Source organism: Melanerpes formicivorus, unplaced genomic scaffold (assembly GCF_026170545.1).
Source record: "Melanerpes formicivorus ecotype bairdi unplaced genomic scaffold, bMelFor1.0.p_v2 SCAF_2, whole genome shotgun sequence".
Lineage (NCBI taxonomy): Eukaryota > Metazoa > Chordata > Aves > Piciformes > Picidae > Melanerpes > Melanerpes formicivorus.
This window is the reverse complement of record NW_027142354.1, coordinates 1,272,128-1,333,075: the sequence shown is the minus strand read 5'-3', so window position 1 is coordinate 1,333,075 and position 60,948 is coordinate 1,272,128. Positions and strand designations below refer to the sequence as shown.

The following is a 60,948-nucleotide window of genomic DNA, read 5'->3' as shown; positions in this document are numbered from 1 at the left end:
CTCCCTGAGATCCTGAGAAGTCCCTCCCCAGCCTTCCTGTAGGCCCCCTTCAGATACTGGAAGGCCACAATTAGGTCACCTGGGAGCCTTCTCTTCTGCAGACTGAACAGCCCCAACTCCTTCAGTCTGTCCTCATAGGAGAGGTGCTCCAGCCCTCTGATCATCCTCGTGGCCCTTCTCTGGACACCTTCCAGCACCTCCAGATCCCTCTTGTAATAGGGATTCTGTGATTTAATGCTACTGCAACTTGTCAAATATTTTTAGGCACTTCTATGGTCCTCACCCTGCTATCTGCAGGCCATCAGCTGATGTGTTTTTACCCTCAGAACATCTCATGAGAAGGGATAGCTGGTATCAGGTGAGGTCTCACTGTTAAGTTTTGTGGCGAGTTCTCAGCTGGTTCTCTAAGCTTGCACAAACCTTCCTGCAGGCCATCAGAAAACTGAAACCAAACCAAACCATTAGCAAAAAATGCAGGAAGGAATGTAAAACCATTGCTTCATTTTATTAGTTGGTGTAAATTTTCTATTTTACCAAAAGGTTGTCTCTGTTTACAAAGCCAAAAACGTTTCTGGGTGACTTGCCAGTCAAACACAGGACTCAGAGGAGAGAGAACGTTTTTCAGGGGACTGATCACCTGAGTTACAGTGCAGTATTTCATTTCACACAGTATTGCTCTTCAGACTTTTTACAGTAAGAAACAATAAGCTTTGCCAAGGTGTAAATCAGTGCCTGCCACAAACTTCAAGGATTCTCATGAACCCAACAACATGAAATATTTTACACCATGTATCCAACACATTTTTGCTTGCCTTTACAATAAATTAATACCTGGCTGACTTAAGTCTTACCAAAAGTATTTACAAAACCAAGATAAAACACTGTATAAAAATTCTGGTGGGTTTTTTTCTTCCCCCACCCCCCACCCCAAAGATAGATTTCTTCTGAGAAACAGTTTTGGTACCAAGAGTGAAATTTCAAGCCTTACAAAATTGCTCCTCACTTATTTAAATCCATGGATGTAAATAAATAAAGATTAAATTATACAAACAAGGAGATTCTGCTTGGGGTTTATGCAGTGAAAGCATGGATCTCTTCTTGGCAGTACCCCAGATCCTTCAGGCATCTGAAAGGCAGAAATGAAGGTCACCATATTAGTATTTGTAACCCAAAAGCCATCACAGAGAGAGATGAAGCACTTCAGCACAGCTACTTTGGCTTTTCATTCCAGAAGTGTACAATGAAGTTCACAGTATCATAGTATCATAGTATCAGTCAGGGTTGGAAGGGACAAAAAGGATCATCTAGTTCCAACCCCCTGCCATGGGCAGGGACACCCCACACTACATCAGCCTGGCCAGAGCCTCATCCAGCCTGGGCTTAAACACCTCCAGGGATGGGGCCTCAACCACCTCCCTGGACAACCCATTCCAGGGCTTCACCACTCTCATGGCGAAGAACTTCCTCCTCACCTCCAGCCTGCACCTCCCCACCTCCAGCTTCATTCCATTCCCCCTAGTCCTATCCCTACCTGAGATCCTGAGAAGTGCCTCCCCAGCCTTCCTGTAGGCCCCCTTCAGATACTGGAAGGCCACAGTTAGGTCATCTCGAAGCCTTCACCTTTGCAAGTACATTAATAAAGCAATTTGTGCCCAAGAGCTCCTAGGTGCTGCAGGATCTTTTAAGACCCTTCAAAGATTTCTAAAAATAAATGGAGATATCATTTGAATCATCTCAAAAGTCTCAAGAGGCAGCTCAATTATTAGCCAATTCCACCCTCAATTAAATCCTTGCACTTGACTCTGCTTTGGTTAGGCCACACATTGAGCACTGTGTCCAGTTCTGGGCCCCTCAGTTTAAGAAGGACATCGAGACACTTGAACGTGTCCAGAGAAGGGCAACAAGGCTGGGGAGAGGCCTTGAGCACAGCCCTGTGAGGAGAGGCTGAGGGAGCTGGGATTGTTTAGCCTGGAGAGGAGGAGGCTCAGGGGTGACCTCATTGCTCTCTACAACTACCTGGTTATAGCCAGGAGGGGGTTGGTCTCTTCTCCCAGGCAACCAGCACCAGAACAAGGGGACACAGTCTCAAGCTGCGCCAGGGGAGGTTTAGACTCGAGGTGAGGAGGAAGTTCTTCACCAAGAGAGTCATTATCATTGGAATGTGCTGCCCAGGGAGGTGGTGGAGTCACCGTCCCTGGAGGTGTTCAAGAGGGGATTGGATGTGGCACTTGGTGCCATGGTCTAGTCATGAGGTCTGTGGTGACAGGTTGGACTTGATGATCCTTGAGGTCTCTTCCAACTTTAGTGATACTGTGACTTCAGTAGGCCTGCAGAAGAGCAAGTCATGGCCATAATGCTTCAGGATACAGAAGCTGGGCAAAAGAAAGTTAGAGAACCTCTTACCTTTTAATATATGGCACAAAAACCAAGGAAAGTATTAGGTACAGACATAAATTAATTAAAAAAAAAAATCAGGTAAGTGATGGAAAACTGCTCTGAATTTTACTTTTTGTAACTTAATTTGTCACAGAAAATTTATTTCCTGTTATAGCAATTTTTCTATGAACATCTATGAAACATCTATTGATTTCTACGAAATTAAAAGCAGCATTGCAAACTCTGGGGGGAAAACATCACTGTTAGAGGTGGTCACAGTATTACAGTACATTAGAGGTTGGAAGGGACCTCCAGAGATCAAATCCAACCCTCCTGCCAAAGCAGGATCACCTGGGGTAGTCCAGACTGGAATGCATCCAGGCTGGTTTGGAAAGTCTCCAGAGAAGGAGACTTCACAATCTCTCAGGACAGCCTGTTCCAGTGCTCTGTCACCCTCACTGGAAAGAAGTTTCTCCTCATGTTGAGGTGAAACCTTCTATGTTCAGGCTTGTACCTGCTGTTCCTTGTCTTAGCATCCTTGTGATGCCCTTAGAAAGTCTTGAACAACTCAGTAGAGCTCATGAAATTTACATACTGCTGGTTATTTACTTGACTATACATTAAATACAGCTCTCAGGTCTGATGCCATGATGCCAGGTGGGGAATTTTGTTTTGCTAGTGGTTTGTTTTGATTCTTTTTTGTGTGTTATTATTTTTCTAGTTTTTGGTGGATTTTTTTGTTGTTGTTTTGTTTCTGGGTTTTTTTTTTCTGGTGGTGTTTTCTTTTGGTTGGTTGGTTTGAGAGTTGGTGGAGGTTTTTTGTTGTTAGTGTTGCAGGGGTCTTTTTTTGGCTTCTTGGTGTTTTCTTGTGTGTGTGTGTATTAATTTCTCCCCCCCCCCCCCCCTTTTTAGTTGTTTTTTGTTGTTTTGTTTGTGGCTTTTTTTGGGGTGGAATTGTGTTTGGGGTTTTTTTTTGTTAGGTTGGTTGCTTTGTTTTTGGGTTTTGGTTTTATTGTGTTGGTTTTTGGAGGGGATTTTTTTGTTTGTTTGGGGCTTTTGTTTTGTTTATGGCTTTGGGGTGTTGTGTTTGTGTTTTTCTTTGGTTGGCTGGCTTTGGGGGTTATGGGTTGGTCACTTTGGTTTTGGTTTTATTGTGTTGGGTTTTGGGGAGGAGGTTTTTTGTTTGTTTGGGGTTTTTGTTTTGTTTATGGCTTTGGGGTGTTGTGTTTGTGTTTTTCTTTGGTTGGCTGGCTTTGGGAGTTGTGTCTCCGGGGTTTGTTTAGGGGTTTCTTTTGGTTGTCATTGGGAGTTGTTTGTTTTGGTTGGCTGGCTTTTGATTTAATTTGTTTTTCCTTGCAAAGCAGAAAACCTAAGGCCATTTTGGAAAGACTACCAAGCCACATCCACTGGAGCTGCTTAGGTGATGACTTCTTGTTCGCTATTTCACCATTTGAAATACTCACTGTACTCCTTGCTCTGTAAAAGGTGTTGGACCACAGATGCAGATAAGCACTTTGGAGTCTTTTCTGCTTCTCTTCACGAACTCAGAGAGAAGAGATGATGAAATCTTCCCCTGTTTACCCACCCAGTCCTTTCTTGGTTGTGAAAGAATGAATTGTACCTCAAACCTGGTAAGGAGAAGAGTATTCCATAAAATATTGTTTCTGCCTAGAAATCTGCTACACAAAATGCTAGTGACTGATGTTTCCTGCTTTGCTCAGCTCCCCTTACACAGTATCAGATCTCACAGGCATTAAGGTGCTCCTACCAGCCAGGTCACAGTATCACAGCTAAGGTTGGAAGAGACCTTGAGGATCATCAAGTCCAACCTGTCACCAAGGTCAAATCACCTCCAGTATTTCATCATTTAACCCAACCTTGCAATCTTCAAAATTTAGTTCTATGTTTCACCTTATAATGAAAACCAGCTGGCGCCACTGAAGATACTAAAGCAGAGGTTTTCCTGTTCCCTTATTCACTCACACAAATCTTCTTGATGCAGCTCAGTGCACAAGCAGTGAGGTAAGAGCGCTTCAGCCAGCTTGGAGAAAATGTCAGCACAATTTTGTTAATGAGAAAATGAGGTTAATGAGGCTTCAAAAACCTCACCAACAGATTGGTTGTTGGGTGAAAATACCACCAAGCCCTGGCTTATCAGGCTTTTATTGAAAGGTGGAAAGGGTTTTGGTTTTTACAGTAAATTTGCACACAGTCTAGACTCTGAAGCTGTGAATGTGCCAGACATCACCAGGCTATGCAGTAATATTGATTTTTCACTTCAGTGTGCTGGAGGAACAAGTGAAATTAATTTCTTCATGCAATTCCAGCTAAGAATGAGGTAACCACAAACAAAATGCACTCCTATCATATAAAAACTAGGCAGTGACAATTCATCTAGTGGTAAAAGCCAGAGTACCCTGAGATTCCCATGACTCCTAACAGAACTATACTCACTACTGCATTTTAATCCACAATTACATGGTGTTGAGGGGGAAAAAAGTCAACAAATAGCAAGTAAAATTAGAATTAACAGGCTTAAACTTTGAGTTTCTAGATAAACACTTTCTCAACTAAGGGGCAGCAAAGAGATTGTTTAAGAGTTCTCATCATTTCAGGATGTTGCCCCCAGGGTACATCCTTCCCTGTGGCTTTCGTGCTGCCGTTTGCATCTCTCTATCTTCTACTGCTAAGGCTGATTTTCTTCACCTTCAAAAAGCTTTTCACAACAACCATCTAATATAACATCCCCAATAAACATCTCCTGAACACTGTCCAATCAAATCCCTGGCTTCCTATGGGACCCACAGAATGTAATGGCATAGCCTGCTGCTATGCATCTGTGACCATTCTAAGCTCACCTCCCTCCACTCCCCAGGACTCATGAAATTCTTAGCTAAGAGTTTCCAGCCCTGGAATCTGTCCTTGTGCCCAAGCTGTACAGTCAGTCCAAGCCCCAGGACTTAGAATCATAGAAGGGGTTGGAAGGGACCCCAAGGATCATCTAGTTCTGTGATTTCAGTACACTGCTGGAAATTCTCTTCTAAGCACAAAGGGTATGGTGCACTCTATCCCAAAGGCATGCCCCCAAAAGAGCTCCTAAAAGAGCTCCTAAAACTTGTTTCTCCTGTAAAAATGTAAAGGTTAAACCCTCAAAGTGGCTGAAATCTTGTGAACAACAGCAGGTAATTTGTGCATTGTGATTCAAATGAGATCAGTAGACTCAAAGACAATCCAATACCTGAGACAGAATTTGTACAGTTAAACAATCTCATGTATAGAGTATGGTGGTCTCAGTATTATTATTTCCCCATTTCTTCCTTTGTTAATCTACTAAACCTGTTTCTCCATAGAAACATAGAATTGTTAGGGTTGGAAGGGACCTCAAGGATTATCTAGTTCCAACCCCCCTACCATGAGCAGGGACACCTCACACTAGATCACCTTGCTCAGAGCCACATCCAGCCTGGCTTTCAAAACCTCCAGTGATGAGGTTTCTACCACCTCCCTGGGCAACCTGTTCCAGTCTCACACCACCCTCATGGGGAAGAGCTTCTTAACATCCAATCTGAAGCTCCCCACTTCTACTTTTGCTCCATTCCCCCTAGTCCCTGTGACTACCAGATTTGTTCTCCTATACACCGGCATGGTGTCAGCTGCTCTCCACAAGACTTGTAAATACCTTTCATCCTTCAGAGCTAATTGTTCTAGTTGGTTCCTCCAAAGTATGTCATCTTCTGTTTTGTTGAAGAAGATCAGCTTCACTTTCCTTAAAACAATAACAATAAAACAATTACTGCAGATTGTGTCTGTATTAAAACCATGTTCAAGAATCAGACTGTACTGCATCAGAGAGAAGCCTTTTGCACCCATTTTTGGTTTGGCTGGTGTCTTGCAACTCTGCAGCCCTCAAATCGATTTTGCCACTAACTCAGTATACTTCCTTACTGTCCCTGAATGTCTGCTGGACTTGTGACCTCTCTTCTCGATCTCACAACCCTGTCTGCAGTTGCAACCTCAAGTTCAGGAACCGCTGAACTGGAAGTCTTTTGAAGTTACTCAGATGTGGCTGAAATGACAAACACAGCTTGTGAAGCTTTAGCTAGTGCTTCCTCATTGGTGCTTGAGCACTACAGTTTCATAGTTTCATAGTTTCATTCAGGGTTGGAAGGGACCACAAGGATCATCTAGTTCCAACCCCCCTGCCATGGGCAGGGACACCCCACACTAGATCAGCCTGGCCAGAGCCTCATCCAGCCTGCTCTTAAACACCCCCAGGGACAGGGCCTCAACTACCTCCCTGGACAACACATTCCAGGGTCTCACCACTCTCATGGGGAAGAACCTCCTCCTCACATCTAGCCTGAATCTCCCCACCTCCAGCTTCATTCCATTCCCCCTAGTCCTAGCACTACCTGAGATCCTGAGAAGTCCCTCCCCAGCCTTCCTGTAGGCCCCCTTCAGATACTGGAAGGCCACAATGAGGTCACCTCGAAGCCTTCTCTTCTGCAGACTGAACAGCCCCAACTCCTTCAGTCTGCCCTCATAGGAGAGGTGCTCCAGCCCTCTGATCATCCTTGTGGCCCTTCTCTGGACACCTTCCAGCACCTCCACATCCCTCTTGTAATAGGGGCTCCAGAACTGGACACAGTACTCCAGGTGGAGTCTCACCAGGGCTGAGTAGAGGGGGAGGATCACCTCCCTCGACCTGCTGGCCACACTTCTCCTGATGCAGCCCAGGATCTGATTGGCTTTGCGGGCTGCAGGTGCACATTGAGAGCTCATGTTGAGCTTTTTGTCCACCAGCACCCCCAAGTCTCTCTCCTCAGGGCTGCTTTCCAGCCAGTCCCTGCCCAGCCTGTATTTGTGCCTGGGATTGCCTCGACCCAGATGCAGGACCCTGCACTTGCTCTTATTGAACTTCATGAGGTTGGCTTGTGCCCACCTCTCCAGCCTAACACTCAGTACACAAACTCTGCACACATTTTTAGTATCACATCCCCCAGCTTGCATCACATCCACCTTGGAACTTCCAGGGGGTTATATCAGCATTAATTTCATAAAGATGGAACCTAGACACACAGAGGTGCAAGAAAATCAGCTCATAACTTGAGAAGTGACCTACACCTTTGTACCAGGTTATCTTACTCTTACTTTATTTGCTGGTTTGTAAGATCTATCCCCCTGGAAAGCTACTGCTTGCAAACATTTTATTTGCCAGATAGTTCACATTAAATATATATATATAAATGAATGCTCTGTAATTAAGGTCAATGCTATCTGCAATTAAGGTCAATGCTATCTGCAATTAAGGTCAATGCTATCAACTCCTCAGATTTCCATGCTGCAGTGGAGGTAAAAGGCAGAAAGAATGATGTTTTACAAAAGAGAATTTACCATTTGATGAAGCCACACACACCCCCCTAACTTCTTTATGGCTAACAACAGACTAATACCCTGGGGACAACTGCCAGAAGACAGAGGATGGTGCTGCTAAATGCAAGCAGCTCCAGAACTGCACCTCACAGGGCTTTAAGCAACTGGGTATTTTTTTCTACTTAGGCACAAGGTCTGTGAGGACAGAGCACATTGCTGTGGTGCCAGAAGCAGCAAGGTCAGTTTGCAGGACACTGGGATACCTGGCACAGAAATGTGGGCACCTGTCAGCTAAGCCTGCTGGTGCTGCACATCACACAGCTGGGCAATACCAGTTCCATAACCTGGCATTCCACTAGCCAGCAGCACTTTCACATGCAGCAGACCTTGCTTCTGAGAGGCTAGGACTAGACACAGGGCATTTCATAGAGTGGTTTGGGTTAGAAGGAACCTCCAAAGGTCATCTAGTCCAACCTGCTCTACAATAAGCAGGGGCATCCTCAACTAGATCAAGTTGTTCAGAGCCTTGTCAAGCCTCACCTTGGACATCTCCAGGGATCAGGCCTCAACTACCTCCCTGGGGGCAACCTGTTCCAGTGTTCCACCACCCTCATGGTAAAGAACCTGTTCCTCAAACAAATATGTGATGCTGCACTAAAAATACTAATTCCCATTACCTCCTCCTCTCTGCCTTGCAGAGCCAACTTTCACACCTGTGCATCAAATGCTAAGGGCCTCAGCAGTTCTTCACCTGCAATCTGCAAGCTTATATATTTCCAGCCTGAAGATATCACATTTTTAGACTTCCAAACTTTTCCCTTTTTGCAGTTTGGTAGCAACTCAAGATTCCAAGATATCTCTTACAAGCCACATTAGATGACAAAGGTAAGAGATCATTTTCTGCTCAGGAGAAGCATATTGATTTTCTGGAGCCAAAATACAGAACTGAGCTATGACTCTGAGGAGACCTTACTGTGGCCTTCCAGTACCTGAAGGAGGCTTACAAGAAAGCTGGTGAAAGACTTCTTAGGGTGTCAGGTAATGGTAGGACTAGGGGGACTGGATCCAAGCTAGAGGAGGGGAGATTTAGTGTGCTGGGTTACACCCATCCTGTATGGGGGGCTGAAAGAACCACCCAGCCCTCAGGTGGACAAAAGAAACTTGATGCACATGGGCAGAGGGAGACTTGGGTTTTCCCCCCCTCCCAGGAGGAGGGGTCCCCATGGTCAAAGCTGGTCTATTCCACTCCCTCTTCCTGTCCAGCGAGCTTATAAAAAGGGGCAACATCTCTTTCCCTGCTTCACCTGCTCAAGGGAGGTCATCTGCTGCTGCTTCCTGCACTGACCACATGGTCAGAGCCTATTTTTCCAGGCTGTATCCACGCTTTCTAAAGAGCTGGATCCACTTGCATCCAGGGAAATACAAGGCCACCCAGCCTTGGTTTTGTATATTTTCCTACTTATCCTTATCCCTTACCTTTGGGAACCTTCTCTGTTATTGCTATACATAGACTATGTTAAAACTTTACCTCTTTGACTTCCAAATCAATTCTAGGCTATTTCTTTTGTGAGTTTACCTCTCCTTTCCCCTACCTTTTTGTTTGTTTGTTTTTTACCTTACTAGGAAAAGGGAGAGGGGAGGAATCTCAGTATGTTATCATTTGAGCTTTGAAACTCCAGTTAAAACTCAAACCAGCACATTTAGATTAGACATTAGGAAGAAGCTCTTCACCACAAGGGTGGTGAGACACTGGCACAGGTTGCCCAGGGAGGTGGTGGAAGCCTCATCCCTGGAGGTTTTGAAGACCAGGCTGGATGTAGCTCTGAGCAAGCTGATCTAGTGTGAGGTGTCCCTGCCCATGGCAGGGGGGTTGAAACTAGATGATCCTTGGGGTCCCTTCCAACCCTGACAATTCTGTGATTCTGTGTGACTTGTATATAATACACATCATGAGTGTTATTGAAAGGAAGATATTCACAGCATCACTAGGGTTGGAAGAGACCTCAAAGATCATTCCAGATGCATTACAAGTCAAAATAAGTTACAAAGTACTTGTGTGGTATAGAAACAAATCAGCCCCAAATCCCCTATGCTGCATCTCTAAAAGCTAAAACCATCTTATTGAGGAGACAGAATGTGTCAAAAATCTAGATTCTCAACCTGCTTCCCAGGGCTGACCTCCCTCAACACAAGGCAAACAAAGGCCACTTCGAAACTGTACTGCTGTCAAAGCTGGTATGGTGCACCACAGCATCAAGTGTTACCCAGGTGGGGGGAAAAACCCACCCTATAAAAAGTGCAGAGGAAAGGCATGCATTGGGCACAAAGGTCAAAATTGGTCCTTTGGAGAATAATGCTTGGAGATATCCTTACTGACACCCCCCAGTGTAAAGAAATATATCTGCTCTAGTTAATTAGAATAAACCAGGTTGGAAGAGACCTTCAAGATCATCGTGTCCAACCTGTCATCCAACACCACCTAATCAACTAAACCATGGCACCAAGCACCCCATCAAGTCTCCTCCTGAACACCTCCAATGATGGTGACTCCACCACCTCCCCAGGCAGCCCATTCCAATGGGCAATCACTCTCTCTGTGTAGAACTTCCTCCTAATCTCCAGCCTAAACCTCTCCTGGTGCAGCCTGAGACTGTGTCCTCTTGTTCTGGTGCTGGCTGCCTGGCAGAAGAGACCAACCTCTGCCTGTCTACAACCTCCCTTCAGGTAGTTGTAGACAGCAATAAGGTCACCCCTGAGTCTCCTCTCCTCCAGGCTAAGCAACCCCAGCTCCCTCAGTCTCTCCTCACAGGGCTGTGTTCCAAACCCCTCACCAACTTCATTGCCCTTCTCTGGACTCGTTCCAGCAAGTCAACCTCCTTCCTAAACTGAGGGGCCCAGAACTGGACACAGGACTCGAGGTGTGGCCTAACCAGTGCAGTGTACAGGGGCAGAATGACCTCCTTGCTCCTCCTGGCCACACTGTTCCTGATGCAGGCCAGGATGCCATTGGCCCTCTTGGCTGCCTGGGCACACTGCAGGCTCATGTTCAGCCTACCATCAACCAGCACCCCCAGGTTCCTCTCTGCCTGGCTGCTCTCCAGCCACTCTGACCCCAGCCTGTAGCTCTGCATGGGGTTGCTGTGGCCAGTGTGCAGAACCCGGCACTTGGATGTGTTCCATCTCCTGCCCTTGGATTCTATATATTCTATACATATATTCTAATGTAACTGCTCAGCACTATAAAGAGAACAGAAACCCCCCAAACGTGGAATGAGCTACCCTGGAAAGCTGGAGACAAAACAAGATACAACTCTCAAGGAAAATCAAGAGCAGTCTACAAGTACCCTACACTTGCTGGGGAGGAGTGCCAAGTGTCAATCCTCTACCTAGTGCTTAGTGCCTTTGTGCCTCGGTTTTAAGAGCTATATCCACCTGATTGCACTTAAACAGCAGCAGTAAAAAGGAGCAAAAATCTCATCTTAGGGAGGGAGGAAAAAACCCAAACAGCAAAACAGCCTAGAGGACTAGTACTCTTTTTAAACTAATCTTCTGGCCAAATACAATTTGGCCTGAAAGAGAAGAAAGCAAGCTGAAGGCAGAGCATTATGACTTAATGTACAAAAGGGCACTGCAGACAGGAACAGCACAAAACTGTTTTTCACATTTACCACTTTTACTTTGAAGATAATTGGGAGCCTTTGGCTAGATATTAAGAGTAGAAATCCAATCAAAGCCCATTGCACCACAACAAATGCTGCCTAGGGGAACTGTGGATTCTCCAGCATCCACAGTGCAGCTCGAGAGGTTCAGTAGCACTCCCCAGCACTAGGCAGAAGCTGCTTCTGTACCCTCAAGGGACAACTCAGTCATTGCTGTCTACAACTACCTGAAGGGAGGCTGTAGCCAGGTGGGGGTTGGTCTCTTTTCCTAGGTAACCACCAATGGAACAAGAGGACACAGTCTCAAGCTGCGCCAGGGGAGATTTAAGCTGGATGTTAGTTTCATAGTTTCATAGTTTCATTCAGGGTTGGAAGGGACCACAAGGATCATCTAGTTCCAACCCCCCGGCCATGGGCAGGGACACCCCACACTAGATCAGCCTGGCCACAGCCTCATCCAGCCTGGTCTTAAACACCTCCAGGGACAGGGCCTCGATCACCTCCCTGGACAACACATTCCAGGGCTTCACCACTCTCATGGTGAAGAACCTCCTCCTCACATCTAGCCTGAATCTCCCCACCTCCAGCTTCATTCCATTCCCCCTAGTCCTATCACTACCTGATATCCTGAGAAGAAGTTAGGAAGAAGTTCTTCCCAGCAAGAGAGACTGGCCATTGGGATGTGCTGCCCAGGGAGGTGGTGGAGTCACCATCACTGGAGGTGTTCAAGAGGAGACTTGATGATGCACTTAGTGCCATGGTTTAGTTGATAGATGGTGTTGGGTGATAGGCTGGACTTAATGATCTCGAAGGTCTTTTCCAACCTGGTTAATTCTATCCTGTTATTCAGAGGCTTCCTCAGCTTTCTGCAATTTGTGTTCCAGCATGAGCAATGCACATCTACAGCAATCATTACTCTTCACAGTAAGATAATATCATGCAAATCACATTATTTATACATATAATCTCCTGCATGTGAATAGCATAGATACACACACACTCTCTTGCACTTATTTTCCCAAAAGAGAAAGTGAAGGTTGAAGGGCAAATGAAAAGTCAAAAAGCCCAAGCTGCCTAAATCAGAACAACAAAGGCTTAACCTCCCCTGTATACACAGAACCTGCACCAGGTCAAGTTACTTCACCACCAAACAAGCCTTCAGAACAAGAAGGGAAATCTCATTTACTTCAGCTAGTAAGAAAACAGATGCTGCTGCATCCTAAGGTAGCTGTGAGCAGGACTAGGGGGAATGGAATGAAGCTGGAGGTGGGGAGATTCAGGCTAGATGTGAGGAGGAGGTTCTTCACCATGAGAGTGGTGAAGGCCTGGAATGGGTTGTCCAGGGAGGTAGTCGAGGCCCTGTCCGTGGGGGTGTTTAAGCCCAGGCTGGATGAGGCTCTGGCCAGGCTGATGTAGTGTGGGGTGTCCCTGCCCATGGCAGGGGGGTTGGAACTAGATGATCCTTGTGGTCCCTTCCAACCCTGACTGATACTATGAATGATACTATGAATGAAACTGTTAACATAAGAAGAATGAAAAGAAGTCACTCTGGCCATCTTTAAAGGACTGTTTGTGCAGTAGAAGTCTTTTGCACATTATGTACTCTCTTTATTCTGCTTCTGGACAAAATGTCAAGATTTGCATCTTTTACCATGCTCTCCGTAAGTTTTTTCTTTCTTGTCAGGGTTGGAAGGGACCTCAAGGATCATCCAGTTCAAAAGGCCCCCTTCCATGGGCAGGGACACCTCACACTACAGCAGGTTGCTCACAGCCACATCCAGCCTGGCCTTCAAAACCTCCAGGGATGAAGCTTCTACCACCTCCCTGGGCAACCTGTTCCAGTGTCTCACCACCCTCATGGGGAAGAACTTCTTCTTAACATCCAATCTCTACCTACCCACTTCTAGTTTTACTCTATTCCCCCTAGTCCTATCACTACCTGACACCCTAAAATGTCTCTCATCAGCTTTCTTGTAGGCCCCTTAAGACACTGGAAGGCCACAATGAGGTCTCCTCAGAGCCTTCTCTTCTCTGCAGACTGAACAACCCCAACTCTCTCAGTCTGTCTCCATAGGAAAGGAGCTCCAGCCCTCTGATCATCCTTGTGGCCCTTCTCTGGACACCTTCCAGCACCTCCACATCCCTCTTGTAATAGGGGCTCCAGAACTGGACACAATGCTCCAGGTTGGGTCTCACCAGAGTGGAGTGGAGGGGGAGAATCACCTCCCTTGACCTGCTGGCTATGCTTCTCTGGGTGCAGCCCACTGACAATACAGAATGCTTCAGAAGAGCCAAAGAGTACCCAGCCTCTGTGCTCACCAAACAGGATGATGTGTAAATGCTGAACAATAAGCAACACACGAATGATGGCTGGGTTTAGGTATTTTTTTCTGCAAGACATGCCACCTTTTGTAGCTTTACTATGAAGACCAGTGCCTAAATAATCTCCCTCTGTTGTTTCAAAATGTGCTTCTTAAAGCCATAATGAACCAAAACATCCTGTGCTTAAATTGAATCAAACTCAGTATTAGAAATTAATCTCCATTACAAGAGTTCAAAGTCAAAGATACAGGAAAACAGTAGCAAGTCTGTTGAGCTGTCCTCTGCAGAGCTTTGAGGAAAACAGTGTTTGGATATGCTTTCCATATTTACCCTCTCCCAGTTTACAACAGTTCACACTGACAAAAATGTCAATGCTTGGACATTCTTCAAGATATGACTCTAGAAGAAGATCTTTGCTGAAAGCAATGTGAGCACCACTCCCCTTTATCAAAGTATTCCCCTAGAGCAACTCTGCATTTCCTTTTGAAGTTGAGCTATTGTATACTCTCTTACAGTTGTAAATGGACAATCACATCAAGCATATGCAGGATATAACAGGGTCAAAGCAACCTGTTCAACTGATCAAGGACAAGTAATGCTCCCTTTTGTAGGTTTTAGGACTCTTCTCCCAGGCAAGCAGCATCAGAACAAGAGGACACAGTCTCGAGCTGTGCCAGGGGAGGTTTAGGCTGGATGTTAGGAAGAAGTTCTTCATAGAAAGAAAGATTGGCCATTGGAATGTGCTGCCCAGAGAGGTGGTGGAGTCACCATCACTGGAGGTGTTTAGGAAGAGACTGGATGGGGTGCTTGGTGCCATGGTTTAGTTGATTAGATGGTGTTGGATGATAGGTTGGACACGACGATCTCAAAGGTCTCTTCCAACCTGGTCAATTCTATTCCATTTTCTATTTTACTAGCTGAACATAGACTGCACATGCAACCCACACCTCTTTAGGCATCTGACAAGACTGAATGCTATGCTATGAGAGTGGTGAAGCCCTGGAATGGGTTGTCCAGGGAGGTGGTTGAGGCCCTGTCCCTGGAGGTGTTTAAGACCAGGCTGGACGAGGCTCTGGCCAGGCTGATGTAGTGTGGGGTGTCCCTGCCCATGGCAGGGGGGTTGGAACTAGATGATCCTTGTGGTCCCTTCCAACCCTGACTGATACTATGATACTATGCTTACACAAGTCACACTTTTGTGTGACTCTCCACTTTGAAAAGTGGAACTCACCTGGTAAAAACGTGTAAGTGTTGCTTAGCAGGTGAAAGTCATATGAAAGCACCCTAGCCATTCTAATAGATCAGAGAGAAGCCTTAATTCTACACTTGCAAACCTCCTCACTCCTAAACCCACTATCTACACTGAAGCATTTCAACAGTGGAAAAAAAGCATTCAAATGCAATGCTAATTAAAACAACCAACCACCAAATAAACCCAGTAACATCCTGCCCCCCCCCCCCACATCAACACAAAACCAACACAACACCACACAAAGAAAAAAAACCCTAAGCCAAACATACACACCAAAACCTAACAACAACCCTCAGATTTTCTACTGGGTGAGCTCCTTTGTCTAACAACTAAAATCCAAAATGCAATTCAGTCCATTTTGTTGATGGCAGCTAATAATCAAATATGTCTAAGCTCCCTGAGACTCTGACAGACTCTTCCCTAAAGCATGTCAGCTTTTGGCATAAGTCAAAGGAAAATGTTTTCATAACATTTTAGTTTATTAATTGTTTCAGTACTACTGAGGCAATAGAATAGAATACAACAGAACAGAGCAGAACAGAACAGAGCAGAACAGAGCAGAGCAGAGCAGAGCAGAGCAGAGCAAACCAGGTTGGAAGAGACCTTCAAGATCATCATGTCCAACCTATCATCCAACACCACCTAATCAACTAAACCATGCAACCAAGCACCCCATCAAGTCTCCTCCTGAACATCTCCAGTGATGGCAACTCCACCACGTCCTCAGGCAGCCCATTCCAATGGGCAGTCACTCTCTCTGTGCAAAACTTCCTCCTGACCTCCAGCCTAAACCTCCCCTGGTGCAGCCTGAGACTGTGTCCTCTTGCTCTGGTGTTGGTTGCCTGGGAGAAGAGACCAACCTCTGCCTGGCTACAACCTCCCTTCAGGTAGTTGTAGAGCAATAAGGTCACCCCTGAGTCTCCTCCCCTCCAGGCTAAGCAATCCCAGCTCCCTCAGTCTCTCCTCATAGGGAGACACTTGTGTTCCAAACCCCTCACCAGCTTTGTTGCCCTTCTCTGGACATGCTCCAGCAAGTCTCCCTAAACTGAGGGGCCCAGAACTGGACACAGGACTCAAGGTGTGGCCTAACCAGTGCAGTGTACAGGGGCAGAATCACCTCCCTGCTCCTTCTGGCCACACTCTTCCTGATGCAGGCCAGGATGCCATTGGCCCTCTTGGCTGCCTGGGCACACTACAGGCTCATGTTCAGCCTACCATTGACCAGCACCCCCAGGTCCCTCTCTGCCTGGCCGCTCTCCAGCCACTCTGACCCCAGCCTGTAGCACTGCCTGGGGTTGTTGTGGCCAATGTGCAGAACCTGGCACTTGGATGTGTTCAATCTCATGCCCTTGGACTCTGTCCATCTGTCCAGCCTGTTGGCTTGCCCATTACATTTCCTCCTACCTATGGATGACTCTTTCTTGGAGCTGAATCATCAGGAGTGTACATACCGTAGGCAGCTAACTTCAGTCAGAGTAAAATTCAGCAGCTTAACCATCGGTGTGAAGCCTGTGCCTGCTGCCAATAAAAAGACATCTTCTGAAGTCTGAACCTTTGACTTCTTGAAGTTACCTTCAGGATTGCTGACAGAAATATAATCTCCTTTATTGGGAAAATAAAAGGAAGAAGAATTAATATTAATGAGATGGAAGCAAGCCAATCAGTATTCTGATCTTTTTTAAAGGCCCTTTTACATTGCTTTGATCTTTGCAGTACCAGGATTTCTTTCAGAAAGGCATTATACATTTCACACAAGGATCATCACACAAAGAGTAGTCAGACACTGGAATGGGCTGCCCAGGGAGGTGGTTGAATCACCAAACCTGGATGTGCTTAAAGGTCGTTTGGATGTGGTGCTTGGGGATATGGTTTAGAGGTGAACTTTGCAGAGCAGGGTTATGGGTTGGACTTCCCCAACCTGAGTGATTCTATGATTCTATTAAATGAACAGATGTTCAATTAAAATGCCCTGTCTCAATGGATTTTATACTATGAGGACAGAAACATTTGCAAAATCAGTGTTACAGATCTACCTCTGTATCTGGAACAGAAAAGGAAATGCATCTTAAGTCTAACAGGACACATTTAGCCTTCTTTATCTGAAAAGTACAAGAAGTCCCTTGTGAAAGTGATCAGCCATGACTTGGGATACAGTTGACATCCCTCAATACTTGAACACATTTGGAAGATCAGAACAGCTTTAAGAATCACAGAACATTAGAGGCTGGAAGGGACTTCCAGAGATCAAATCCAACACCCCTGCCAAAGCAGGATCATCTAGGGTAGTCAGAAGAAATCATGGAATCAATAAGGTTAGAAAAGACCTCAGAGATCATCAAGTCCAACCTAGCACCCAGCACTGCAGGACTAACAAAACCACGGCTTCAAGTGTCTCTTCCCATCCCCTCTTCAACACCTCCAGGGATGGTGACTCCACCACCTCCCTGGGCAGCACATTCCAATGGCCAATCTCTCTTTCTGTGGAGAATTTCTTCCTAACATGCAGCCTAAACCTCTCCTGGCACAGCCTGAGACTGTGTCCTCTTGTTCTGGAGCTGGTTGCCTGAGAGAAGAGAGCAACCCCCACCTGGCTACAACCTCCCTTCAGGGAGTTGTAGAGAGCAAGAAGGTCTCCCCTGAGCCTCCTCTTCTCCAGGCTAAACAACCCCAACTCCCTCAGCCTCTCCTCACAGGGCTTGTGCTTTAAATAGCAAGTGCCTTTCTATTTTAAAAAGCTAAAACCTCTTCAGCTTCCACTTCCAAAGCCTCCCTGACCAGTTGCCAGGATTTCTGCAACTTGTCTATTTTAGTACCCTATAGCTTCCCCACACTGCTACAAACAGTAGAGTAAGGCACAGCAGGGGCCAGAGTGAGCCACCATTTGAGTCCTGGACTCCATGGCTCCTGAAGAGTGATACCTTCAAACTCAGTTAACTACAAGACCCACAAGCTGAAGTACAATCCCTAGACACTGAAGAGTATTTTTCTCCTCCCTGACTCTCAGAGCCTGTTAATACCCTGTGAGGAGAAGTTAAATGTCCTCACCAATAGAGCCCTCCCCAAGCTGGTGCAGCAGATGAACCCACTGCAGCTTGCACCACTGCAGCACTGCTCTGAGGTGATGGGAGTTTCCACACAGGAATGCATCTAGGTGGGTTTTGAAAGTCTCAAGAGGAGGCTCCACAATCCCCCTGGGCAGCCTGCTCCTGTGCTCCCTCAGCCTCACCCTTTATGGTCAGCTCCCAGTTACAGTGAGGATAAGCCTGCACAATTAGGGCATGCAGAATACATCTTTTTTTCAGAAGTTGCAAGCATGTTCCAATGTGTAAGTAGTTAAGCAATAACAACATCAGAATTCCCAGAGAGAGAATCCAAGATGGAATAGAATAGAATTAACCAGGTTGGAAAAGACCTCTGAGATCATCAAGTCCAACCTATCACCCAACACTATCCAATCAACTAAACCATGGCACCAAGCACTCCATTCAATGTCCTCTTAAGACCATAGTATCATAGTATCAGTCAGGGTTGGAAGGGACCACAAGGATCATCTAGTTCCAACCCCCCTGCCATGGGCAGGGACACCCCACACTACATCAGCCTGGCCAGAGCCTCAGCCAGCCTGGGCTTAAACACCTCCAGGGACGGCGCCCCAACCACCTCCCTGGACAACCCATTCCAGGGCTTCACCACTCTCATGGGGAAGAACCTCCTCCTCACATCTAGCCTGAACCTCCCCACCTCCAGCTTCATTCCATTCCCCCTAGTCCTAGCACTCCCTGAGATCCTGAGAAGTCCCTCCCCAGCCTTCCTGTAGGCCCCCTTCAGATACTGGAAGGCCACAATGAGGTCACCTGGGAGCCTTCTCTTCTGCAGACTGAACAGCCCCAACTCCTTCAGTCTGTCCTCATAGGAGAGGTGCTCCAGCCCTCTGCTCATCCTCGTGGCCCTTCTCTGCACACGTTCATAGAATCAATAAGGTTGGAAAAGACCTCTGAGATCATCAAGTCCAACCTATCACCCAACATATTCCAATCAACTAAACCATGGCACCAAGCACCCCATCCAGTGTCCTCTTAAGATCATAGAATCAATAAGGTTGGAAAAGACCTGAGAGATCATCAAGTCCAACCTGTCACCCAGCACCAAGATAAAGCATGTGTTGGAAAACCAGCCAAAAACCAAACCCCAAACCAAACCCCAGCATTTACTTACCAATCTGTAGGTGGTCCAGTGCCTGTGTGAACAGTCCAGAGGGATAAATTTTTATCATTAAATATATACATGCACCATCGTGGGGAGATGGCTCTTTGAAATCTAGTGGCAAAGAAGGCAACACAGGTGTGTATGGTTTTACTACCTCTGTTCCTAGAGAGAAGGCAAAAGAGGGAAGTGAAATGATGTGAGCAGTACTCTGCAGCCAGTAAACTTAAGTTGAAATGCCAAAGAAACCCCAACAAACCACCTGCAAATGCCACCAAACTAACACCACTCCATGCTTTTCACACAAGGATGTTGCTTTCCACTACATCAGCTCTTATTATAGTAATCTTCCCCTTCCAATTATCATCTTCAAGCTCCTCTACATTTCTACATCACTTAGCAATTCAAAGCACTGAGAGAAAAGCTCCAGAGCCCACCCCCAGAGACAGGGAAAACTAAACATTTGCATTTAATTTCAAGTGCCACAGCTTGAAGCTTTTTTTTTTTCCTCTAAACTGAAATAGCAGATTTTTCATACTGCATGATTATATTTTCTCCCACTAGCTTTTCAAAGAGCTACTGAATGAGAGGGAGAAAAAAAAATAGGCTGAAAAAGATGGACAGCACCAAAGAATTAGGGTATGGAGGGGAAAAATAAAGAGTCTGCAGTTGAAGGACATGCAAAAATCCTTTGGAGAAACCTCTTTGCCATGCACACTAATGAAAGTACAGTGACCAGCATGACCACAATGAGCACATCTTAAAAAGTATCTGCTGTAGGTTAAGGGAGAATTAAGATTAATTGGTTTCACCATAAAGAAAAGTCCTTCAGAGGCTAGAGAGTCCCAGGGGGACAAGCAATTTGCCCCAGGATATTGTAATCTGTTATTCTATTCCCCTTTCCTGTACCTCTCTCTTTAAGGCAGTGTATAGCCAATTCTCTCTCTCCCCCTCTCCCTCTCCTCTCCTCTCCGCTCCTCTCCATCATGGGATGCATGCTGTTATCCTCATGGTTTGTGGAGCAGAGACTTTCTCTTGGCCTTGGCTGGCAGGGAATTTCCAGCTACACCACCAGGCCTGTTGAAGCCTGTGGTAGCCCTGGGTCTTGGCCGGGGCAGGGGGCAGTTTGGCTGCTCTTGGCTGAGGGGGGTGGGGGTGTCTGGAAGGCTCTGGAAGGTGTTGGCCTGGCAGGCCCAGGTGAAGAACTAAGCCTAATTTGTGAATGTATTCCTTTTACCTGGATAGCTTTTGTATATATTTGTAAATAGAATTTCCACTGAAACTTCCAATCCAGTGTGGAGCATTTTTATTTCACTCCTCGGGAAAGGGGTAAAATATTAGGCTGCACCTCGAGTCCTGTGTCCAATTCTGGGCTCCTCAGTTTAAGAAAGATGTTGACTTGCTGGAACAAGTCCAGAGAAGGGCAATGAAGTTGGTGAGGGGTTTGGAGCACAGCCCTGTGAGGAGAGGCTGAGGGAGCTGGGGTTGCTTAGCCTGGAGAAGAGGAGACTCAGGGGTGACCTTATTGCTCTCTACAAATACCTGAAGGGAGGTTGTAGACAGGCAGAGGTTGGTCTCTTCTCCCAGGCAGCCAGTACCAGAACAAGAGGACACAGTCTCAGGCTGCACCAGGGGAGGTTTAGGTTGGATGTTAGGAAGAAGTTCTATACAGAGAGAGTGATTGCCCATTGGAATGTGCTGCCCAGGGAGGTGGTGGAGTCACCATCCCTGAAGGTGTTCTAAAAAGGACTGGATGTGGCACTTGAAGCCATGGTTTAGTTGTCAGGAGGTGTTAGCTTGGACTTGATGATCTCTTGAGGTTCTTTTCCAACCTGGTTGATTCTATGATTAATATTGTGCATCTGGAGTGTAAAACAGTATCACACAAGTGCTATGGGTTTAACAGACAGGATGTCTTAAGTCAAAAGACCTCCAAGTACCAGAGAGGTGCAGGGAGATGGAAAAAGTAATCTTTTGTTATTTCACTCCCATCAGTCTACATCTCCCTTCCATATATAAACTTGCTGTGCAGTCAGTTTCTCACCTTTTCTGCCTTTCTCTGCTCCCAGATGGACCTTATCCCTTGTGCAGAAGGTTTGCAGCCTGGCTTGGGCTAATTTTTACTGTGTCATTCAGGCCTGGGTAGGGAATTATAGGGGGGGGTGCATTTTGGCCTGGGATTGTGACCTGGTTGCAGGGGAAGGTTTTGGGAAGGTTCTGGCCTAATGAGAACTTGGTAAAGCCCAGACTGGAGTGAACTGGGGCAAGGCTAAATATGAACTGGTGTATTTTGTATGGTTTTGTGTTGTTGTATATAGTTGTGAGTAGTACTTCCATGTAGATTTCCAGTTCTTTCCAGTGCTGTGTGGAGTGCTCTCTTTTACTCAGACTGAAGGAGTTGGGGCTGTTCAGTCTGCAGAAGAGAAGGCTCCCAGGTGACCTCATTGTGGCCTTCCAGTATCTGAAGGGGGCCTACAGGAAGGCTGGGGAAGGACTTCTCAGGATCTCAGGTAGGGATAGGACTAGGGGGAATGGAATGAAGCTGGAGGTGGGGAGATTCAGGCTGGATGTGAGGAGGAAGTTCTTCCCCATGAGAGTGGTGAAGCCCTGGAATGGGTTGTCCAGGGAGGTGGTCGGGGTGCCGTCCCTGGAGGTGTTTAAGCCCAGGCTGGATGAGGCTCTGGCCAGGCTGATGTAGTGTGGGGTGTCCCTGCCCATGGCAGGGGGGTTGGAACTAGATGATCCTTGTGGTCCCTTCCAACCCTGACTGATACTATGATACTCCTTTGGAGAGGGATAAAAGAGCTTCTGTCCACTCCCTAAAACACCCTCAGAAGAAAAGGAAAATGAAACCAAAGCAAAACTGCAGTATTATCCCTTGGATGCTAAAATAGCTGTGAAGTAAAAGGAAGTGACTGATGGCACATGGACAGTGAGCTTCCCTCTCGTTGAAAATGAGCAGCACTGCTTCAGCAGAGAGAATGCTTTAAAGGGAAAGCTGAAAGAGAAGCCAAGCAGGTCACCAATAAGTGCCAGCCACCTCAACAGCCAGCTTCCCAGCACTATTAATTCAGTCAGTTCATTAATTAAGCACAGATCGTGATGCTGGAAGGAGAGACTTTCTAAGCAGGGAATTAGTGGCTGTGGACTTGGCATTCTCCCAAGACTCTGCAAATGGATTGATATCACTATATCCAGGGCTACATTCTCAATTTCTCTTACCTGCAATGATCTGTTTGAGGTAAACATGTTGCCCAGTGGGAACCTGCAGATGTGTGCCCTTAGGCAACAGCAAGCACAGCAGCTTGGTGTCGTGGGTAACTTCTGTCTTAGAAACCAGCTTGCATTTTCTGTAGAAGAGTCCTAAAAACATGATTTTATTTGTTACTCATGTCTCAATCTGACTTCTTTGGTTCTCATACATCTTTTAAGAACAGACTAGAACAGAACAGAATTAACCAGTTTGGAAAAGACCTGTGAGATCATCGAGTCCAACCTCTCACCCAACACCATCTAATCAACTAAACCATGGCACCAAGCACCCCATCCAGTCTCTTCCTAAACACCTCCAGTGATGGTGACTCCACCACCTCCCTGGGCAGCCCATTCCAATGGCCAGTCTTTCTTTCCATGAAGAACTGTCATGGGCTGGTTGGAAAAAGACCTTCAAGATCATCAAGTCCAACCTATCACCCAGCACTATCTAATCAAGTATGTGTTTCACTACACACCCTTATAAAAAGGCTCCAAGGTTATTTTAATAACAGAAGCATAAACATTTTTCTGATTTTAGACTAAGCCTTACATTATTAGCCTTACAGATTACACCAGCCTGACACTGGGCTTACATTACTGAACCTGTCTGTTAGCAGCATTGACTGGAAAGAAGTAAAAATACCACCAAATACTAGCAGAAAGCGGAACTTCTTGCATTACACTGCATCTGCACTAAAATTTACCACTCAACTACAAGATGAATACACACAGGCAGGCCAAAACCAGTCTGAGTAATGCAAATGAAATGCAAGAAAGGCACAGCACCACAGCCGTCAGTAACAGACTGCCTAAGCCCAGCCAGAAGCTGGATTGCTTAGCCTGGAGAAGAGGAGACTCAAGGGTGACCTTATTGCTGTCTGCAACTACCTGAAGGGAGGTTGTAAACAGGCAGAGGTTGGTCTCTTCTCCCAGACAGCCAGCACCAGAACAAGAGGACACAGTCTCAGTCTGCGCCAGGGGAGGTTCAGGCTGGAGGTCAGGAGGAAGTTCTATACAGAGAGAGTGATTGCCCATTGGAATGGGCTGCCCGGGGAGGTGGTGGAGTCGCCGTCACTGGAGGTGTTCAGGAGGAGACTTGATGGGGTGCTTGGTGCCATGGGTTATTTGGTTGGGTGGTGTTGGATGATAGGTTGGACACGATGATCTTGAAGGTCTCTTCCAACCTGGTCTGGTCTGGTCTATTCTATTCTGGTCTATTCTATCCTATTCTATTCTATCCTATTCTATTCTATCCTATTCTATTCTATCCTATTCTATTCTATCCTATTCTATTCTATCCTATTCTATTCTATCCTATTCTATTCTATTCAGGGGTGACCTTATTGCTCTCTACAACTACCTGAAGGGACGTTGTAGACAGGCAGAGGTTGGTCTCTTCTCCCAGGCAGCCAGCACCAGAACAAGAGGACACAGTCTCAGGCTGCACCAGGGGAGGTTTAGGTTGGATGTTAGGAAGAAGTTCTACACAGAGAGAGTGATTGCCCATTGGAATGGGCTGCCTGGGGAGGTGGTGGAGTCACCTTCGCTGGAGTTGTTCAGGAGGAGACTTGATGGGGTGCTTGGTGCCATGGTTTGTTTGGTTGGGTGGTGTTGGATGGTAGGTTGGACATGATGATCTTGAAGGTCTCTTCCAGCCTGGTTTATTGGTTTATTCTGAAGTTTGAGCAGAGTGCTGCTGAGCTGTGTGTTCATTTCTCACAGGTCAGTCAGTGCTATCAGTATTTACTGGGCTGGCTCCTCCACATTGCTGCAGTTTCACTGCTAGTAGCACAAGTATTTCTGATACAGAATCCCAGAAACATTCAGGTTGGAGAAAACCCTCAGGATCACCAAGTCCAACCAAGAAACCTACACTACAAGGGTCACCCCTAAACCATAGCCCCAAGCACCACAGCCAAATCACCTTGAAACACATCCAGGCTTGGGGACTCAACCACCTCCCTGGGCAGCACATTCCAAGGCCTGAGCACTCTGGCCATGAAAAAATGTTTCCTAATGTCCAGTCTAAGCCTATCCAGTAGTATCTTGAGGCCATTCCCTCTTGTGTCATCACTAATTAATTACCTGTGAGAAGGGACCAGCAGCAGCCTCTCCACAAGGTCCTTTCAGGTAGTTGTAGAGAGCAATGAGGCCTCCTCTCAGCCTCCTCTTTTCCAAACTAACCATCCCCAGCTCCTTCAGTCACTTGTCATAAGATTTGTTCTCCAGGTCCTTCCCCAGCTTTGCTGCCCTCCTCAGCACTCCCTCCAGCACTTCCACATTTCTCCTGCAGGGAGATGCCCAAAACTGGACACAATACTCGAGGTGTGGCCTCACCAGAGCTGAGTACAAGGAGACAATCACCTCCCTACTCCCACTGGACACAGCATTTCTAATCCCAGCCAAGATGCCATTGGCTTTCTTGGCCACCTGGGCACACTGCTGGCTCAGATCAAGGTAAGTCCTTTACCTCTGCTACAACATTGGCTATCATTATACTGGAAATGATCTCCAGGGCAAAGCACTCGGTGTGAAATTTGTAACCAGTCCCAGCGAATATTTTCATGTAAAGCCTTTCAAAATATGACAAGTCCACAGATGAGAATACTTGAGCATGAAATCCTTCTAAATGACACTTAATGCACTGAAGCAATTCCAGTGAAATAACATTTCTTCTGTCCTCCTCCTACTGAAAAATCCTCTCGTCGCTAGCATAAAGGCACAAGCTGCAGCCCAGGGAATTCCAACCAGGCATCACCAGGAAAATGCTCTCATCAAACACTGGGGTGAGTTGCCCAGAGACAGTCTCTGTCCTTGGAGATACTCAAATTTTGACTGAACAGGTAGAATAGAATAGAATAAACCGGTTTGGAAGAGACCTTCAAGATCATTGTGTCCAACCTATCATCCAACACCACCCAACCAACTAACCCATGCAACCAAGCACCCCATTAAGTCTCCTCCTGAACACCTCCAGTGATGGTGACTCCACCACCTCCTCAGGTAGCCCATTCCAATGGGCAATCACTCTCTCTGTGTAGAACTTCCTCCTAATCTCCAGCCTAAACCTCCCCCGGTGCAGCCTGAGACTGTGTCCTCTTGTTCTGGTACTGGCTGCCTGGGAGAAGAGACCAACCCCCACCTGGCTACAACCTCCCTTCAGGTAGTTGTAGAGAGCAATAACGTCACCCCTGGGTCTCCTCTTCTCCAGGCTAAGCAACCCCAGCTCCCTCAGCCTCTCCTCATAGGGCTTGTGTTTCAAGCCCCTCACCAACTTTGTTGCCCTTCTCTGGACTCGTTCCAGCAAGTCAACCTCCTTCCTAAACTGAGGGGCCCAGAACTGGACACAGGACTCCAGGTGGGGCCTAACCAGTGCAGTGTACATGGGCACAATGACCTCCCTGCTCCTGCTGGCCACACTGTTCCTGATGCAGACCAGGATGCCATTGGCCCTCTTGGCTGCCTGGGCACACTGCAGGCTCATGTTCAGCCTACCATCAACCAGCACCCCCAGGTCCCTCTCTGCCTGGTTGCTCTCCAGCCACTCTGACCCCAGCCTGTAGCTCTGCATGGGGCCGCAGGTTAGACCAGGTGACATCCACAGGTAGCTTTCAAGCACATTAGTCTATGATTCTAACATTTCTTCTGGCCATCACAGTTAGATGTACCTTGATCTTTTGCATTTTGCCACTGCAGCAGCACACACTTCTTAATTTCCTGACTTTCATCACATGCTGATTCTCATTTGAACAGGAACAGACGACTAGAAAAATCTGTAACAAGTGTACATCATTTCAGCATGGCCTAAAGGGTGAGTGCCAAGAGGCTGGAGCCAGGCTCTGCTGGGTGATGCCCAGTGACAGCACAAGGGGCAGTGGGTGGAAGTTGAGGCTTAGGAAGTTCCATGGAAAAAGGAGGACAAAGTTTTTCCCTGTGAAGGTGAAAAGAACACTGGAACAGGCTGCCCAGGCTGGGTGTGGAGTCTCCCTCTCTGGAGCTACTCAAAACCTGCCTGGATGCATTGCTGTGTGGTCTGCTCTAGGTGATCCTGCTCTGGCAGGGGGTTGGACTGGATGGGCTTTTGGGGTTCTTTCCAGCCCCTAACATTCTGTGATTCTGTAAATCCCAAATTCAGCCAAATTTCCTCCTTGAGTCAACACAACTTTTAAGTGAGTCTTGCCTGAGAGAGGGCACAGGCAAGTTCCCAGTGAAATCTTCATTACATGAAAACATGAAGTGTAGGCACTGCTGCAGCTCAAGTCACCACTGCCATTCTTTCCCTTCTCTTACCTCCAAGAGTGGCACTTGAGGAAGCACTTGAAGAAATAGGATCTTGAAGAAAAACAAACACACACACACCCCAAAAACCCCAAATCAAACCAAACAATCAGGCTTGAGGGTACCACATTAAGCCAGCCTGTTCACTTTCCCTCCACACTGCTCTGCAATACTCATTTAAGGATCATTTTGAGCATTTCAGTAGTTTCAGCTAATGGGTTATTTTCCAACTAACTCATCTGTGCTGCAGTTACCTTATTGCAGCATTATTACTGCTATTTCCAGATATTCTGGATTCAAAAGCAGATATTCTGGGTCCAAAACCAGATGAAGACTTGACAAAGTGCTCTGTCACACTGCAGCCAATTGCTGCCTGAGAGAACTGCCATCATTATTAACATTGCCATCTTCAGTGAGTGCAGGATCTTAGCCTGACAGGTGAACAAGACAAACAAAATTTTAAACAAGGAAAGTTTTCAAGCAAACAATATTTATACATAAAGAGCCCAACGGTGAGGGGCATCAACAAGGAGCCCAAGGGTGAGGGGGCATCAACAAGGAGCCCAAAGGTGAGGGGGCATCAACAAGGAGCCCAAAGGTGAGGGGGCATCAACAAGGAGCCCAAAGGTGAGGGGACTTCAACAAGGAGCCCAAAGGTGAGGGGACTTCAACAAGGAGCCCAAGGGTGAGGGGCTGCAACAGGGAGCCCAAGGGTGAGGGGCTGCAACAGGGAGCCCAAGGGTGAGGGGCTGCAACAGGGAGCCCAAGGGTGAGGGGCTGCAACAGGGAGCCCAAGGGTGAGGGGCTGCAAGAGGGAGCCCAAGGGTGAGGGGCATCAACAAGGAGCCCAAGCTCACAATGCTTCTTTCCAATTTGCTTTGTATGATTCAGCAACTGGTTCACTGCTTCCTGACAATTTTATGACCTTTGCAATCTGACCAATCCCAGCTGCAACAAGGAGCCCAAGGGCGAGGGGCTGCAAGAGGGAGCCCAAAGGTGAGGGGGCTTCAACAAGGAGCCCAAGCTCACAATGCTTCTTTCTAATTTGCTTTGTATGATTCAGCAACTGGTACACTGCTTCCTGACAATTTTATGACCTTTGCAATCTGACCAATCCCAACCTTTTCCACATGTAATAGACTAACCTCTACCTCCCTCATTTTAATTTGCCACACAGAAGCTTCTGTCCCAATTCCATCAATCTGGTTTTTGAAAACAAAGACTTTTCTAGGTCTAAGCAAACTCCCAAGTTTAGGTTGTCCTCTTAGCTATATGATGTAACCTGGAGAGAGACTGTTTGCAAAGGCCTGTGGTGAGAGGATGAGGGCCAATGGTTTCAAATTAGAGAAGAGCAGATTTAGATTGGATGTGAGGAACAAGTTCTGTACCATGAGGGTGGTGGAACACCCAACAGGTTGCCCAGTTGAGGCCCCATCCCTGGAGATATTCAAGGTGAGGCTTGACAGGGCTCTGGGCAACCTGATCTAGTTGAGGATGTCCCTGCTGACTGCAGAGGGTGTTGGACTAGACAACCTTTGGAGAACCCTTCCAACCCAGACTGTTCCATGCTTCAAAATTCAGTAGCAGTGGTCCCATGCATGCAAAACAAACTACAGTGTAAATAGTACTAAAGAGAGTCTCTGTATCTTCAACACACTTCCTCCTAAGTATTTTTGCAGCTCCTCAAAGAAGAATCTAATAACCTGCTCTTCAAAGCAGATTTAACTTCATATATAAAATGCATTGACTCACTTATGAGGTCAGAATTACTTACTGGGCTGGAGGTCTTGATTATTTATGAGGAGAGACTGAGGGAGCTGGGGTTGCTTAGCCTGGAGGAGACTCAGGGGTGACCTTATTGCTCTCTACAACTACCTGAAGGGAGGTTGCAGACAGGCAGAGGTTGGTCTCTTCTCCCAGGCAGCCAGCACCAGAACAAGAGGACACAGTCTCAGGCTGCACCAGGGGAGGTTTAGGCTGCAGGTTAGGAGGAAGTTTTACACAGAGAGAGTGATTGCCCATTGGAATGGGCTGCCTGGGGACGTGGTGAAGTCACCATCATTGGAGGTGTTCAGGAAGAGACTTGATAGGGTGCTTGGTGCCATGGTTTAGTTGGTTGGGTGGTGTTGGATGATAGGTTGGACACAATGATCTTAAAGGTCTCTTCCAACCTGGTCTGGTCTATTCTATTCTATTCTATTCTATTCTATTCTATTCTATTCTATTCTATTCTATTCTATTCCCATTTCCATTTTGCAGACAAACCCAACTGCACACCCAATAAAAGACAAGGAAATTCATAGCCAGAGTATTTACTTGCTGTTTCTGTGCTCACACTGCACCAGGTGCAAGTTGCTTCACCTGTGACACAATTTTGCTGCCACAGGAGCAGAAGCAAAATTGAAAGCTCTTCAGTGTAGAATAAGAAGAGTGGGAGCACAATTCTAAGCAGAAACAGGGTGGCTAATTAACTGAGTGAATAGAAGTCTCCAATGGGTAGATTTGTTATGGTCAAGCTGAAAGCAAAGTGTTGGAATAAAGGAAAGACATCTAGGCCTGAATATTCTCTCCCTACAGACCTTCTACAGGTTCAATTTGAAACGTGGGGGTTTAAAAAAGGGATTAAAAAGCCCTATCAGTGTACCTGGTAGATTTGTCACCTTTGTAATCAGGGATCTGAAGAAACTCAGGCTCAGCAAACCCTTTAAGTTTTCTGGAGGCTCACTTTAACCAAAGCTGAACTAAAATAAAGCTATCCAATACCTGTGACACCTCTCTGCATAACAGGACAAATGCTGTGCTGGAAGACTGACTGAGATGAAAAAACTACAGAATAATCATCTGGGAACCACTGGGTACTGATGATCAGGTTGGATTTTTATCAATTGCATCCAATTGTGTTCAGGAGGAGACTTGATGGGGTACTTGGTGCCATGGGTTAGCTGTTTGGGTGGGTTGGATTGGTTGATGGGTTGGACATGATGATCTTGAAGGTCTCTTCCAACCTGGTTTGGTTTATTCTAATTATTCTAATTCAATTATCCTCACCTTCCTCATTTGCAAAGGATCTATAAAGCCACAATATTCCACATCTCTTGCTCTTTCAAGCTATTTTCTTAGGCTGTTTTCCATAGTCATGAGAAGTGAGCAATGAACAGTGAGCAACATGTTAGTCCAGGCTCTGACCCCTTAAATACAGAGGATTAGATTGAAAAATATCATATTAAAGTGGATGACTCAACAGTCTCTGAAACTCTCATAAGGATAATCACATTCTACACAAGCTAAAGAGATGTGCTTGTAGATCAGCACTGGTTAGGCCACACCTTGAGTCCTGTGTCCAGTTCTGGGCCCCTCAGTTTAGGGATGTTGAGTTGCTGGAAGGTGTCCAGAGAAGGGCAACAAAGCTGGGGAGGGGTCTGGAGCACAGCCCTGTGAGGAGAGGCTGAGGGAGCTGGGGTTGCTTAGCCTGGAGAAGAGGAGACTCAGGGGTGACCTTATTGCTCTCTACAACTACCTGAAGGGAGGTTGTAGCCAGGTGGGGGTTGGTCTCTCCTCCCAGACAACCAGCACCAGAACAAGAGGACACAGTCTCAAGCTGTGCTAGGTGGAGGTTTAGGAAGAAGTTCTTCATAGAGAGATTGGCCATTGGAATGGGCTGCCCAGGGAGGTGGTGGAGTCACCATCACTGGAGGTGTTTAGGAAGAGACTTGATGGGGTGCTTGGTGCCATGGCTTAGTTGGTTAGATGGTGTTGGATGATAGGTTGGACAAGACGATCTCAAAGGTCTCTTCCAACCTGGTTAATTCTACTCTATTCTATCTTCCTTTCTGTACCACAGAAATCTCTTGACCTTAAAGGCCTAGTAGTGTAACAGTCAGTAAGAGGTCTACAACAGGGTGATCAACATTTAATTAGGCCTTAAAAATGTATAGCTTTGCCTTCACTCATAGTAAGGCAGACCAACAGAGTCAATTTTTGAGCGTTATTAAACAATGGCTTTTGAGAAACTGGACAACTTCTCCACCAGGACTCCCAGGTGGGAGTGCAAAACAAGCACACTGATCAGGGTTACACACTTTGGTGCTGCATCAAGTTCATACTATTCTGTTACCACTAAATGAACTCATACATAAAATCTCCTTCTTGCAGACTATCAGCTTGTTAGCAGCTGGCTTTGATACCTACACACTGATTGAAGTCCCTTAGATAATCACAGATCAGGTTACAAGATCACAGGATGTTAGGGGTTGGAAGGGGTCTCCAGAGATCATGGAGTCCAACCCCACTGCCAGAGCAGGACCATACAAGCTAGCACAGGTCACACAGGAATGCATCCAGATGGGGCTTGAAAGTCTCCAGAGAAGGAGACTCCACAACCGCTCTGGGCAGCCTGTTCCAGTGCTCTGTGACCCTCACAGTGAAAAAGTTCCTCCTCATGTTGAGGTGGAACCTCCTGTGCTGTAGTGCCATCACTCCTTGTTCTATTACATAGTGCAAGTGAGCAGAGCCTGTCCCCTCCCTCTTGATACCCAGCCCTCAGATATTTATAAACATTTATTAACTCCATTCTTAGTCTTCTTTCCTCCAGACTAAAAAGCCCCAGGGCTCTCAGCCTCTCCTCACAGGGCAGTGCTCCAGCCTCTAATCACCCTGGAAGCTCTCCATTGGACTCTCTGAAGCAGATCCCTGTCCCTCTCAAACTGGGGAGCCCAGAACTGGATGCAGTACTCCAGGTGAGGTCTCACCACAGCAGAGTAGAAGGGGAGGAGAACCTTCCACAATCTGCTGGTCACACTCCTCTTAATGCACCCCAGGATCCCATTTGCTTTCTTGGTCACAAGGGCCTATTGCTGCCCTATGGATAACCTGTCCACCAGGACTCCCAGGTCCTTCTGTACAGGGCTGCTCTCCAGCAGATCACCTCCTAACCTGTACTGGTGCATGCTGTATACTGGAAATTTACTATGTTGAAAGATGTGACTACATCAACAGTAGCAATTGAAAGTGAAGAGTTTTGTTCCTTCACTACTGGTGCTCCTGCAGTGCAGGGTCTTTGTGTCAATCATTATCTCCTCAAGGACTACTGAGGTTTTCACATGGACAGAAAGCACACAGCTAGCCATCAAACATACTCAAGGCATCATCACCTTCCCCTGTTAGCTTCTTGCAGTCTTTGCACAAGCCTAGATGACCTCCAGCTCCATTGCAGGACAAAACCCAACAAACCAAAGCAAAGCAAGAAACCACAGTGTCACAGTATAACTAAGGTTGGAAGAGACCTCGAGGATCATCGAGTCCAACCTGGCACCACAGACCTCATGACTAGGCCATGGCACCAAGTGCCACGTCCAGTCCCCTCTTGAACACCTCCAGGGATGGGGACTCCACCACCTCCCTGGGCAGCACATTCCAATGACGAACGACTTGCTCAGTGAAGAACTTTCTCCTCACCTCGAGTCTAAACCTCCCCTGGTACAGCTTGAGACTGTGTCCTCTTGTTCTGGTGCTGGTTGCCTGGGAGAAGAGACCAACCCCCACCTGGCTACAACCACTTTTCAGGTAGTTGTAGAGGGCAATGAGGTCACCCCTGAGCCTCCTCTTCTCCAGGCTAAACAACCCCAGCTCCCTCAGCCTCTCCTCACAGAGCTGTGCTCCAGACCCCTTCCCAGCCTTGTTGCCCTTCTCTGGACACGTTCAAGTGTTTCGATGTCCTTCTTAAACTGAGGGGCCCAGAACTGGACACAGGACTCAAGGTGTGGCCTAACCAAAGCAGAGTACAGGGGCACAATGGCTTCCCTGCTCCTGCTGGCCACACTATTCCTAATGCAGGCCAGGATGCCATTGGCCTTCTTGGCCACCTGGGCACACTGCTGGCTCATATTCAGGCGGCTGTCGATCAGCACCCCCAGGTCCCTCCAAGCTCCATCTTTTCAAGGAGAATGAGAATTCATGATCAGCTTTCAAAAAGTCCAGACAACATTCCTTGAAAAAAAAAGAAGTTATGACCACAGAAAAAGTAAATACTGGGAGAAACTGATTATGACTAACAAGCTCCAAAAAGTCTTAAACCAGCTGACAACACAGCCATGAAATTGCTTACCTCTGTCTGTGCACTTGATAAATGTATTATGACTCTCCAAGGGATGTCCCAAAATATTCCAATGAATGTTATCCTTTTTCTTTAAGACAATTTCTACTTTCCCAACTTTTTCAGCAATGTTTACTGGAAGAGAAAAAGGTTTCACAGCTACTTTTAGTTACATTGTGTACAAACAGAAAGGTCACTCAGCCATTACAATGACATGTTAGAATTAAGTCTTTTCTCAAGACACAGAGAATTGATCATTGAAACACCACATAAAATGTGCTTCCAGCTACCACTGGAAGTTGTTTACTTGGACCTGAGCAAAGCCTTCGACACTGTCCCGCACCACATCCTGGTCTCCAAACTGGTGACACAGGGGTGTGATGGGTGGACCACTAGATGGATAAGGAACTGGCTTGATGGCCGCACCCAAAGAGTGGCTGCCAATGGCTCCATGTCCCAGTGGAGGCCAGGGACAAGCGGAGTCCCTCAGGGATCAGTCCTGGGACCAGGCTTGTTCAACATCTTTGTGGGTGCCATGGACAGTGGCATTGAGTGCACCCTCAGCAAGTTTGCTGATGACACCAAGCTGTGTGGTGCAGCAGACACGCCGGAGGGAAGGGAGGCCATCCAGAGGAACCTGGACAGGCTGGAGAGGTGGGCACAAGCCAACCTCAGGAGGATCAACAAGACCAAGTGCAGGGTCCTGCATCTGGGTCGAGGCAATCCCAGGCACAAATCCAGGCTGGGCAGGGACTGGCTGGAAAGCAGCCCTGAGGAGAGAGACTTGGGGGTGCTGGTGGACAAAAAGCTCAACATGAGCTCTCAATGTGCACTTGCAGCCCGCAAAGCCAATCAGATCCTGGGCTGCATCAGGAGGAGTGTGGCCAGCAGATGGAGGGAGGTGATCCTCCCCCTCTACTCAGCTCTGGTGAGACCCCACCGGGAGTACTGCCTCCAGTTCTGGAGCCCCTATTACAAGAGGGATGTGGAGGTGCTGGAAGGTGTCCAGAGAAGGATGATCAGAGGGCTGGAGCACCTCTCCTATGAGGTTGGAGTATGAGGTTGGGGCTGTTCAGTCTGGAGAAGAGAAGGCTTCAAGGTGACCTAATTGTGGCCTTCCAGTATCTGAAGGGGGCCTACAAGAAGGCTGGGAAGGGACTTCTCAGGATCTCAGGTAGTGACAGGACTAGGGGGAATGGAATGAAGCTGGAGGTGGGGAGATTCAGGCTGGAGGGGAGGAGGAAGTTCTTCCCCATGAGAGTGGTGAAGCCCTGGAATGGGTTGTCCAGGGAGGTGGTTGGGGCCCCGTCCCTGGAGGTGTTTAAGCCCAGGCTGGATGAGGCTCTGGCCAGCCTGATCCAGTGTGGGGTGTTCCTGCCCATGGCCGGGGGGTTGGAACTAGATGATCCTTGTGATCCCTTCCAACCCTGACAGATACTATGATACTATGTAATATTTTGCAGTGCATTTATAAACCACAAGCACTACCTTAACATGCCAAATCAATGCCTCTTATTTACTAAATGTATTTAGCTTCACAGCCTACCTGGTCAAAAAGGAATGCTCATGAATTCAGAGTCCTCATTCACTGGAAGCTGGCAACTACCACCATTACTAGTTCTTGTCTTTCCAAGGCCATTTGGATGAATAATTAAATCCAAGGAAATCCCAGGCTAAGCAAAGAACAGTTTACAAACACACAACAGAACTAACTTCTGATTATTTCAATGCTTAGTCATGCTCAAAGGGATCAGAGCACCATCAGCTTGTTACTTTCAGAGGCCCAAATGCCACAGTTTAAAAAGCAACAATAATACAGTGTTCTGGTTTGATTGGGTTGTGTCAAAACCTGGTGGTAAGCAAGACTGCTGACTCAGAAAAATAAACTGAGGCTTCAAATTCTGAAGTCAGAAGAGATACAGAAGTGCTGCAAGAGATGGAACTCACCAGTCATGTCCTCTTGAACTGCATGAGTCAGGTCTGAAATAAAAAAAGAATAAAAGCCTCCATGTTAAGCAAAATCAGGATTAGATTCTAGTAGTCATGTAGACATACAGCTGAAACCAGGAACACTGAGTGAACTAATGAGCCTTAGAGCTCTTTGCATCTACATCTGACCATGAAATGTCACCCATGACTTCTCCTAGCCTAATACACGGTGTCCAGTTTTAGTAATAATAATAATCATAAACCAGGTTGGAAGAGACCTTCAAGACCATCACGTCCAACCCATCAACCAATCCAACCCACCTAAACAACTAACCCATGGCACCAAGCACCCCATCAAGCCTCCTCCTCAACACCTCCAATGATGGTGACTCCACCACCTCCCCGGGCAGCCCATTCCAATGGGCAATCACTCTCTCTGTATAGAACTTCTTCCTAACCTCCAGCCTAAACCTCCCCTGGTGCAGCCTGAGACTGTGTCCTCTTGTTCTGGTGCTGGCTGCCTGGGAGAAGAGACCAACCTCTGCCTGTCTACAACTTCCCTTCAGGTAGTTGTAGAGAGCAATAAGGTCACCCCTGAGTCTCCTCTTCTCCAGGCTAAGCAGCCCCAGCTCCCTCAGCCTCTCCTCACAGGGCTGTGTTCCAAACCCCTCACCAACTTTGTTGCTCTTCTCTGGACTCATTCCAGCAAGTCAACCTCCTTCCTAAACTGAGGAGCCCAGAACTGGACACAGGACTCGAGGTGCAGCCTAACCAGTGCAGTGTACAGGGGCACAATGACCTCCCTGCTCCTGCTGCCCACACTCTTCCTGATGCAGCCCAGGATGCCATTGGCCCTCTTAAATGCCTTGGCACACTGCAGGCTCATGTTCATCCTACCATCGACCACACCCCCAGGTCCCTCTCTGCCTGGCTGCTCTCCAGCCACTCTGACCCCAGCCTGTAGCACTGCATGGGGTTGTTGTGGCCAATGTGCAGAACCCGGCACTTGGATGTGTTCAATCTCATGCCCCTGGACTCTGCCCATCTGTCCAGCCTGTCGAGGTCCCTCTGCAGAGCCTCTTTTGGGCCTCTCAGTTCAAGAAAGACCTCAGGGAACGGCTTGAAACAGTCCAGCACAGAGTCACAAAAATGATGAAGGGAGTGGAACATCTTCCTTATGAGGAGAGACTAAGGGAGCTGTGGCTCTTTAGCTTGGAGAGGAGACTGAGAGGTGACCTCATTCATGTTTACAAAGATGTAAAGGGTGAATGCCAAGAGGATGGGCCCAGGCTCTTCTTGGTGATGTCCAATGACAGGACAAGGGGCAATGGGTGGAAGCTGAGGCACAGGAAGTTCCATGGAAACATGAGGAAAGATTTTTTTTCACTGTGAGGGAGATGGAACACTGGAACAGGCTGCCCAGGAGGTTTGGGGAATCTCCCTCTGGAGATGAATATTCAAGACCCTCCTGGATGCATTCCTGTGTGATGCTGGTCTAAGTGATCCTGCTCTGGTGGGGGGGGTGTCCTTGATGATCTTTCAAGATCCCTTCCAACTCTTAACATTCTGTGATCAAGAAAGGCATCATTTTCCTCATTACTTATAATGTAATGACTCATGTAAAGGTACCAGGTTGCATATATCTAAGCCATTCCACTTGCCCTTCTTGAATAAGGGCACTTTGAACACCTTCAAAAACACACTTAATATTTATACACTTTTTACATTGATTTCCTGCTCCACTTTTTTCCATGTGGAAAAATTTCAGTGTGTTCTAAGCAAGGGAAGTGAGCTGATAAATAATGTAATTCCTTTACATTAATCACCTCTTAGCAAAGAAGAATAAACTATCAATAGCTATACAAAAATGCATATGGATTGATGAGAGGATTTTAGTGAAGTAGAATGAAAAACTCAGTGCTTTCAACTGCACAATTCAGTACCCACCAACTTCTATGAGATATGAGTGGTCCCCCATGATGATCTCTCCCCTTAATCGTTTGTCTTGACAGTCAACCACCACTGACTCTGCATTCACATCCTTTCAGAGATGAGGGGGAAAAAACATTAATAAAGTTCTCTCACAATTCAATCTGGATCACAATTGGATTTTGTAATCCCCCCTTTCAACACACACACTTACCTTCTTCTTGGTATAGATGACAATGGTGATCAAACCATCTGTTTGGAACCAGTCATAACTGTAAAACAAATTATAGAACAGAATAGAACAGAACAGAACAGAATAGAACAGAACAGAACAGAATAGAACAGAATAGAATAAACCAGGTTGGAAGAGACCTTCAAGATCATCGTGTCCAACCTATCATCCAACACCAATCAACCAACGCACTCATGCAACCAAGCACCCTGTCAAGTCTCCTCCTGAACACCTCCAGTGATGGTGACTCCACCACCTCCCCAGGCAGCCCATTCCAATGGGCAATCACTCTCTCTGTGTAAAACTTCCTCCTGACCTCCAGCCTAAACCTCCCCTGGTGCAGCTTGAGACTGTGTCCTCTTGTTCTGGTGCTGCTTGCCTGGGAGGAGAGACCAACCTCCACCTGGCTACAACCTCCCTTCAGGTAGTTGGAGAGAGCAAGAAGGTCACTCCTGAGTCTCCTCTTCTCCAGGCTAAGCAACCCCAGCTCCCTCAGCCTCTCCTCACAGGGCTGTGTTCCAAACCCCTCCCCAGCTTTGTTGCCCTTCTCTGGACTCGTGCCAGCAAGTCAACATCCTTCCTAAACTGAGGAGCCCAGAACTGGACACAGGACTCGAGGTGTGGCCTAACCAGTGCAGTGTACAGGGACACAATGACCTCCCTGCTCCTGCTGGCCACACTCTTCCTGATGCAGGCCAGGATGTCATTGGCCCTCTTGGCTGCCTGGGCACACTGCAGGCTCATGTTCATCCTACCATCGACCAGCACCCCCAGGTCCCTCTCTGCCTGGCTGCTCTCCAGCCACTCTGACCCCAGCCTGTAACACTGCATGGGGTTGTTGTGGCCAATGTGCAGAACCTGGCACTTGGATGTGTTCAATCTCATGCCCTTGGACTCTGCCCATCTGTCCAGCCTGTCGAGGTCTCTCTGCAGAGCCTCTCTACCCTCCAGCAGATCAACTCCTGCCCCCAGCTTGGTGTCATCAGCAAATTTACTGATGATGGACTCAATGCCCTCATCCAGATCATCAATAAAGATGCTAAGGAGGATGGGGCCCAGCACTGATCCCTGGGGGACTCCACTAGAAGAAACCAAGAAGTTATTTTCTTTGGGCATACCAAAATCTATTCAGCTGGCAGTTTTCAAGCAGAGCTTCTTTCATGAATTTAAACCCCAAATATGTAATGTACTGGGTTGTTTTTTTAAGTCCAGAGCCAGTAATTTTTAAAAGACTATTAAAATAATAACTGCCTAATTAGGGATCCTGATAGTCAGCACACTGGAGCTCAAATTATGTGCTGTTGGTTTTACTTCAAAAACACATTCATCCTATTTGCAGTACATCAACCTTCCTAACAAGATGACTAAACTCTTGACTACAGACAAAAGTATTAAACAGCCAGTGTGACTTCCTAGCTTCAGGCTCTGGTCATATACCAGAGAGGAGCCTACAGTTCCCTTCATCTCCCCAAAGAAAGACTTCACATTCCCACATTCCCAAGTTGCTCAAACCTTGTAATAAACCCAAGGTAAGATAAGAAACAGCAAGGCTTTAAATGTTAATTATTTGTATGGCCTTACACTTGCCTAGAAGTAACTTACTTAGAGAAGGGCCACAAGGATGATCAGAGGGCTGGAGCACCTCTCCTATGAGGACAGACTGAAGGAGTTGGGGCTGTTCAGTCTGGAGAAGAGAAGGCTCCAAGATGACCTAATTGTGGCCTTCCAGTATCTGAAGGGGGCCTACAGGAAGGCTGGGGAGGGACTTCTGAGGATCTCAGGTAGTGATAGGACTAGGGGGAATGGAATGAAGCTGGAGGTGGGGAGATTCAGGCTGGATGTGAGGAGGAAGTTCTTCCCCATGAGAGTGGTGAAGCCCTGGAATGGGTTGTCCAGGGAGGTGGTTGAGGCCCCGTCCCTGGAGGTGTTTAATCCCAGGCTGGCTGAGGCTCTGGCCAGGCTGATGTAGTGTGGGGTGTCCCTGCCCATGGCAGGGGGGTTGGAACTAGATGATCCTTGTGGTCCCTTCCAACCCTGACTGATACTATGATACCCACCCAGCCCCAGTGCAGCTATTCCTTTCCCTACCCTTTTTCCTGGAGACCATGCATCTGACAACCTTGTGCCTAGCTCTCCACCTTACACATCTATAGTTCTCCCTTGCCTTCCACCTGGTTTGCAATCTCAGCCAGTGAAAAGTCAGCTCTTTCCCTACAAGAAAGTTTACCCCTTGTATCTACAGTACTACTGTCTTTTACCTTCCTCAATGTCCTAAGTGCTTCCATCTGCTGTTTGAAATCCTGGACCAAGAGAGGAGGCAGAGAAGGAGGATGCCCACTCCAGCAGACTGCACAGTCTAGGCTGCACACCAGAACGTTCCAGTCACACACCAGAACATGCCAGAGACACAGGAACAAAGGTAGCAAGTTTTAGGCAGCACTCACAGAAGATAAAAGCCCAGTTCACAAGCCACAATATTTTATGTGGCTGCATGTAACTAGCCCAGAGATGCCACATTTACAGGAGATGTTGATGCAAAGTGAGAAACTGAACCTTAGCAACTCAAGGCAATGCAGAGGAAAAGGGCAGATCAGGGAAAACAGCAGGCATACCACAGGGAGGGTTTAGGGCCTGCTTTGCATACTGCAGAAACCTGAATACAGCTACCACATCTTAATGGATTCCAGTCTCAAATCAAGTACTTTTCCAAGGCATGCCAGCTTTTCTTTATGGATAAATTAACTAAAATCAAAGAAGTAATCAGCCCATCAGGAAGCACTTTGCAGTTCTCAAGAGGCAAGGCTGAGAAGCCTGAGAATACAGCTATGTATTTGTCTATGATGCAAGGCACTGCAAGTGTTAAACACAGACAAGCCAAGAGCTTTGCAGCATGATGTCTATTTAAACTTGAGCCTCAGCTTTCTACTTTCACAGTATCAGTCAGGGCTGGAAGGGACCACAAGGAGCATCTAGTTCCAACCCCCCTGCCATGGGCAGGGACACCCCACACTACATCAGCCTGGCCAGAGCCTCAGCCAGCCTGGCCTTAAACACCTCCAGGGATGGGGCCTCAACCACCTCCCTGGACAACCCATTCCAGGGCTTCACCACTCTCATGGGGAAGAACTTCCTCCTCACCTCCAGCCTGAATCTCCCCACCTCCAGCTTCATTCCATTCCCCCTAGTCCTATCACTACCTGAGATCCTGACAAGTCCCTCCACAGCCTTCCTGTAGGCTTCCTTCAGATACTGGAAGGCCACAATTAGGTCACCTCAGAGCCTTCTCTTCTCCAGACTGAACAGCCCCAACTCCTTCAGTCTGTCCTCACTTTGTAAGAGGATGGCAATGATATGTACTCATCCAGCTGAAACACCAAGAACTAACCATGGAAGAAGTTGTCTGCATTTACTAAGGACTGCACAGAATTACTAAACTGAATGTTCACAGGACAATGAAAGACAAAGGTTTTTACCTTGGAGTTAAATCTTTAGCAGAAGCACCCAGAGCTTTCTTCTCAGGGAGCATACCTACAAAGAGCAGAGTGATAAAAACATTTGCTGTGATGCTCATTTAACAGAAATCAGGAACAGAAGTGACTTTTTTTTGTTCAATTCAATGTTCTAAATAGCCCTCCCACAACATTTAGTGGCTTTATTACCACAGCCAGCCAGAAGCACCCCCTGTGCTTTTCTTGTTTGGTTGGGTTTTATTATGCTTTTAATCAATGCTCTCCTCTTGGAGAGGAGGCTCCCAGAACAAGAAGTTCCACTTCAGAAATGAAGAGTTCTATAGATCACAGAATCTGTGCATGTAGCCCTGCTGGTTGCACTTGATGATCTTTGAGGTCTTTTCCAACCTTATTGATTCTATGTAGCCTGGTCTGAGTTTCAGCTGTTATTAGCTTGTCCTTTCTGTATTTTGCTATTGCAGAGCACAGAAAAAAGGTTATCTAAATTAATTTTCTTCAAGGGAACACTGGAGAAGAGAAGGCTCTAAGGTGACCTAATTGTGGCCTTCCAGTATCTGAAGGGGGCCTACAGGAAGGCTGGGGAGGGACTGCTCAGGATTTCAGGTAGTGATAGGACTAGGGGGAATGGAATGAAGCTGGAGGTGGGGAGATTCAGGCTGGAGGTGAGGAGGAAGTTCTTCCCCATGAGAGTGGTGAAGCCCTGGAATGGGTTGTCCAGGGAGGTGGTCGAGGCCCTGTCCCTGGAGGTGTTTAAGCCCAGGCTGGATGAGGCTCTGGCCAGGCTGATGTAGTGTGGGGTGTCCCTGCCCATGGCAGGGGGGTTGGACCTGGATGATCCTTGTGGTCCCTTCCAACCCTGACTGATACTGTGATACTATTTGTTTATGGAATTCAGGTGAACAAATTCAATTTGGGATGTCTGGCCTCATCTAATTCACAAGTAAAAACCTCACATCAGTCAGTGGAGCAAAACTATCAGCCTTCATCTCTCTCCTTTGCACTTCACCAGGAATTTTCACAGAATTCAGCTACTCACTTTAACTGTTAAAAAACATGAAGCACTCTGAAAAGGCCTTTCGAGGGAGGCAAGACATGGACAGGCTTTGAAAAATGCCAACTGTACTCATCATTTTAGGCTGGATGTTTAGGAAGAAGCTCTTTATAGAAAGAGTAATTGGCCATTGGAATGGGCTGCCCAGGGAGGTGGTGGAGTCACCATCACTGGAGGTGTTTAAGAAGAGACTGGATGAGGCACTTGGTGCCATGGTTTAGTTGATTAGATGGTGTTGGATGATAGGTTAGACTTGATGATCTCAAAGGTCTTTTCCAACCCGGTTAATTCTATTCTAGTCTATCTCTGGCCCAAAAGAAACTGGCAAAGAAAACTTGGGCACAGATGACAGCTAAAAGAAACTGCAATGCCTCATCAGTTTTAACACTAAGAAGTTTTATAGAATCATGCTGAGTACTGTGTCCAGTTCTGGGCCCCTCAATTTAAGAAGGACATTGAGACTCTTGAACATGTCCAGAGAAGGGCAATGAGGCTGGGGAGAGGCCTCAAGGACAAACCCTATGAGGAGAGGCTGAGGGAGCTGGGATTGTTTAGCCTGGAGAAGAGGAGGCTCAGGGGAGATCTTATTGCTGTCTACAACTACCTGAAAGGTGGCTGTAGCCAGGAAGGGGTTGGTCTCTTCTCCAGCAACCAGCATCAGAACAAGAGGACACAGTCTCAAGCTATGCCAGGGGAAGTTTAGGCTGGAGGTGAGGAGAAAGCTCTTCAGAGAGAGAGCTGCTAGCCATTGGAATGTGCTGCCCAGGGAGGTGGTGGAGCTGCCGTCCCTAGAGGTGTTCAAGAGGGGACTGGATGTGGCACTTGAAGCCATGGTTTAGTTGGTCATGAGGTGTTGGGTGACAGGTTGGACTTGATGATCTTTGAGGTCTTTTCCAACCTTGGTCATTCTATGATTCTATTCTATGGAGCTGCACAGGATACAGCATGATTTGTAACATCACATGAAGTTTTTCCTGGACAATGGCTAGGGAGAGGTGTAAGATAAGCAGGTGGCTAAGTGCTGGTTGCAAGCCCATCCAAAGTCATATTCTGCAAACCTGAAATGGGCCCTGAATGCTCAGTTACTTGGATGAGTGGCTTCTAAATGCCAGGGATGGTTGTAGTTTTGACTCCCAAGCTTAAATACAGCAATTGAGTGGCTCCACCGTGTGGAAAGAGATAAAAACAGAGAGCCAACGCTGGCCTAATCCAATCTGTCAAAACAATTTGATCATCCAGATGGGAGAATTAATCAACAGCCATTAAAACTCATTGGAATTACTTATTCTTTGATCCTTAATTACCCCTAAGTACACACCATCTGCAGCTGCCAAGGAAGCTAAATGGCAGAGGAGTTAAATTACTGTGAAAGAAAACCAATTACCTAAAGATAAAAGTCCTCTCAAAGCATGAGAGATATGCTTAGGTTGGCCTCAGTGGATAAGAGACTTTCATGGTTCTGCTCCCCCTCTGCTCTGCCCTGGTGAAGCCACATCTGCAATACTGTGTCCAGTTCTGAGCCCCTCCACTAAAGGAGGACCTCAGGGAACTCCTTGAAAGAGTCCACAAAAATATTCAGGGGAGTGGAACACCTTCCTTACAAAGAGAGACTGAGGGAGCTGGGGCTCTTTAGCTTGGAGAGGAGGAGACTGAGAGGAGACCTCATTCATGTTTATAAAGATGTAAAGGGTGAGTGCCAAGAGGCTGGAGCCAGGCTCTGCTGGGTGATGCCCAATGACAACACAAGGGGCAATGGGTAGAAATTGAGGCATAGGAAGTTCCATGGAAATATGAGGAATTTGTTTTTCACTGTGAGGGTGAAAGGACACTGGAAGAGGCTGCCCAGGCATGTTGTGGAGTCTCCCTCTCTCAAGTCTCCCTCTACTCAGCTCTGGTGAGACCCCACCTGGAGTACTGCCTCCAGTTCTGGAGCCCCTATTACAAGAGGGATCTGGAGGTGCTGGAAGGTGTCCAGAGAAGGGCCACGAGGATGATCAGAGGGCTGGAGCACCTCTCCTATGAGGACAGACTGAAGGAGTTGGGGCTGTTCAGTCTGCAGAAGAGAAGGCTCCCAGGTGACCTCATTGTGGCCTTTCAGTATCTGAAGGGGGCTACAGGAAGGCTGGGGAGGGACTTCTCAGGATCTCAGGTAGTGATAGGACTAGGGGGAATGGAATGAAGCTGGAGGTGGGGAGATTCAGGCTGGAGGTGAGGAGATTCAGGCTGGAGGTGAGGAGGAGGTTCTTCACCATGAGAGTGGTGAAGCCCTGGAATGGGTTGTCCAGGGAGGTGGTTGAGGCCCTGTCCCTGGAGGTGTTTAAGCCCAGGCTGGATGAGGCTCTGGCCAGGCTGATCTAGTGTGGGGTGTCCCTGCCCATGGCAGGGGGGATGGAACAAGATGATCCTTGTGGTCCCTTCCAACCCTGACAGATACTGTGATACTATGAAGATATTCAAAACCTGCCTGGATGTGTTCCTGTGTGATCTGGTCTTGGTGGCCCTGCTGTGGCAGGGGGGTTGGACTGGATGATATTTTCAGGTCCCTTCCAGCCCTTAATATTCTGTGATGGTCACAGACACTTGCTTTTGCAGGTCAACAGAATAGTAAGAACAGACAAAATAAAAGACAGTGCCCTGGCAAATGAAGTTATTTATGAATTAATCTGATATACTCTGAGCTTCTGAAAATAAGGTAGGATGTGAAAAGCAGAAGCCACATTGCAGTGAAGTGACAACAATTCCAGTGATCAGTGAAGCAGTTTAGGGAAGTGCTCCATGGGTCATGATGGTTATAAACAAAGAAAAGCTGGTGGTGAAGCCAAAGGCTGCTGGCCACTGTGCAGTTCAGGAATTTAAGGTGTCCAGGATGAATGGCAGAATGAATTACAACTCTGCAGCTCAGGAAAGCTTTGCAGAATCCCAAGGGATAGCAAGGCTAATGATAGAGTTTCTCACCTATCCTAGCAGACACATTGGGGACAGCTAGGTTTGATAGATGGTTTGTACCCTGGGTAGAAAATTAGTAGGACTGCCAGTCACAAAAGGTGAGGTCAGCAGCACAAAGTCCAACTGGTGGCTAGTTACAGATGGTAGAGGCCACAGGGAATGCCAATACTCTTTGATATCATTAGCAATCTGAAGGGCACACACTGTCATGCTGTCAGGAAATACATGAGCATGGGAAGCAAATGAAGCACACAGGGCTCTGACTACCTTCAAAGGGATCCATCAAGGCTGAAGAAATGGGCTGACAGAAGTTGCATGAAGCTCAAAGGCAAATGTAAAATCTTTCACCTGGGTAAAAGAAAAGCAATCTGATACAAAAAAAACAAGAGAGAAGCCTGACTGGAGAGAAAGGAGCTTGGAGAAAAACCTTCTCTGGAAGGTGTCCAGAGAATGGCCAGGAGGATGAGCAGAGGGCTGGAGCACCTCTCCTATGAGGACAGACTGAAGGAGTTGGGGCTGTTCAGTCTGCAGAAGAGAAGGCTCCCAGGTGACCTCATTGTGGCCTTCCAGTATCTGAAGGGGGCCTACAGGAAGGCTGGGGAGGGACTTCTCAGGATCTCAGGGAGTGATAGGAGTAGGGGGAATGGAATGAAGCTGGAGGTGGGGAGATTCAGGCTGGAGGTGAGGAGGAAGTTCTTCCCCATGAGAGTGGTGAAGCCCTGGAATGGGTTGTCCAGGGAGGTGGTTGAGGCCCCGTCCCTGGAGGTGTTTAAGCCCAGGCTGGATGAGGCTCTGGCCAGGCTGATGTAGTGTGGGGTGTCCCTGCCCATGGCATGGGGGTTGGAACTAGATGATCCTTGTGGTCCCTTCCAACCCTCACTGATACTATGATACCTTCCTGGGACTCAGCAGACAAGGCAAACCTGGGCAGATGCTGCATCCTTGTGGTGATGAAAGCCAGCTTTATCCTGGGCAAGAGTGCAATAATCCCTTCAAAGGAAGCAATTCTTCCCCTCTGTCCAGCATTTCTGAGACCACATCTGGAGTGCCATGTCCAGACTTGGCTCCCCAGAGCAGGGCAGACATTGATACATTAGCTCAACTCCAAGGAAAGGCCACCAAGATGGTCAGCTCCAGGAGCACAGCACATGTGAATGGAGGCTAAGGGAACTGTGTTTGCACAGCCTAAGGGGGAAAGGCAACTGGAGTCCTCAACTACCTAAGGAGAAGGTGGGAAAGAAGGAAGTACAGAGAAGGAAAAAAGGGCAAAATATTAAAAAGGAATAAAATATAGAATAGAATAGACCAGGTTGGAAGAGACCTTCAAGATCATCGTGTCCAACCTATCATCCAACACCACCTAATCAACTAAACCATGCAACCAAGCACCCTATCAAGCCTCCTCCAGAACACCTCTTCACTTTGCATGAGGGTGGGGTTACTCAAGAGCAAACTGATCTATAGAAGTCCACCCTGCTTTGGGCAGGAGACTGGACCAAGAAGCTCCAGGTGTTCCTTCCAATCAAAACTATTTTAGGATGCTCTGAAGGCTACCTCTACCTATTGTTTTCTTTGTTCTTAGAAGGTCCAGAACAAACGTCACCCCCATTTGCAAACACAAAATACTACTATGAAAACCAGGAGCACACAGTATTTAAGCCAAAGAATTCCAGCTAATTCAAGATTTAGTTCTCTGTACTCAAACCTGCAGCACAGACATTCCTCCTGTTACCATTTTCCACATTGTAAGCTCTTTCAAGGACTAATGTTCAAACACCAGCTTGTTTTCAGAGGGTGGAAGAGTCCAAATAACTTTTCTTTACTACTAGTATTAAGAAAATTATTATCATAGTTTGGGTAAAAGAAAGTTCAAGATTCAACCCCCACTTCTCTTCAGGTGAATACTTACCATTAAGTTGTTTCTTCTCTTCAGAGAGAGCAGAAGAAATCTCTACAAGCATAAGAAAAACCAATAAGCATGATGGTAAGGAGTTCACAGGATCACAGGATGTCAGGGGTTGGAAGGGACCTCTGGAGATCAAGTCCAAGCCCCCTGCCAGAGCAGGGCCATAGAATCTAGCACAGGTTGCACAGGCATGCATCCAGACCTAAGGGAGAGGGTGCAGAGGAAGGCCATGAAAAAGATCAGGAGATTGAAGCACCTCTGCTATGAGGACAGGCTGAGGGAGGTGGGGTTCTTCAGTCTGGAGAGGAGGAGGTTCTGGGGAGACCTAATAGCAGCCTGCCAGTACCTGAAGGAGGCCTACAGGAAGGATGGGGAGAGGCTGTTTGCAAAGGCCTGCAGTGACAGGACCAGGAACAATGGCTTCAAACTAGTGAAGGGTAGATTTAGATTGGTTATCAGGAAGAAGTTCTTCACAATGAGGGTGGTGGAACACTGCAACAGGTTGCCCAGGGAGGTGGTTGAGGCCCCTTCCCTGGAGATATTCAAGGTAAGACTTGATGAGGCCCTGGGCAACCTGATCTAGTTGGGGATGTCCCTGCTGGCTGCAGGGAGGACAGACTGGATGATCTTTGGAGGTCCCTTCCTGCCTGGCCTGTGCAATGATTCTATGATCCTGTAATTTCAATCCTGTCTTTCCTCTATACTTAGGGGCCCATTTAATCCTGCAGACTATTAGGGAGTGCAAGAGGGAGCTAGACTGGTGGAACCAGACTCTGCCACCCCTCAAACAGTCCCATCAGCCATGCAGCAGTCAGGACACTAAGGTCTCCCTACCCTTTTCCAGCTTCCCAAACAGGATGACTCAAACTGGAGATCGGTGGAGACGAATTTCTCTCTAGTCTGGCAGGCATGGCACCCCAACAGCCACTGAACCCCCTCAGATAGAATAGAATAGAATAAACCAGGTTGGAAGAGACCTTCAAGATCATCCTATCATCCAACACCACCTAATCAACTAAACCATGCAACCAAGCATCCTGTCAAGTCTCCTGAACACCTCTAGTGATGGCGATTCCACCACCTCCCCAGGCAGCCCATTCCAATGGGCAATCACTCTCTCTGTGTAGAACTTCCTCCTGACCTCCAGCCTAAACCTCCCCTGGCACAGCCTGAGACTGTGTCCTCTTGTTCTGGTGCTGGATGCCTGGGAGAAGAGACCAACCTCTGCCTGTTTACAACCTCCCTTCAGATAGTTGTAGAGAGCAATAAGGTCACCCCTGAGTCTCCTCCTCTCCAGGCTATGCAGCCCCAGCTCCCTCAGCCTCTCCTCACAGGGCTGTGTTCCAAACCCCTCACCAACTTTGTTGCCCTTCTCTGGACTCGTTCCAGCAAGTCAACCTCCTTCCTAAACTGAGGGGCCCAGAACTGGACACAGGACTCGAGGTGTGGCCTAACCAGTGCAGTGTACAGGGGCAGAATGACCTCCCTGCTCCTGCTGGCCACACTCTTCCTGATGCAGGCCACGATGCCATTGGCCCTCTTGGCTGCCTGGGCACACTGCAGGCTCATGTTCAGCCTACCATCAACCAGCACCCCCAGGTCCCTCTCTGCCTGGCCGCTCTCCAGCCACTTTGACCCCAGCCTGTAGCTCTGCATGGGGTTGTTGTGGCCAATGTGCAGAACCTGGCACTTGGATGTGTTCAATCTCCTGCCCTTGGACTCTGCCCATCTGTCCAGCCTGTCGAGGTCCCTCTGCAGAGCCTCTCTACCCTCCAGCAGATCAACTCCTGCCCCCAGCTTGGTGTCATCAGCAAATTTACTGCTGATGGACTCAATGCCCTCATCCAGATCATCAATAAAGACATTAAAGAGATGTTAAAGAGATGCCCCTGAAGAAGAGATTTGCTGTTCTTAGTGAACCTGGACAAATTTTCCTAGCAGGCTGAGCAAGTAACAGAGGGAAGTTTAGTTCATTCCTTGGTTCTGCAAATTTCTATATAGTTTAGGAGCCCAGAGTGTCCTCTCTCTTTCCTGCTGCTCACTTGCTTGGTTCTTGTGTATGTTTAGTGCCTTTTATACTTTTATGTTTAGTCTACTTTTGTAAATACAACTTTGCTTCCAAGTTCTGAGTTAGTGTGGTAAATTTACTCCGGGGGGGAGAAGTTCCTGTTTGTTGGGGTGCAAATCCAAGCCCCAATAGGACTGAGCAAATAAGCAGTGCACACTGTCATCAGCTGAAGAGTTGCAAGAGATGGTTGAATCTGTGAACAAAAGGCCACTACAAAAGGTGAGAAAAATAGCTGCAACCATTAATTCTTTCATGCTCTCACTGCAGTTTTGCTAAGGGTCAGTACTGAGTAACAAATATTTGCTTCCTAGGTATGGAAAAGTTTGGCTGTGGTTTACAAAGTGAAGCAAATACTGAGGAGTAAAGCCTCTGGAAGCCATCACTGCCATTTCAAGAGGATATACTACAGCTCCTGCTGTCCTGGCTTCGAAGGGCTGTTGTATCAGCAAGATTTTGCCCAAGTAAATTCAAACCAAAGCACCCAATAAAGCATTCTGGAAAGGGTAACAGCCTATAAAATGCAGTCAAGTGTCTCAGTACATATGCAGCTGGCCAGACCTTTGTCTGGTGCCAAAATCACCAGATTTAAGATAGTGACTTTTATTTCAAGATGAAAGAACTGCCTGAGAAAGTTTGTCCCCTGGGCTCAGAAGAAGAAGGAAAGATGTAGGGGGGGAAAAAATATATACATCTTTTCTATCCTAGATTTATGTGTGTGTATATATATATACACACAATAAATATATGTATATATACACACACATAACAAGCATCTGTTTTCTGATGACTACAAGGTCTCTTCCAACCTGGCTTATTCTATTCTATTCTCAAAGGGAAAATGTGCACTACATTGTTTATAAAACTATACATAAAGGGGTTTCATCATCAAGTATCTGCTACAAAAAGACTGAATGTATCACAGAATTAACCAGGTTGGAAAAGACCTTTGAGATCATCAAGGCCAACCTATCATCCAACATGATCTAATCAACTAAATCATGGCACCAAGTGCCTCAGCCAGTGTTTTTTAAGCACCTCCAATGATGGTGACTCCACCACCTCCCTGGGCAGCACATTCCAATGGCAAATTACACTTTCTGTGAAGAACTTTCTCCTCACCTCAAGCCTAAACCTCCCCTGGTGCAGCTTGAGGCTGTGTCCTCTTGTTCTGGTGCTGCTTGCCTGGAGAAGAGACTAACCCCCACCTGGCTACAACTTCCCTTCAGGTAGTTGTAGACAGCAAGAAGGTCTCCCCTGAGCCTCCTCTTCTCCAGGCTAAGCAACCCCAGCTCCCTCAGCCTCTCCTCATGGGGCTTGTGCTCCAGACCCCTCACCATCCTTGCTGCCCTTCTCTGGACACATTCAAGCATCTCAACACCTTTCTTATATTGAGGGGCAGTATGCAATAGCCTTCCTCTGTATGCAAGGATAGAGACTCTTCTCATAAATATGAGGATAATTTCCAGATAACCTTGGAATAAAGCATGACAGAAGTTATTTAGTTCTTAAAACTCTCACCTTTTGGAGCAGCAACAGGCTTGACAGTCATTCTCCCAACAAGACATTCCTTCAGCATTGATTCATAGTTGACCCAACGATGAACCTGCATTAGCAAAGTAAGTTTTCACAAAAATCTGTAATTCATTCCATGTTGTTCTATGCCCTGAAGTAGGAAAGTTCATTTTTGTACAGTAGCTAATGTTTGAACAGATTATGCTTTTAAATAGCCATCACGGTGTCATTCAGTAGAATAGAATATAGAATAGAATATAGAATAGAATAGACCAGACCAGGTTGAAAGAGACCTTCAAGATCATCGCGTCCAACCTATCATCCAACACCACCCAACCAAACCATGCAACCAAGCACCCTGTCAAGTCTCCTCCTGAACACCTCCAATGATGGTGACTCCACCACCTCCCCAGGCAGCCCATTCCAATGGACAATCTCTCTCTCTGTATAGAACTTCTTCCTAACATCCAACCTAAACCTCCCCTGGTGCAGCCTGAGACTGTGTCCTCTTGTTCTGGTACTGGCTGCCTGGGAGAAGAGACCAACCTCTGCCTGGCTACAACATCCCTTCAGGTAGTTGTAGAGAGTAATAGGGTCACCCCTGAGTCTCCTCTTCTCCAGGCTAAGCAACCTGGGGTCTCACCAGAGCTGAGTAGAGGGGGAGGATCACCTCCCTTGACCTGCTGGCCACACTTCTCCTGATGCAGCCCAGGATCTGATTGGCTTTGCGGGCTGCAAGTGCACACTGAGAGCTCATGTTGAGCTTCTCCTCCACCAGCACGCCCAAGGCTCTCTCCTCAGGGCTGCTTTCCAGCCAGTCACTGCCCAGCCTGGATTTGTGCCTGGGATTGCCTCGACCCAGATGCAGGACCCTGCATTTGGTCTTGTTGAACCTCCTGAGGTTGGCTTGTGCCCACCTCTCCAGCCTGTCAAGGTCCCTCTGGATGGCCTCCCTTCCCTCCAGCCTGTCTGCTGCACTACACAGCTTGGTGTCATCAGCAAATTTGCTGAGGGTGCACTCAATACCACTGTCCATGGCACCCACAAAGATGCTGAACAAGACAGGTCCCAGGACTGATCCCTGAGGGACTCCGGACAGCTTGGTGTCATCAGCAAACTTGCTGAGGGTGCAATTGTGCCTCAATGAAGCAGTTAATTTGTGAAAGGATTAACCAAAGGTGAACTTAACAAAAGTAAAACATCATCACTCCTTAACATTCCCTGTTACAAATGTTTTGCAAATAAAGGCATAACATGCTGTGATGCATGAACTGTAGAGATCAAGATTTCCTTTCAGACACAGGAGATTTCCTTCCTACTCTTTCCCAATTTCTCAGACAAACCTTGTGAGCCAAAGGAATGCTTCTAAAAAAACACCAACTCAATGAATCATCTTTTGCAACACCAGGTTTGCAAGAGATGCCTCACACCAAGTACACTCATTCAGCAGACCCTGTGTTTTCTGAGTCTTTTCTAAACATTTACAGAAGCAGTAAAGAAAGAGACCACTTATCTTCTGATCTGCTCACAGTCACTTAAGAGCAGCCCCAGCATTATATCTTAGTACCTTGCTCACCATTCAGTGGCCAAGCTAATAGACAAAAGAGTACTACACAGATTTTTCAAGAAGTTAAAAGTTCTGAGAAGAAAATGCCTGTGCAGTGGCAGTAATTACTTGCTGTAGCAGTCTATCAAGAGCAGTATTGCAAGCTGTTGAGATAGCATAGCTTTATTGCTCTGTCTGCTAATAAAATCAACCCAAAACCAAATAATATGGTCAGATTGAAGCATCATTCCAACAAAGTCACTTTTTCTTTCAGCACATCTAAGTGCCATTCTGAGCAGCAACCCACTGCTTTTCACAGTATCACAGTATAACTAAGGTTGGAAGACACCTCGAGGATCATCAAGTCCAACCTATCAACACAGACCCCATGACTAGACCATGGCACCAAGTGCCACGTCCAATCCCCTCTTGAACACCTCCAGGGATGGTGACTCCACCACCTCCCTGGGCAGCACATTCCAATGGCAAATCACTCTTTCTGTGAAGAACTTTCTTCTCACCTCGAGTCTAAACCTCCCCTGGCACAGCTTGAGACTGTGTCCTCTTACTCTGGTGCTGGTTGCCTGGGAGAAGAGACCAACCCCTTCCTGGCTACAACCACCTTTCAGGTAGCTGTAGAGGGCAATAAGGTCTCCCCTGAGCCTCCTCTTCTCCAGGCTAAACAATCCCAGCTCCCTCAGCCTCTCCTCATAGGGCTGTGCTCAAGGCCTCTCCCCAGCCTTGTTGCCCTTCTCTGGACACGTTCAAGTGTTTCTATGTCCCTCTTAAACTGAGGGGCCCAGAACTGGACACAGGACTCAAGGTGTGGCCTAACCAAAGCAGAGTACAGGGGCACAATGACTTCCCTGCTCCTGCTGGCCACACTGTTCCTAATGCAGGCCAGGATGCCATTCGCCCTCCTGGCCACCTGGGCACACTGCTGGCTCATATTCAGGTGGCTGTTGATCAGTACCCCCAGATCCCTCTCCGTTTGGGAGCTCTCCAGTCACTCCGACCCCAGCCTGTAGCTCTTTCCCTAAGACATAAGAGTTCAAATCACTGTTTCCACTGGAATGGCCCTAAACACCAGTCAAAACCCCATGCATTTTTCAAAACACTTTTTGGTGATAATTGTCATCTGCTGCTGTTTGTTCTCACCTGATCAAAGAGGTCTGTACCATCTTTTCCTGCTGCTTTCATCAGTTCATCCTCGCCACCAGGATGATATTCCATGTATGGGGTGACATTATACACAAATCCTGCAGAAAATGGAACACAAAAACCTGAGCAGTGTTTCTACAGGGGAGACCTTATTGCTATCTGCAACTACCTGAGGGGAGGTTGTAGCCAGGTGGGGGTTGGTCTCTTCTCCCAGGCAACCACCACCAGAACAAGAGGACACAGTCTCAAGCTGCACCAGGGGAGATTCAGGCTGGATGTAAGGAAGAAATTCTTCATAAAGAGAGTGATTGACCATTGGAATGTGCTGCCCAGGGAGGTGGTGGAGTCACCATCACTGGCGGTGTTTAGGAGGAGACTGGATGGAGTGCTTGGTGCCATGGTTTAGTTGATTAGATGGTGTTGGATGATAGGTTGGACACGATGATCTCAAAGGTCTCTTCCAACCTGGTTAATTCTATTCTATTCTACAGCTGCTACAACCACTCCTACCTGAAAAAACAGCCAAAAGCTTAGCACACATTAAACACTGAAATGGCAAACAGCAGACACTATCACAACAAACAGCAGGATTGTCCAAAACCAGAAACAAAATTGTATGGAGCACAAGACAGAGAATTGTTAGGGTTCGAAGGGACCTCAACGGTCATCTAGCTCCAATCCCCCTGCCATGGGCAGGGACCCCTCACATTAGATCAGGTTGCCCAGAGCCACATCCAGCCTGGCCTTAAAAACCTCCAGGGATGGGGCTTCTTCTACCACCTCCCTGGGCAACCTGTTCCAATGTCTGACATAGCTTATTTCATAGAGAGGCCAATCCTACAATGCCTTGCCACTTGCCCAGTGGACATCTGGAGAAAGGTTAAGACTTTAACAAAATAAATCCACGACATTGAACATGATGTGCCCTAGCTAGAGGGTAAAAGAACCAGAGATTGATTTAAACAGAGACATAAAATGAAGCCAACCAGTGCACAGAACTGTTTTCACTCTCCTCCAATTAAGTTACCCCTGAAGGGCTGCTTCCCTACCACCCATCATCTGTAGAATAAAAAGCCTACAGAAATTAACTGTTTTCTGTAAGGAAAAAGCCACACCCATAACAACTAAACTTCCATTCTTCAGATTGACCAAGATAAGATAGAATAGAATAGACCACACCAGACCAGACCAGACCAGGTTGGAAGAGACCTTCAAGATCATCGTGTCCAACCCACCATCCAACACCACCCAACCAACTAAACCATGCAACCAAGCACCCCATCAAGTCTCCTCCTGAACACCTCCAGTGATAGTGACTCCACCACCTCCTCGGGCAGCCCATTCCAATGGGCAATCACTCTCTCTGTGTAGAACTTCCTCCTGACCTCCAGCCTGAACCTCCCCTGGCGCAGCCTGAGACTGTGTCCTCTTCTTCTGGTACTGGCTGCCTGGGAGAAGAGACCAACATCCGCCTGTCTACAACCTCCCTTCAGGTACTTGTAGACAGCAATAAGGTTACCCCTGAGTCTCCTCTTCTCCAGGCTAAGCAACCCCAGCTCCCTCAGTCTCTCCTCATAGGGCTTGTGCTCCAAACCCCTCACCAACTTCATTGCCCTTCTCTGGACTCATTCCAGCAAGTCAACCTCCTTCCTAAACTGAGGAGCCCAGAACTGGACACAGTACTCAAGGTGTGGCCTAACCAGTGCAGTGTACAGGGGCAGAATGACCTCCCTGCTCCTGCTGGCCACACTTCCTGATGCAGGCCAGGATGCCATTGGACCTCTTGGCCCCCTGGGCACACTGCAGGCTCATGCTCAGCCTACCATCAACCAGCACCCCCAGGTCCCTCTCTGCCTGGCTGCTCTCCAGCCACTCTGACCCCAGCCTGTAGCACTGCATGGGGTTGTTGTGGCCAATGTGCAGAACCTATCACTTGGATGTGTTCAATCTCATGCCCTTGGACTCTGCCCATCTGTCCAGCCTGTCAAGGTCCCTCTGCAAGCCTGTCGAGATCCCTCTGTAACAAACTTAGCATAGACTATGCTCATTAAAAAGATTACAACTGTGGTATCAAATGTGTCCCAATAATAGGGCTCAGTATTCTTTGTCCACAAGTACTATCCTTAGTATTTCCAGGGAGATGAAACAAAGCTTCTTCATAGGTCTGAAATGCTGAAGTCTAATTACTGTTGCTATGCAACCAGAGTAAGTAGCACCTGAAGAATGCAGCTATAAACAGATACAGCTACAGACATTTTGCTGGCAACAGGACTACTGCAGGCCTGTTTTGCAGAATATCTGAAGACATGGAACAATATTTGAAGACACATAACAGGAAGCTACCAGTAGAAGAACTGTGCCACTGCTTTCCTAATGAGCTTTTAACACATTAAGAAGCACACATTAATTACTTCAGGGGGAAACATTCTATGAACAACCTTAGATGGCAAGAATAACAATGGCAGATCACAAAGGAAGGCTCTGTGCACCTTTACAGACCTGATCTTCCAAAGGATGTTTTAACGGTGCCATCTCGTGTGCAGCACTGAGTACTGCATGCAGTAAATTGTTCAAGTCTCTACACAGCTAAGGCCTGCAGAGCATGTCACTTGTTCAATTTACCATTTAACTTGCAGGAACAAAAGAAATTGCATTTATATACCCTTCACTCTGTTTCTGAACTCTCTGATGTTCCACTTCTATATAAATTTGTGGCTTGCTTTGATGATCATCCTACTGGGGTTCTGAACAAAGTTAGCTCTTGTTTTCCTTCACAGTCTTCTCATCAATTCCTGCTGTCTTACACAGACACAGTCTAACTACCAATGCAGAAACCTCATTCAGCTTTGGCCACAACAACCCCATGCAGTGCTACAGGCTGGAGTCAGAGTGGCTGGAGAGAGGCCAGGTAGGGAGGGACCTGGGGGTGCTGGTCGATGGTAGGCTGAACATGAGCCTGCAGTGTGCTCAGGCAGCCAAGAGGGCCAATGGCATCCTGGCCTGCATCAGGAAGAGTGTGGCCAGCAGGAGCAGGGAGGTCATTCTGCCCCTGTACACTGCACTGGTTAGGCCACACCTCGAGTACTGTGTCCAGTTCTGGGCCCCTCAGTTTAGGAAGGAGGTTGACTTGCTGGAACGAGTCCAGAGAAGGGCAACGAAGTTGGTGAGGGGTTTGGAACACAGCCCTATGAGGGGTGGCTGAGGGAGCTGGGGTTGCTTAGCCTGGAAAGGAGGAGACTCAGGGGTGACCTTATTGCTCTCTACAACTACCTGAAAGGAGGCTGTAGACAGGCAGAGGTTGGTCTCTTCTCCCAGGCAGCCAGCACCAGAACAAGAGGACACAGTCTCAGGCTGCACCAGGGGAGGTTTAGGTTGGATGTTAGAAAGAAGTTCTATACAGAAAGAGTGATTGCCCATTGGAATGGGCTGCCTGGGGAGGTGGTGGAGTCACCATCATTGGAGGTGTTCAGGAGGAGGCTTGATGGGGTGCTTGGTGCCATGGTTTAGTTGTTTAGGTGGGTTGGATTGGTTGATGGGTTGGACACAATGATCTTGAGGTCTCTTCCAACCTGGTTTATTCTATTCTATTACCTGTCCACATACCAGGTCTACAGGTAGTCACAGAATCAGTAAGGTTGGAAAAGACCTCAAAGATCGTCAGGTCCAACCTGTCACCCAAGACCTCATGACAGATAAACCATGGCACCAAATGCCACGTCCAATCCCCTGTAATCTACCAAAACTCTCAGTTATGTTGGGGTTTTTTCATTAGATGTCTGAGAACACAAAAAGAAAAGGCAGAGATGGAAAAAAGACAAAGACAGAAACAGAATAATAAAGTTCTTGTAAAAAAAATCCAAACAGAACCTAAACAACTTCAGAGTGGAGTCAATGAAGAGTAAGACACTGAAAAAGCAATCAGAAGCCTTTCAAAGCAGTGATTCTGACTGTGGTAGCAGAAGTCCCTTTTTGAGGAAAAAAAGAGCAGGCCTCCACAGTAAATAAGCTCTCTTTAGCTCATCTCCCACTACAGTTTTTCTAGTATGGGCAAAAGCTGCACACAGAAAATGAATCCAGGGCTGATCAACACTTTACCCATACATTCAACGCCTTTAGCACCCAACAAAAACCAAGTTGCCCTCAGAGAGAAGTTCTTAACTTTCTTTTGCTGGAGTTGAGAGATGACATTAAGTCAGATACCAGTGATGTTCCTCACCAGATCAGTCACTACTAAATGAACCAATCCTCTTAGAGCAATGCCACATTAGCTACTCTGACCTTCTTAACCTATCTGCATAGAAGTGCTGTTATCTCATGACAGAATGGATGTGAGGTGAAGTGGAGAGTGGTGAAGCCCTGGAATGGGTTGTCCAGGGAGGTGGTTGAGGCCACATCCCTGGAGGTGCTTAAGACCAGGCTGGACGAGGCTCTGACCAGGTTGATGTAGTGTGGGGTGTCCCTGCCCATGGCAGGGGGGTTGGAACTAGATGATCCTTGTGGTCCCTTCCAACCCTGACTGATACTATGATACAAATTTAAAGCAGTGTCACTGTACTTTAGACTCCATATTCCAACTGGATTCAACTGGAGAGTAAACATTTTACTCCTCCTGTAAGCCAACTAGGAACTTTAGCCATGCCTAGAAGGCTATTTTTAGTGCTGTTGCTGCAAACCACTTTTCACACACTGTTAACTTACAATACTTTCAACTTCTGAGATACAATTTCATGGTTTGCTCACACATGCAGATATAAAAGTGTAAAATATGCCCACTTGGAAGACTTCCTAAGAAAGGGATGAAAGTAAAGCAAAGCTTTGTGGCACTATCTCTCTAACTCAAAGTTGCATCCAATTTTGTCAGATTACACCTGGCCTAAACATAGAAGGTGCACAGTTTGTTTTGAAGTTTAGCTTTTGCTGTTGCTGTCTGAGATTTTGTGCAGCTTCTTTAAGTTCAGAAGAGAGAAGCTAGTCCAAACAAAAAAGTAGAAGCAACATCACAGCAACTAACCTCTTATACATATCCAGCAGTCCTCCTTTTTGTTGTGTTTAGCAAGCTCATCTTCTGTCACTTCAATTAGCCTCCCTTTCAAACCAGTCAAGTCCTTCCCACTTTTAGTTAGTTGAATCCAATCCATAAGACTCCTTCCTGGTTTCAAAGGTACCTGAAAAATAACAGAGCTACAAACATTATCAAACTCTAAAGGAAGAAACAGCCATTCAACACACGTTTTTAAAGCTTCCTAGGAAGAATCAGGCAAAACAAGAAACAACACAATCCATATTCTTTACTGATATTTGGGAGTCCTACTCAGCCATAAGGGGAGCATCTTATCAAGTAACACAGACAAGGGAATTACTGAGCATCAGCAAATATTCAGACAGCTCTTCCCAAAGCAAACTGCGGATATCAAGTGCTCCTGTGGTGGTAAAGTTTTTATCAGCACCATTTGAGTTATGGCATGGAATCCTATGAGCAACAAAAGAGAGGGATTTGAAAATCACGGTCAGGTAGGACAAGGTAGGGAAGTTCACCCTCACTGCATTCACAAAACCTTTCTGAAGCCCTACAACAAGTGGAAAACTCACCCAGAGAAAGACTTAAGACTAAGTTTACCATAGTATGCCCATACACTCAAAGCAAGATCTTCAGGGTGTCTAGCACCTTCCTTTTCAACAGCACCACACACAGGGACCTCCTTGGATCCAAACACTAACAGCAGACAGCAGGGTAAAGGCTCATGGTCTTACAAAACCACAGCAAAATCAGCAAGGATAAAATTAAAGACCACAGACCCACATTGCTTGATGCTACTGTAGTTAAGTACGAGACTGCTTTCCAAATGAGGTCTGAAGGCACCAAATCATAGAATCAGAGAATGTTTAGGGTTGGAAGGGACCTCAAGGATCATCCAGCTCCAAACCCCCTGCCACGGGCAGGGACACCTCACACTAGATCAGGTTGCCCACAGCCACATCCAGCCTGGACTTAAAAACCTCCAGGGATGAGGCTTCCACCACCTCCCTGGGCAACCTGCGCCAGTGTCTCACCACCCTCCCTGTGAAGAACGTCTTCCTAACATCCAGTCTGAATCTACCCACTTCTAATTTTGCTCCAGTCCCCCTAGTCCTCTCATTACCTAACACCCTAAAAAGCCCCTCACCAGCTTTCTTGTAGGCCCCCTTCTGATACTGGGAGTCCACGATACGGTCTCCTCGGAGCCTTCTCTTCTCCAGACTGCACAACCTCAACTCTCTCAGTCTGTCTCCACAGGAGAGGAACTCCAGCTCGCTGCTCATCCTCGTGGCTCTTCTCCCGACACGTTCAAGCACATCCAGATCCTCCTTGTAACAGGGGCTCCTAGTTCCAGCCCCCCAAACTACTCCAAAGATGAGGACCCAACATGTACTGCACACAGTAATTTCAAGCCGAACTTCTCCATCTCTGCACAGAAGCAACCTCGAGAAAGGCTGGGAAGGCAGAGCAGGAAGTGTGATCACCACTACCCTCCCAAACGAGAAGTACTGGGAGGCAGACGCTCGCCCGGGGGCCCGGCTACAGCCGCCGCCTTCCCTCGGCGGTTGCCGGGGTACCAGAGCTCTCAGGAACCGGCCAGAGACAACCCCGCACCAGCCGCAACCGGGAGCCGACCAGCAAGCCACAACAGCTCCCGCAGAGAGCCGGGGCCACGCAGCTGGCCGAAACCAAGCGTGGAAAACGCTGACCCCGTCGGGCCAGGATCTCGGCCCTCACCCGCGCCGATCACCGGCAGCTCCGCAGGGCCCAGGGCAGCGGCGCCGGGGAAGACCCCAGCACTGGCTGCAGGCGACTCTCTTCATCCCATCCCTACCTTGGCACGGCCGCTCGCGGCCACTCGCTGCTGGGAGCTGGGCGCAGGGAAGGCCTGCGGAGGAACGTTCAGCATCCTGCCGGGGCAGGCCGCGGCCGGCGCCCCCGCGGGCGGGCGGGGGGAAGCGCTCCGGCGCAGGCGCGGCGGCGGCAGGCGGATCCCACGGGCGGGCGGGGGGAAGCGCTCCGGCGCAGGCGCGGCGGCGGCAGGCGGATCCCACGGGCGGGCGGGGGGAAGCGCTCCGGCGCAGGCGCGGCGGCGGCAGGCGGATCCCACGGGCGGGCGGGGGGAAGCGCTCCGGCGCAGGCGCGGCGGCGGCAGGCGGATCCCACGGGCGGGCGGGGGGAAGCGCTCCGGCGCAGGCGCGGCGGCGGCAGGCGGATCCCACGGGCGGGCGGGGGGAAGCGCTCCGGCGCAGGCGCGGCGGCGGCAGGCGGATCCCACGGGCGGGCGGGGGGAAGCGCTCCGGCGCAGGCGCGGCGGCGGCAGGCGGATCCCACGGGCGGGCGGGGGGAAGCGCTCCGGCGCAGGCGCGGCGGCGGCAGGCGGATCCCACGGGCGGGCGCGGGGAAGCGCTCCGGCGCAGGCGCGGCGGCGGCAGGCGGATCCCACGGGCGGGCGAGGATTAGGCTACCAGCGGCCCAGGGCTGCCGCCGCGGACGGTTCTGCGCTGTCAGGGTCCAGTTGGGGACTGCCTGCGTTCGTGGGTCCCTGTTACAGGACGGAGCAGCGCGGGTGCGCCGGCGTTAAGAACTCCGGGTACCGCGTCCGCCGCCTTATCTCCCCCGGGTTGCTTGGCTCTTGCTGCACCTGTGTTTACATCCTGGTTTCACAGTACGAGCCATGGTGCTGGAGCCTGAAGGGTGTAACGGAACTGGTATTACAGTATCACAGTATAACTTAGGTTGGAAAGGACCTCGAGGATCATCGAGTCCAACCTATCAACACAGACCCCATGACTAGACCATGGCACCAAGTGCCACGTCCAATCTCCTCTTGAACGTCTCGAGGGACAATGACTCAACAACCTCCCTGGGCAGCCTGTTCCAATGACGAATGACTCGCTCGGTGAAGAACTTTCTCCTCACCTCGAGTCTAAACCTCCCCTGGCACAGCTTGAGACTGTGTCCCCTTGTTCTGGTGCTGGTTGCCCGGGGGAAGAGGCCAACCCCTTCCTGGCTACAACCACCTTTCAGGTAGTTGTAGAGGGCAATGAGGTCACCCCTGAGCCTCCTCCAGGCTAAACAATCCTGCTGCTATGAGGAGAGCCTGAAGGAGCTGGGGGTGTTCAGCCTCGAGGAGGCTCAGGGGAGACCTTATTGCTCTCTACAGCTACCTGAAGGGAGGTTGTAGCCAGGTGGGGGTTGGTCTCTTCCAGGCAAGCAGCAACAGAACAAGAGGACAGAGCCTCAAGCTGTTCCAGGGGAGGTTTAGATTGGGTGTTGGGAAGAAATTTTTCACAGAAAGTGATTTGCCATTGGAATGTGCTGCCCAGGGAGGTGGTGGAGTCACCATCACTGGAGACGTTTAAAAAGAGA

At 47.8% G+C, this 60,948-nt stretch overlaps 1 protein-coding gene across 3 annotated transcripts; it reads right to left on the bottom strand.

Annotated features, from left to right (window-relative positions):
- Positions 1–472: 472 nt before the first annotated feature.
- On the bottom strand, positions 473–59,543 carry CYB5R4 (cytochrome b5 reductase 4). 3 transcript variants are annotated; one of them, XM_068148929.1, is made up of 16 exons: positions 59,411–59,543; positions 57,571–57,724; positions 52,557–52,657; positions 49,859–49,943; positions 46,276–46,317; positions 40,373–40,427; positions 36,882–36,939; positions 36,686–36,779; positions 34,757–34,789; positions 32,822–32,944; positions 22,408–22,548; positions 19,198–19,350; positions 16,434–16,584; positions 6,056–6,142; positions 3,840–4,004; positions 473–1,126 (listed from the first exon to the last, which is right to left on the bottom strand). In XM_068148929.1, the coding sequence occupies exons 1-16, from the start codon at positions 59,483–59,485 to the stop codon at positions 1,072–1,074; spliced, it is 1,572 nt and encodes a 523-aa protein (XP_068005030.1). In that variant the 5' UTR covers positions 59,486–59,543; the 3' UTR covers positions 473–1,071. The 3 variants fall into 3 exon arrangements, with proteins under 3 accessions (XP_068005030.1, XP_068005047.1, XP_068005039.1); XM_068148946.1 differs by lacking the exon at positions 59,411–59,543 and adding an exon at positions 58,724–58,742; XM_068148938.1 differs by lacking the exon at positions 46,276–46,317.
- Between the last annotated feature and the right edge of the window lie 1,405 nt (positions 59,544–60,948).

Excerpts from the sequence above, each read along its gene's own strand:
- CYB5R4 (XM_068148929.1), bottom strand. The coding sequence starts at position 59,485 with ATGCTGAACGTTCCTCCGCAGGCCTTCCCTGCGCCCAGCTCCCAGCAG. Across the intron at positions 36,780-36,881 it reads TCATCTATACCAAGAAGAAG|GATGTGAATGCAGAGTCAGT; the intron begins GTAAGTGTGTGT and ends CATCTCTGAAAG. Across the intron at positions 19,351-22,407 it reads CCTCAAACAGATCATTGCAG|GAACAGAGGTAGTAAAACCA; the intron begins GTAAGAGAAATT and ends CCTTCTCTCTAG.